Raw genomic sequence first — 58251 nt, 5'->3', positions numbered from 1 at the left:
TGCCGCCAAAGTGCCGCCGAAGACTGAAGCGGAGCAAGATTGAGCTGCCGCCGAATTGCCACCGAAGACTGAGGCGGAGTGATTGAGTTTCCGCGGAAGTGCCGCCGAAGAGGAAGAGAGGGACTGAAGGCCCTCCCGCCGAAATGCCGCCGCAGACCCGGACGTGCAGCCCCAATAACGGACAGAGTGCTGCCCCTTTCTATTGGCCGCCCCAGGCACCTGCTTCCTTCACTGGTGCCTGCAGCCGGCCGGCCTTGGTGGCAGAGTTGGGACTAAACTCAGATCTCCTAAATCCATTCCGCTTTCTCAGCCACAAGATGGTACAGCTGCCTAAATATGAATCTAAAGTAAGGGAGTTCCCATCCAAAAGAGTGATCAGGCAGGTTTCCTACTCTAAGATACAGACTGGATAATTCAATTAACCTGAGATGGACTTAAGTTTGGGTAAAGGCTTCCTGTTGCTCGAGAACCTCTGATGTCAAGTGTCTCTCGGACAGGGTTTTCCCTTTGATGCACACACCCAGCTCTTTAACAAAATCTTTAAAAAGTGTTGAAATGCATTTTTTTAAATAAATATAAATAATTTTTATAGGGATGGGAAATGGAAGATTGAGGGAGGGAAAACAACATTATTTTATTTCTCTGTTGGTAGGAAGGGGATTATAACTCTTCTGGTTTGCTGCAGTTTTTCTAGTTTCTGACTAAACTGAATGTTGTGAGCCTATGTATCAACAAATAGCACGACACTACAAAGATTGTCCTATCAGTCTTCCCTGTGCACTAGACTGAAGTTTTCACTTCATACATAACACATAAATGGTTGCAGTGATTGCAGAAAGACAGCAAATATCGTCAACATAAGGCAAAAGGAAGGGAAGAAAATAAGATTTTCACAAGTAGCCCCTTGCCTCATATCAAACATTTCCAGCGCCACGAATAAAAATCACAGAGGCCATAGTGGCTAATCTGTAAAAACAAATAATATTTTCATTTCAGACTTCTAATGTAATATTATATGATACATTTAACAAAACAAGTGTTAACTTGTTCTGGGCTTCTTGATTTTCTTGAAACAATCTTTCTGTTTTCTTACTCATCACTATATGCTGATGACCTGATCTCTCTGACCTACATTTATTTCTATTTATAATATTGATTAGAATGCTACAGTTTAGCCAGTCTCAAAAAAAATCCAAACCAAAACAAACCAAATAAAAAACAGGCCAAGCTGTGCCAGAAGATACATGGACCCAAATCCACTGATTTGGCACTTATTTGTATTTACATTGACTTCATATCTCAAGGGCATAAATTGACCGTACATTTTCATTTTGTGGTGCTCTTCCACACATGTAGCAACATTTGTTTCTTCAGCCTCTGGTTCTTTTGACATCAACAGGAAGTGCATCTGCTTTACTGGACAGCTGAATATGGTCCATGGTGGTATTCAAAACGTTAGGCCCCAATCCTACAAACACATATATATAACTGCACAACTCATGTGAGTAGTGGTATTCATTTACAGAGGACAACTCATATCAACAAGTTATGCATAGAGCCCAGGTCTGAAATTTATGTAGAAACAAACGTTGCACGGCAATAACACAATCTTTTTCCCAATTATCACATATCATAATGAACACAAATATATGCAGCTTCTATATTTCTTCTTAAGTCATATTTACAGTCACTATAGGAGAAATCATGATCCCAGTGAAGTCAATGGCAACACCCCCCTTCACTTCAATAAGGCAAGATTTCATCCCAAAAGAGTTAAGGCTTAAAGAAAAAGAAAAAATCCAACACGTGTTCATATGCCTCTAGTGCAAGCAATGTTGCCAACTTTCGCAATTTTATTGTGTCTCATGATATATGGTGTTTTCCTGAAACTTGCAAATATGAATGCTAAAAAGCTCTAAAACATTTGGAGTTGGCAGCACTGACATGTCACACACACAGCTTAAGGCTACAGTATGCCACTTAATGCTTTGCCATGCTACTGCCATTTTGAAGTACAAGCAACATGCTACAAAATTCTACAAAGATGCACAAACACCTACCTCAGGCACATCACAAAATAAATAACAGAGTTAAAAAAAAACCTAACATGCTGATCCTGCAATTAAGTCTGTATGGGTCAACCACTGCACCCACACAGAACTTTCAGTGAGACTCCTCACAAAGTCAATATGAAGCCTAACGTTGCAAAAAAACACATAAACAAAACCCTGAATTAACAACCCAAAGGGCCTAATCCTGTAAATAGATACACATGGGGATATTTTGACTTCAAGGGGCTCCATGTGGGCACATGGGGTCCACCTATCTGATCAGTTTACAGGGCCAGGCTATAGGAATATAAATAAACGTTTAAAGTTAGCCCTTGTTAACAAGTTATTGCCTTGGCTACACTAGAGGTCACCCCCAGCTAGTGGCTAATGGAATATAGAACACAAGTAAGGAAAGTATGGTTAAGGACCATTCAGTAGTATAGCTCTCTGTTTGCCAGGGACCACCATTCCCTTTGCTCAGAGCCACGTATGAGGTAAAAATCCGGATAGGTGAGACAGCATATACAACTTTGAAAAAGGGTTTTGCTTGATCTTATGTCCGTTTAATTTGCACAACTGTCAACTTTCATTTCCAGTTGAATATTGGGGCCCAGTTTAGACTAGGAAAACAAATTGTGGTTTAAAAACTGTTAGCTAACACATCAGTTTAAGTGCCTCTACATTAGGGATTTCCTCTGTTTAAACCAGAATAATTTTAAAATTGATTTAATTTAAAATGATGCAGACAGGCCCTATTAGTATCATGGGTCTGATCCAAAGCCCACTGAAGTGTGGGACTGATTTCAATGAGCTGCAACTCAAGTCTCTTAAACTGTCTCCAGGAAAACAAGAAAAGCAACACAACTGGCAACTCACCCCTCCCTCACACCATTCACTTCAATAAGGTGTTAACTTCAGGGTCTAGCTGAGACAGCTAACTTCTTTGCTAACAGTATTATGCATTCTATTTAATTATAGCATCTAAACCACTTAGTTGGAGCTGAGACACTTAAAAATATTATTTTAACTCCCCATTACTTGCTACTTTGCTGAGTTCATTCCACTTTGGCATACATGCTAAAATCTTTTTAAAGAAACATAACAACCCACCAACTTCAGCAACTGAGCAAATATGTGAGCAACCATCACAACATGTTGCAAGAGTGTGGAATAAGCTCATGTTCTCCCTTCCTCTCTCTCTCTAAGTGTTACCATTTCTTTCCACTAAGTATGTTCCAAAATCCTCTTTCAGTAATTTTTCACTAATTTTCCTAAGTTGCTATGACTGGCAACACATTGTCTATCTGCTGCGTTTTTTATGTATGTGTGTTTCTCTATTGTGGAAAATGTGAATCTGTTCTAAACTTTTATTTATGTAAACTACTCTGCAGTAGCTAGTGGTCAACTGGAGTACTAGCAAGACAGAAAAAATAACTCTAGCTGTTTTCCCAGAATGATCACAACAGGAAACTAATGAAAAATACTCACATGTATGTTATTTACATTTGCTAACTTCCATTGAAATATACCATAGTAATAGTCCAAAACAATGTGCCGTTATAATACTGCTATTGTGGACTATTAGTCTAGAATATTGTGTGTGCATAATATATATAAAGCCTTACAGTATTCTAGAATAATAGTTCCTTTATATGTTTTGTTATTCAGGAAGATAGCTATCTATCTTCCTGAATGACAAAACACATAAAAGAATGAAAACTAATTTGCCCTTGATTTCTTAGCTGTTTAAGAGAAATATAAAAGCAAGTAATCCCATCCTTACACAGCTCCTTCAAAATGGAGTTACTTGGTAGCACAAAGGAAACAACTCAAATGGTGTTAATGGTCCCCATTCATAGCAACATTAAAGACAATTGGTCTGATTTTTCAGAGGTGCTGAGCAGCACCCGTTGAAGTCAACAAGACCTGTAGCTGCTCAGCATCTCTGGGAATCTGGCCAAAAAGGAGCAATTAGATAATTCCTTAGCACTTTAATGGTCTCAGGTCTGTTTCCATTGCCCCCATCCCCAATTATTCAGTGTATTTACAATTAAAAAAAAAATCCACTCTGCATCTGCTCCCCCCTGCTCTCCCCCTTCCCCTTCCTCCCTGTTCTGTGCCCCTGCATCCCTACTGCTCCCCCTTTTGCCTCCTCCATTTCCCCTGCTCCCTCCCTATTCTGCCCCTGCACCCCCTTCATCTCCCCTGCTCCCTCTTCTATACCCTCCATCTCCCCTACCCCTTCCCTCTTCTGCCCCCTACTTCTCCTTCTGCCCCCTCCTGCTCACTCCTTGTTCTCCCCCCATTCCATCACATATTCCCTTGGTTTTGGCCCCGCCCACTTGTCCCGCACGTTTCCCTAGCTCCGCCCCTGTTCGAGCGCTGCAAGGCGGCTGAAGAAGGAATGGCAAGGGGAGGGTTCGGGGCCTCTGAATGGGCGTGGCTATCGGGAGGGGGCGTGGCTCGAGGGGGGGCACGGCACAACAGCTGCGGACGGAGGGGAGTAATTTATTACAAACAGTGGCCCGAGCGCGCTGGCGCAGCGGAGTCCGGGCTCCTTTCAGCAGCACCGCAGCGGGGTGGCTAGACCCCCTCCCCCTCAGGATGCCGGCTGGGGAGGCGGCTCGCTCCCAGGTGAGGGCGGGAGTTCAGCTGAGGGCACCCCCAGAGGGGTCAGAGTTGCTCGGTTGCCTTGAGGAGACACATTCCCCCCAACCCCCCCCCCCCGAGGAGAAGGGGGGGCGAGCGTTTTGGAGGGGGACTAACCGCCTCGTGAGACGGGGCCATAGCCCCCACCGTGAGAAGAGACAGGCGCGCGCGCGGGGGGGTGTTTTGCATCTTAAATCAGCAAGGTGGCCCATCACCGTGGTATCTTGGCGCCTTCTTTCCCATGGAGGTGGGATAGGGGTATTGGCCCCTCCCCAGGTGGGGGGGCAGGTATGTCGGGGGGGGGGGGAGACATTAACCCCCTTCCCCCCGACATGACGCCTGAGCTGAGGCGTAAAGAGGGTCAGGTGTGTGGAAGTAAAGCACAACAGCCCCCAATCCTCCCTGCCTCCCTCCCCTTCTTTCTTTCCCAGTCAAGCCCCAACTCTTGTGTGTGTGTCAGTTTCATCCTCTGCCAGGCAATGGAAGAGAAGGAGCAGCAGCAGGTAAAGCAACCTCTTTCCCCCTTGCCCCTCCCAGTACCCTCTCCAGGGTCTGATCTTCATCCCAGAACCCCCTGGGAGGGAGGGAGGAAGAGGAGAAAAAAGAAAAGGCAGATGAAGAATGAACATATCTTCTCTTGTCTCTTCCCTCCCACCTATAAAGTTGTGGCTCTCTCTGATTTCCCTCTCTGCTGCCTGGGATCACCTCCTCCCCGCCCCCCCATTCTCCCTCTCCCTCTGTGTAAGTAGGTGCTTCAAACTTCCATTATATACCTAGGTATTTGTTTTAAATATTCAAAATGTCGACCTTTTTAATCGGGAGGAGGGGGGGGAAGAGAAGAGAACATTTCTTTGTGAGTCAGGGATGTTCCTGGAAGAAGGGTTTGGTTTGTAATGTGTGTGGCTTATCGGGGGGCGGAGGAGAAGAGATTTGGTAATGAAAAGTTTATTGATCAGTCTTGTCAGTTTCTTTTTGTTTCATCTTACTGCCTGATATGTGAAGTCTAAGAGCCTCCAGATCATTTATTTGGTATTGTTTCTTTTCTCTTTCTTTAAACTAGGGGAAATAGGAAGTTTTAAAAATAAATAAATAAACCCCAACTGGTTTCTACAACAACAAAAGACGTTACCAAACGAGGACAATACAATTCCTTAAGTATTTGGAGATTTGATTTCACTCCCGATTTTTAATATCTGTTGGGAGGTATTGGATTTTTAAAAAAAAAGATTATATACTGTTCTATTCCTGGGCATGTGTGGTTTTTGTTGGTTTGTTTCACATATAGAAATTCTAAAGCCAAAGCAAGCTCTTCTGTATGCGCTCTAGTGAGCCATCCCATAAAATATGGTGTGTGACTTCTTGTAAGTGTTTGAACTGAAGTGTAATAGTTTTGAAGTGGTAGCCAACAAAATCTCTATGTTGGGTTATTGATCTACTAATGAAAGGCGTTTGGATTTGAAAAGGCTTTAGTGTGTTTTGAAGTTTAATTATTATTATTATTATTATTTATTATTAATGTATCGGTAGTTTTTTTTTATTTCTAAAGTGACCTTGAAGGTTTTAAAGCTACATCAGTTTCTACTCGATGAGTTTGAGGGGAGGCAGCGCTTAGAAGGATCTAGTGCAAAGCGAAAATAGAAATAGGAACTAAAGTAGATGCAGAGAAATGTTTTCTCATAGAAGTATGTGAAAAGGGAAGTTTCTGTAAGACTGTATGAGAAAGAACGGGGAAATAACGCAGTTTCAAATGCAATGAGAGAGGATATCATTCTTCACATTTTATTAGGCCTTGAATGCAGGACTGATATGATCTGGGAGACACTGAAATAAAACGCCTAACTACAAGTTGAATAGCAAGCATTGACTTGCTGACCAATGCTTACATTGTTGGGGGCTGGTTTTGTGTCTGCAAAGGTATCAGAGCATAGGGCTATGACAATAGCTTGCAAATGCTTTCACGCCATGTTTTATTACTCTTATGAGCTCGTTTATTAACTGTACTTTGAGTCCCAAACCTAATACTCTAATTTGTGATCTATTTAAACATTTTATCTGATAATGTGAAGGGGCAGTTCCAAATAAGTAAGATAAACTGCATTCTTCAGCAAAGGGGGAGGGAAGGGTGAAGTGGTGTGTGTTTTTTTTTTTTTTTTTTTTTTTCCCCCCCTACTAGTTTTGTGAACTGATGAGTCAATATTTAATATCTGTGGTAGCAATGCTAGTTCGTGATGGATCATTAATGATTTAGTTAATCTAATATTAACGGTTCTTACTAGATCTCTGATTTAATGTTTGAAATTCATTAAATCTTTTGGCCTTTTCTTTAAATCACTGAAATTTCAGGTTGTGTTATAAGTTTTAATAGTTATAAGGAGGAATAGCAAATGACTTCAGAAACATGGCTATTACAGTAATTGACTTGATTTACAGCCAGGCAAACTTCTGCACATGTTGGAGTTGCTGATTTTTTTTTTATATATATATATTTATAATTTTTTTGGAGTGTGTGGAAGTTGGGTTGTTTGGAATCATTAAAATGTACATAACTAAAATCAGATCTACTGTTTTTAAATAGCTAAGGTTGATTCAGTTATGTCTTCATCACTTTGGAGTTGGTTGAATGACTTGATGTGAGATTAAGCACAACAAAAGAAAAGGGAGGGTAACAACAGCTGCCTTCCAGTACTGGAGCACTAGTGCTCTTAGCAGGAAGGCATTTTACCTTTTAGTATTGTGTGGTGTCAAGTAAGTTTAAATGTTAATGTTTATATTTATGATGTATCATATGAACATTCTAACAATACATCTCATACTTAAGTCCTGTGTGTTCATGTTGATTTTTGTCTTTTTAAAAACACAATCTTTTAAGATCTGATATTAACTACTGGATCTATCTCATTAACTTTTCAGACAAAAAGTAGCAAACGTTCACCACTAGTTTGTACTTGCTTAGTTACTGTGTGGTAAGAACTTTAAGGTGTGTCCTTAATGGCAGCTGACGATTCTTGCAGAGAAGTCTTGTTTATTTTAGGTAGATGTTTTATACAGAATTTCCAGTGAGACAAATATTACTACATTGACTGGACTCATTCTTTCTGAAAATTGACTGTAAGGCCTAGAAGAATAATTTTACCATGCTGTAATCAGAGTTTATTTTTAAATAAGTCATTAAGGCTCCCTGCACGTTTTGAGAGCTTTTTCACTTCCTTTATTAAACACATTCTCAGGTATTACATATCATATTTGCTTTTTTTAATGAATATAGACAGGGTTAATATAAATAAACATGTTCTTGACCTACATTCTTATTCGTCAAAATGAAAAGACATTTTTGTTCTAAATAAGTGGGTGTGAAATTGTTTTCTGGGTTTGTTTACATTAAGTGGTCTATATTTGTTTCTTGTAAACAAGGCTACTATAACAGGCTTTATAGAATAGCTTCTAGGTTTTAGAAGTTTGGGTCAGGAATACTTGTTTTAGATTCTAAATGGATAGCTCTGGGGTTTTTGCTTTGTTTTGGTAGGGAAGAAGGGTGGGGGGAGGGAAGATGGGGGCAAGGACGAGTAGAAAGAGGAAGCTAATAAACTTCAGCACCTTTATCAGACCATCTGACAAAAGGTTACTTCATTTTGGCTTCTAGATTCCTTTAAACCCCATAATTACCTTCTGAACACTTCTTACTAATCTTCAAAATATTTGACTAGAGTATCTTATTCATAATGTTGTGAATTTAGAGTTGCATTGATAGAACATTAATTGCTTGGTTTTTATTTTACATGAGCAAAATGAAGTGCTAAGTTATCACTGTTTTGCAGAGAAAGTGGTTTAAAAGAAAACTGTGAATTTCACTTGACTTTCAAAATGGTGATTACTGTAAACTTTGAGTTACAAGAATCTGAGGCTTTGTAATTAAGAAGCTCTGGGGGAATGTTAAGTAAGATTTAACTTTTTTTTTGTAATGTTTCTAGTCTTTCCTGTCCTGATTTTTTGATGCAGTGAGTAATATCTTAGTACAAGACTTTCATAGAAGATATAGAACACTCGATACTTTAAAAAAAATAAATAACCCTATTGCTAATGTGTGGGAAGAACAGCTTTTTCTCCCTACCCTTTAGAGGTAAAGTTCCTTTCTTTAGGGGAATCTGGAAGAGGAGTGACCTTTGAACTCACATGCACACTTGCACATTGCTTTTGGGATGATGAAATAACTAAGGATATTTGCCAGTGTCTTACACTTACCTTGTTTCATCTTTTTTAATACCTAACTGTTCAGTTGTTTTTAAATATAGTAAAAGTAGCACATTTCTGCCACAGCGGGGCTGCCATTAGCCGGGCTTACTACCCTGTTTTTATTTTTGAGACTCCGCATTATAACATGAGGCGTCCAATAAGATACTTGTTTCTGCTTCTATAATTGCATTTGTTACTCCAAATTGTCTCAAACATGCTATTTACTTGTAATGAACCCCTCAGTATTTCTAAGGACTCTCTCACTTTGTCACTGAAGTTACCTTTAAAAAGTTCAAGAGTTCTTTATTTCTATTGCACTAGCAGGATTAGGGCCCCATTGTGCTTGGTACTGTACAAACACTTAGAAGGACATGGTTCGTGCCCCAAGAGCTTTACAACCTAAGATACAATGTAGGGAAGAAGATATAATCAAACTACTGTAGGTATAAGTCTAAAATATAAAAAAAAAAAATCACATCAACTATACCCAACTGCTTCTCATCCTGTACTTAGTTGTGTAATTTCTTGTAGGTGTCATAGAAGGAAGTGACTCTTGACGGGTTTGGAATCAACAAAACAAACTGCTTTAATTTTATTTTTGAAGTGAAACAAAATATTTAAATGTTCATTGCTGATCAAAACACAGTCACATGCCAAGTTTGATACCCGTTAAATGGATAGCTGCAGTCTTTCTTGGAAAATTTTCATTGTGGTCATATGACTTGATTGAGGCCAAAGTTACTAATCTATTATGCATTCCTATCATCTTGTTTTATTCCTTGTTGGTATATTTGTTGGTGAGCCTAGGAAGTGACGTGAAGTACCTTTTTTGATTTGAAATTAAGCTGGTAGTAAGGTGTTTGCAGTGTATGTGTTGGGTGAGGAATCCAATAAGAATGAATACAGGTGAGAAACAGGCTAAAAAGATAATGTATTAACTCATTCTACTTAGTTAAATCCTTTAAGTGGGTATTTCAAGAGAAAGCATAAGAGGAAATATCACAATTAGATACAATATGTAGAATATTTGGGGAAAGCCTATTTTGATAGGTCATGCTTAGTGACTTGTGTGGATTTCTAAATATGAGGTGTAAGTGAATAAATGACTGGATAACTGTTTTCCTAATAGGTACTGTAGATTTTGTGGAACTAAAAGTATTAAAGTCTGACTTTGTTTATGCACAATGGGCACTCAAACATTTTTCTGTGTAATAAAATGTTAAAATGCAATTTCATCACTTATCACACAATATATCACATCATATAAACTGCATATGGAAAACTGAAGACTCATCATTGTCCTTGTATCCCAACTTTATTTTATATATAGTCATATTATTTGCCTAAAACAGGTGTTGGGGAAATTCCTGATGTATGCCAAACTCTTTTTGAGAGGTGTGGTGGTTGGTTGGGGGGGAAGGAGAGAAGGGGATAAGAGTGTTGGCAAACTAGATGTACTAAAATCCACAATTTTCATTTTGAGTATGGTGTCGGGGTGTGTGTGTGTGGTGGTGGGGGAGAATAGTATAAGCTAGACCTGACGAATCCAGTTTTTAACTGGTTGTTGCGATATTCATGTGGTGTTCTCTCCCCCACCCCCCCTTCCATTAAAATAGAACTTTAAATCTTAAGTTGTTTAATGTTTTTAAAGGTTGATGTTTTGGGGGCCTTTCTTTAAAATCCTGCTCTTGGAAAATAGTAGACAATGCAGTTTAGTTTTGTAAGTTTGACTTCACAATATAAAACTGAGAACTGCTACTATTCTTTTATTGCATATACACATCAATTTGATACTAGTAAATTGATGTCTCTGATATGAGGGGTAGTTCAGAATTGTCACATCGATATCTCTGTAGAGCAAGGACAATCCATGAGCTTCTGCTAGAAGATCTCCTTCCCGGGTAGAAAAAGAAGGCAACTAGATCCTTGGGTCTTCTCGCTATATTTCTAGTTTCTGTTTTTCTTAGCATCATCAGTCTCTCACCCTGTGGCTGATTTGTGTAGGAGAAAGTGTCTCTCTTAGAGACCATGCACTTCTTTTTTACGGTGTAGACAGAACACAATTTCGTATAAGCCTTGAAATCCATAGGTCCAAATTCAGGTGGTGAATGAAAAATGATGCCCACTTAAAGCTTCTTGCTCGAGTGCATATTCTGCCTCTTCTGCTCAGATTTCTGTTGAGGGAGGGGTCTGAGTTTGTCAGATGGCAGCACTGGGAGGAGATTAGTGTCTGCCAACACTGTTTCCTCAAAGGAGCCCTTATTCCACAGGCAAAAAAGTTGCCTAGTTTCCCAAGGCAAAGAGTAACTTTGGATATTCCTATGACCTCTTTAGTTGTACAATCTAAAGGGATAGAAGTTTCCCCCATACTAGGAGCTCTGGAGAAGCTCTTGGATACGCAGGAAAGCAGTTGTCTCTCAATAGAGTAATAAGGCTTTGAGCCCAACTCAGGGATCTGCAGCTTACCAACTTTATCCACTGAGCGAGATTAAGCAGGGCTAACATCTTATGGTTAAGAAGCAGAGAAGCCCAATCCTGTTACATCCTTGTAAAGAATATTTCTCCAATTGAATAAGGAAAACTAAATATAATACACCCTATGAAAGATCAGATTTAAATTCTCTTGCTTCACCAAGGCTGCCTTGTGTGGAGAGAACAATATAGCTATTTTGAAAGGTAAAGGCTTGGTGCTGGTTTAAATGCATGACATGTTGTGACTTAATGGAATTGTATCTCATGGCAGCAGTGAAATATATCATAGGACTTATAAACGGAGTGATCAGTATAGTGCTTTCTGATGATTCTTAGTACACGTGTTCGCCTTTTCATAATGCCTAAAGTATACTTTTGTTTCATGGACTATAAGAAATCCTGCCATAATTCTGCCCAAATCTGAGAGAAGGAAAAGTTGGCAGTCAGAACAACACTTGTGAACTTTAAAAACAAATTCTTGTATAATTTTAGCCAAAATACCAAGAATTGGACACTGACATTCAGTATTGCTCAGTGGATACTTGGATGCAAAAGGGAAGTTTGTGCAAAATTGTGCAAGCCTGTCACTTCTCATCTTCAGCAAGGGAAAACTTCTGATCTTCCTGGTTAAGAGTCATTTCATCTACTGAGATGCAGAAGTTCTGATGTCTCTCAAAACATTAGAGAGACTGCACACAGAGATCTCTGTTGGGAATACCTTCAGAGATCAAATACTTGTTTCTATAGTATAGACCCCAAAATGGGTAGGGGAACTCATTCTCTGCTTGGAGGACATGGCTGCGTAGAGGAAAATGTCGTTGACTTGCATTTATGCAGTCTGGTATACCCATGAACTTTATGTAAAACTACAGTATAAAAAAAATTGGAGAAGTTCACTAACTGTATTCACCAGTATTAAGAGATGTTTGAATATTCTTCTTTATCCCCCCTCACCCTCAGGTGCATAGGGTATCCACCAGTTTCCACCATTTATTTCTGTCTTTGCTGGTGTTGTTCAGGCTTCTGAGTGTCGGTGAAAACTTGTGTGGATTGGTTTCTGCTGCCTCATATCCATATTAGGGCTCGTCTACACTGGCAATGCTAAAGCACTGCCACAGCAGTGCTTTAACGTGGCTTATGTGGTCATGGCGGAGCGCTGGGAGAGAGCTAGAAGGCCTAGTTGCCTTCTTTTTCTACCCAGGAAGGAGATCTTCTAGCAGAAGCTCATGGATTGTCCTTGCTCTACAGAGATATCGATGTGACAATTCTGAACTGCCCCTCATATCAGAGACATCAATTTACTAGTGTCAAAATGATGGGTATATGCAATAAAAGAATAGCAGCAGTTCTCAGTTTTATATTGTGAAGTCGAGCTCTCCCAGTGCTCTTAAAAAAAACACCTCTATGAGGGGCGTAGCTACCAGCGCTGGTGCACTGTCTACACTGGTGCTTTACAGCACTGAAACTTGCTGCGCTCAGGGTGGTGGTTTTTCATACCCCTGAGCGAGGAAGTTGCAGCGCTGTAAATTGCCAGTGTAGACAAACCCGTAGTATCATTGCAGCAACCCAATGGTGTCAGACTGGACAATCTAATCACAGTTTATTTTCTAACAGTTCTTGCATATAAGGAAAAACTTGAACCATTCTTAAGGGGGTTAGTATAGTTAACAGGCTTTTAAATTTTGTTTCTAGCTAAACTTACACATGGAGGATTAATTGTAAAACCAATAAATGCAATTTCTCTTCAACTGTCCACGAAGCTTAATTGTATAGTTTATTAGGGTTATGTCTACACGACACAGCTTTTAGTGACATGGCTGCCACGCCGCTAAAAGTTGCATAGTGTAGCCACTGTTTGTCAGCTCTCCTGCCAACAAAAAACTTCTACCCCCAACGAGCGGCACTTGCATTGTTGGCAGGAGAGGGCTCCTGCCGACAACACGTTGTTCGAGCATTAAATTAGGGGTCATATGTTGTAACTTTTTTACGTTGAAAAGAGAACCTCTTTTATTGTGCTGTCTTCTGCAGCTGACCCCGCCCTCCCATCCCCAGATACCCTCTTTCCTCTACAAGTGCTCATATTGTGCTTTATGATACAAACTGATTTGTAAAGAGCTTGTTATTTAAAAGGATGTTTGTGGAATTAAACACTTGGCATATTTGAAAATCACCATATGTAGGTGAGAAGAATGTCAGAAATTAATGAATTAATTCATCACACAAAGATGGGGTTGGAGTGTGAGCAATACTGTTTACCATGAAAAGAGAGCCTACATCTACATCAAGTATATATTTCTTTCATTCTGCAAAGTCAGTTTTTTAAATATACTGATCTCCTGAGTCTAACTTTTAAGCCATTTGCTTAAGTCATGCTGCTGGTGTCAAGTTGACTGTTTGTTGCATGGGTTATGACCTTTGTCCTTGATGCAATAAGTGTATGCCATTTTAGAGATTTGTACTGCTCCTGTTAATGCTTCCATGCATTTGGGATTGAATGTTATCCTTTCTTCATCTTGAAGTTTTTTTTTAATGTTTTGTGGCATGGGAGATGTTTGATTTCTGTTTATCTGGAGTTTTACTGTAGAAAGCAGGCTGTGGATTTGCCATCAGGATCCAAAGTGTGAAAAGGCCAAGTTGGAATTAAGTGCCAGATAGACATTTAGTTAATGTTCTGCTTGACAGTGTGATTACTTTCTAAATGTAGAATGCCAAAATCATCTGGCTAACTCCTTGGACTATAAATGAAATGCCTATGAGCATTCAATATGATATGCTTACAGTCCCTTGAACAATAGACTCTTGATAACTGATTGGGACCTCCTGGCACTACACAATACAGATAATATACCCTTTTTTTTCCTCTTGCCCATTTTGAATTCTTTAAATATTAGTTTTGGCTAATATTTGGGGATATTTTCTAAACCTAATGATCCTTTCATAATAAAAATTAGTAGTACTGTGGCACAACTGGTTTTATAACCATCATGTACAAGTGGGGTAAACAATATGCTCTGAGGTACTCTAGAAATGTAGGATCAAACTGAGCCTTGTCCTAATCAGGTACAGTTCCATTGATGTCAGTGGAGTTGCATTTACTCATGTCTGGGCTGTATTTGGTCCATTTGTACCTGAATACCTATGTAGCACAAAGCAGAATTTAAGGATGGCTAGTATTGAAGAGGAGACCACTTTTTTTTTTTTTAAGTATGTATGGAGAAAAGGTTGGTGAGGTAATATCTTGTATTGGACCAACATCTGTTGGTGAGAGAGACAAGCTTTCAAGCTTATACAGAGCTCTTCAGGTCTGGGAAACTTGCTCAGGCCAGATCTACTCTACAGACACAGCCATATAACTATGTCACTCAGAGGTGAGAAAAATCAATACCCTTGAGTGACATAATTATACCAACCTAACCACCCCGTGTAGCCAGCGCCATGTCAACAGGAGAGCTTAGACATTGCTACTGCCTCTAGAACAGTGGTCTCCAACCTCTTTACACCCAAGATCGCTTTTTGAATTTAAGGCCAACCTAGGATCTACCCTGCCCATTTCCCAAAGCCCCGCCCTGCTCACTCCATCCACCCCTCTCTGTCGTTTGTTCTCCCCCACCCTCACTCACTTTCACCGGGTTGGGGTTCGGGAGGGGGTGTGGGCTCTGGGCTTGGGGCCAAGGGGTTTGCAGTGTGGGAGGGGGCTCTGGGCTGACCCTGGGGGAGGGGGTTGGAGTGCAGGAGGGGGCTCCAGGCTAGGGCGGAGTGTTGGGGTGCAGGAGGGGATACAGGGTGCTGGCTCTGGGAGGGGGCTCAGAGCTGGGTGTCGGGGTGCAGGAGGGAGCTCAGGGTGCTGGCTCCAAGAGGGGGCTCAAGGCTTGTGCTTACCTCTGGCAGGTCCCAGTTGGCGGTGCAGCTTGGCTGCTGCCTACTCCAGCTCCACGCAGCTCCTGGAATGGGCCAATGCGCCCCGGCGGGGGACATATGGCTCTGCATGCTGCCCCTCTCTGTAAGCGCTGCCCCTCTCTGTAAGCACTGCCCCTGCAGTTCCCATTGGCCATAGCTCCCTGTTCCTGACCAATGGGAACTGTGGGGGGCGATGCTTGAAGACAGGAGCAGCCTGTGGAGGGAGACCCCTGCCCCCCCAGCCCTGGGGCTGCAGTGGCCGCTTCCGGGAGTGGTCTGTAGCTGGGGCAGGCAGGGAACCTGCCTTAGTGGCAGCCCCGCTGCGCTGCCGGTGGATCCGGTTGGTGACCATTGCTCTAGAAGGTGGATTAATGACAGGAGAAGCTTTCCTTAAGTGCAACAACAGGCACCGATGCACCCTTTTAAGTATAGACCTATTGTGAGTGTCACAGCTAAATACAAGATAGAACAGAATGTTTAGCATAAATAGCTAACGCATTTCAAGTGACCATTTAAGGTGAAGTGACCCGTTAACCCCCTGATGAGAGTATTAGGCTGTTTAGGCTCTCCAAGTTATATCCAATAAACAACTACCGTATATACTTGTTCATGTGCCCGTTCGTTGATAAGATGACCCACCCCCCAAGATGTTTAAGTAAAAATAGCAAAAACCTTTCATAAGCCGACGCTCTATTTCAGGGGTTGGCAAACTTTGGCTCCCAGCAGCTCCGTTGGCTGGGAACGGCAAAATGCAGCCACAGGTTCCATGCCTTCAGACGCTCCAAGTAAACAAAATGACAATATTTTAGATATTCAATGATTCCATAGAGTTCTAAAATCATTAGATTTTGGTGGAGACTCGTTTATAAGCCGACCCCCGTTCTTTGATGCATCATTTTTTTACCAAAAATATTCAGCTTATGAACGAGTATATATGGTAATTGTAATAAAATAGAGCTCGGAGATAAAATCAGGTGATATCAGTAGTTTATCTGTGGATTGTTATTAGTAGCCAGCAACATAAATGGTACTGTTTCGGCAGTGCCAAAAACATTAGTTGCTTCAGATGATTACTAACAGGTTTTTTGTTCAATGCTGGCATTATAGAGGACTTTCAAAGTCCTCTAGGTCCCTAGTAAGATAGCAAAACAAGTTCTGCATATCAAAGAAATGTAAGACATAATAGCTTTGAATCCAGCTCTTGGATTTAAGGGTCTGTTAATTTTAACTGTTTTTGAGGCAATCTCCTGTATCTCCGCTGGGAAAACTAGAAGTGCTGGTATGTTTTTGGTTTTTAAACAGCTGTTGCGGTGTTTGTGGGATAAATAAAACTTTAATGGGCCTATTGTTGTTCCTGCTTTAACTTATTATAATGTTGAACAATACATAACTTTACTAGTAGCATAGTATAACAAAAATGTGCTAGTAACTGCTTTAGTACTAGGCACATAATCATGCCTCCTTTTCTTCAGCTAATCTCTTGTGTGTGTTAAACTATAACAGGAAACTCAAAGGATGGTCTTATTTGACACGTGTCTTGGGGTAAGGGGGAAAACACGTTGACCTATAGACAGAGAATTTTGAAGCAGAAAGGAGTAACAAGTGAAATAAAATTAGTCCCAGTAGGTCATCTCTAAAAGAACCTTTTTGAATACAGTATAAAATAATTTGTGTAATTTTAATAAAAGGAAATCAAGCCTCTTCACTAGTCTTTCATGAATGCTTTGAATGTCTTTTTAATTAATGCATTTTTATGCAGCAGCCTTTGTTGTTGTATCTAGGTTAGGTAACAGCAACTAAAGTGAAAACACAATGGTCTCGGCCATTCATAAGTATCCTCCCAGAATATTCATCACCATAGAATCTGGGCATCACTATAAACCTGTAGACCTGATTTGTTTGTCTAAGGGTGACATAAGCAAATATGTGTTGTGCACTAAAGTTTGCTAAACTCAGGCTCTGGTGGACTTTTGAAGGGATCAAGTTCAAGAGGGAACATCCTTCAGGTGAGAGTAACTTGCTGCTGCTTTTGGACAGTAAAAATGTTTTCACTGACCATTCCAAGAATCTTGCTTAGCACATCTTTTATCTTCTGGGATGGATGGGTGATGGAGGAGGTATCAGTCTATAAGGCATTTGAGCTCTGACCAGATCTTGAGAAACTTACCAGGGTTTACAAGCTGATGGGAAGGGATGTCAAGAAGCCCAGATTCCCTTTGCCGCTCTGCTGCGAAGGTAGGAAAATACATATTTATCAGCTTTCAAACTTGTAACTTTTCTCCCCCAGCTATTAAAAGTAAAAGCTTCCATTTCCCCACTCCAGAGACTTCTACTGCTGTGAGGCTGCTGGGTCGTTATCACTTCTCCCCCAGCCTCTTGGCTGCAATGAGGAACAGAAATAGTGAAGAGAACTTAGCTACTGTATCCTTTCCTTAGGGCAAGTCTAAACTACCGCTTATGTCGATATAACTTATGTTGCTCAGGGGTGTGAAAAAGCCACCCACTGAGTGATGCAAGTTACAGCAACCTAAGCACTGAGTGATTTATGCTGACAGGAGCGCTCTCTCTCCTAGGCATAGAGCGTCTTCACCAGACGTCCTACAGCTGCATGTAGCACATCTAGTGTAGACTTCTAGTGTAGTCTGCATTTTGGCATTCCAGTCAAGAGCAACCCCTGTGCATATCTAAACTGCAGCTTATAGCTTTCCCAGGTAGCACCAGTTTTAAACTGATGTGAATCTTGACAGTTTAACTGCTGCCCAAAGGATTCTGAAGAGCTGCAATGCAGTGAAACAACATTTTTGGTCCTTGACTCTAAGACCTTATCTTCACTAGGAAAAATCCTTTTTTTTTTTTTTTTTTTTTTTTTTTAAATCACACATTAGCTCACAAGTGGTAAAATCCTACCATGGCCAAGGCAGTTTGTAATTTTCACCTGTGTTCGCTGGGCATGGTAAACTGTTGTCTGCTGTAACCTGCTAACACGACAACAAACTGCCTTGGCCACGGTAGGATTTTACCACTTGTGAGCTAACTTGTGGTAAACTCTTTTTCTTGGTGCTTCCACTGGTGGAGTCAGCCATTTGGGGTTTCCTCCTCAGGAATGGTTGTGCTATTGGCACTTTTGTGATCAATGTTCTGTTGTATCAATGTAGTCTTATTCTGAAAGTAAGTACTTGGAATCTGTTTACATGATTGTCCCTCACTGACTTCCCAATTTACTTTGTTCAGTTTAGAAGTAAAAATGTTTTCCTAACTGCTAGTTCTATTAAACTCAAACTGTATTCTTTGTTTTCTGTCTCATCCATCATCACAAGTATTAATGTTATTGCAGACCAGATTCTATTTTGGGTTAACCTTGTTTCCAATGGAATTGCCCAGTTGTAGCTGCAGGATTGGCCTTGCATTTGGAGTTCATATAATTTTGTTGATTGAACCAAAATGGATCCCAACTCGTCTCTGCAGTGTTCACAGGAGTAAAAAGTAGTAATTGTATAACTAAATTAGATGGACAGTATTCTGAATGTGTCATGGACCATGAGTTGTGTGCCAGCTCTAGATAGAGTAAAACAAAGTTTTAATTCTCATTTTAAAAGTATATTTTTATTTAATAATTGAATGTTCTGATTCCTTTGGGAAAGGATTTCCTTCATTTCAGTAGGAAATTGGAGCTGCTATTTATCTGAATTAATCTCTTGTCTAGTATTGATTTATTAATACTTGATTTCCGAACCTAAAACATGCCCTACTCTTAAGATCTTTCTGACTGATGGAGGAAGTCTGAAATGTATCAGCCAGAAAACTCAGTCTTGTTGTTTTAAAGCTCACCTTTCAATTTTTTTTGACCTTTACTGTTCACTTCACTTGGATAGTTTGAATCTAATTCAATCTACCTGGAAGAGTCCACATTTTTGGAGGAAAACAGAGTATGATCTATAACTAGATTTCATGATCTAAAATTACAGGTGAGAGACTCTCTTTACTAAAAGTAGCTCTTGTCCTATTGAACTACATCTCTTTTTTGACAGCAATAATTGCCCTACTGGTAGATAAATATTTCAGACACAGCATACTCTGTCTTACTATTTTTGTATTTCCTCAGAATGATGTGTTGAGGGTTAGTAATGACCAGATTTTCAGAAGTGCTCACATGGAAGCGCCCATTAAGAAAAATGGAAGCTACTAGGTGCTAAGAACTTCTACAAATCTGGCCTAAATGTGTAAATTACTTCGAAAATCACATCTTAAATCTTCAAAGGAACTAGGTGCCATGGCAGTGAGTCTGAGTCTATAGATATGGGCTTGCACTACTGGAGCTTGACTCTGAAGAGTGAATTATTAAACTTGTGTTCGTGAAACTTCAAAAATTCAGTCCACTATTTCCCAACACATCCAGAGAATTCATAGTCTCTAAATGGTTCCAGTCTGCAAGGAGTTTGTGGTTATCTTGTTGCATGAGAGTTAGGACAAAACTTGCCCTGGAATTTGGTATGGAGGCCTTCACTTTCTACAAGAAAGTATTTTTCACAATTGGCAGCTGCTGAAAGCAGGTTTTGGTCTGCTACTAGCTTCATGGTGGTATTTCTCAGTTATGTAGTATACTGCAAGAAGGATCAAAGGAAAGATGGAAGAAACACCCTCTCCTTCTGAATATTTGCTAAACTGACATGTAGATGAAACTACATGGAAAAGATGCTTTCCCTGTAACTGAGTGCTTCTAGAGAATTTCATTACCACACAACAAATTGAGATTGTCTAGGTGAAGTAGGTTCTTAACCCATCTCTGGCACTGACAGATTGACCTAGAACACATGTCAGTGTGTGGCATTTGCTCTTTAGAATGACTCTCTCATACGCTTCAGAAGAACTATGTGCACATGTTGCTATTAATGAATAGCAACTGTTTCTAAAATGGGCCAGTTTCTATATCTTGCCTGAATATTCACTGAAGAGTTAGAGTTAAACAGAAAAAAAAAAAAAAAAAAATCCACACCTGGCTGATAGCCCTCTTACCTAAGTGGCTTGCTGATACTGTGCCATTAGCTGCTCAGATTTTCAAAGCTGCCTGTTCATCTGTCTTACAAATAAAATACCCTTCATTTAGGTAGCTTCCATTATACAACAAAGATCACATCTGAGGTCTGCCACAGAATACCATCGTGTCCTGTATCTAATAACATTCCAGGAATGTTGATCTGTGTGTCACTCCAAAGCCTAAAATGTCTGAGTCCCGTGTGAAGTGGTGGAAGCTACAAGCATGGTTGAGAGCTTTTTTTTTTTTTTTTTTTGCGTGTGTTCAGAATATCACCAGGTTGAATCATCACTGAATTTCATAGTCTGTTACCACCCAATTTTCAAGTTCTTGACCATTTTATCTTATGAATTACACTTGTGTGGCGTACAGTTGCAGTAAGGCCTGTACCAGGTAACTTTAATATGCAAAGCATCCTGGACCACTGTGATAGCGGTTAACCCCACGAAAGGCCGTTATTCTACAGCTAATTTGCATGCAACAGTCTCATTGGTTGTCAGAAGGAGACTGCATAAATGGTGAATTACTTTGCCCAACTGCCACACCCATGCACTCAGTTGCCACCTGCGCAAATCACCTAGATACAAATCAACACAACCACTTGCACAACACCACAAACAGCATATAAAAATTGCCCCTTTCAACAGTACACACCCCTCATTCACCACTCCCACAGATCTACACAACCAATGCACACAATTACCCCAAACACACACACAGCCCCTCACTGCAGCAGGCACTCCTCACTTGACATCCACACAACTCAATGCCTCTCCCATCACAACATACACATTCACCCTTACTCATACTTACCATAAAACGATAAACTTGAACAGCAAAACCATGGATCCATCACCAGTAATTTTATAATCTGTATTTATGTACTAAAGACACTGAACAAAGCAACAAGTGGGAATATGAAATAAAAAATTAACTAGTGAGTTCACATGTTAGTAATATACTTCAGTATTTTAGCTCCATGGAGAAATTTTGCATACAGCACCAAAATTTTCTAAAAACAAAGCCAGTCTTATATCACTATTGTTGGTCAACCTGACATTTAATTAGAGTCAAAATTAATAAATGAAATCTTTATGGCTGAAGTTCACTTGCAGAAAAGAAAGAGAATTTAAAATTTAAGTTGACCATGTCATAGGTTCAACCTGCTTAGTTATTTCAAGAATTCTGAGACTGTATTTAGACAGGAAGAGTTGCCTCGTGGCAGTGATGGACTGAGAATTGGGACCTCTGAATTCTACGGGCAAATAACTTAATCTTTCTACCTCAATAATAATTAATTTACAGGAGTATGTTACGGCTCATTGTTTATGAAAGTGTTTTGAGGTTTTCAGTTGAATAATGGCACAGTAAAGAATGTTACAGTAAAGCATGTGCTAAAACACTGAAGGGGTCAAGTACATTCAGGGAAAAAATTATTACATCCAGGGTAAATTTAGGTTGGATTTAGTTAGCGCGTTAGCTAAGCCCAACCTAAATTTGACCACTTCTTCTCATCAAAATAAACTCAAAAAAGAACTATTTTCAGGATACCATAATGAGAACTGATATTATGTGGGGCATAATAATGTGCCATGCGCAAACTGACTGCTTTGAAGCATAGTAATTCAAGTTGTATTTTCTGAATCTCTTGCAGGAAATTCTTGATAAATAGTGGTAACTTGGGAAACTTCAAGGTTTAAGGCAAACAAATAAAATAAGTTCAGAACTCCACACATCTGAAAATCTGAAGAAAGCAGTGCATTCAAAATGAGCAGGTGGTGTGTATTAGTTCCTTTAATAATAAATAAACAAATAAAGACATCAGAGTCCTTTGGACTCTGCTTTATCATTTTTATTTTGACTGCCCAAAGAAGATGACTTATTACCGTGAATAGATTTAATTTGGTATGTAATGATGTTTACAAATGTACAGTAAGTATAACTGGTTACATCAACACTTTTCAATATTATTTAAATGGTAAATGAGATTAAAAACATACAAATTAATTATTTTAAGTAATTCTAAATTGGAAGCATTTGCGTTTACATTTAGAAGTGAGGGTTTTTTGTGTGTATAATCTAAAATAGATATGTAAAATGGGATTCAAAATGAAGTGTCTGTGCAGTTTATGCACTTAAACACTAATACCTAGTTTTTGTATCCAGAGTGACAGATTTTTAAATAATGGCATTAGTGAGGCTGTTATATTTATACTGACATTTTACTAACTTGTACTATCTGCCACTAATGTGAAAATAATTTCAAGCTGATTTAAGCTTGGAAAAGTTTAGAATTCTCCTCTTTCCTTTCCATAGGCCATAAGGATAAAATCCAAAATCCTACGGTATCTCTCTCTAAAAGGCAGTTTTCACAGCACTAATGTGTAACTACCTCAGCTTGTTGCATCACTTAAAAATGCATTAATATACGCACTGATATATGGATTCAGCAGACTTGTAATCTGAAATATGGGTCCTGATGAGTTTTTAATGTAGCTGGGTGAAATGCTTTTTATATAACAAATTAGTATAGAAATTAGCAGGAAAAAGATGAGTTGGTGTTCAAGATTATGCTGCTTATTCCCAGTAGGTCAGGGAAGAGATGTAATCTAACCCTTCTTTATGGCATATTGGAAACGTAGCTTGTATTTTGAATGAGTGCTAAAGGCTTCTTCAATATAAAACTTATCTGTGTATTTGAGATATGATTAATAGCGCTTTAAAAAGTCTTACTGGTTTCATTTTTTGATATTTTTTTTAATTTTAAAAGCTAGTTGTGGTTCTGTTTCTCTAGGTGCCGGAGTTCTCTGTTCTACTGAGCCTCTTCTTGACTCTGTCCTGCACAATAGAAGTATTTGAAATATTACAAAGGGAGAAATAAGTGCAACTGATGACTTCTACAGACTCTCTTTAATGTTAAGTGAACTTAAACAGCAGAAAAAGTAGCTCAAGAAAACAAACCCCAATGGGTATATTTTGATTTTTATCTGTATTCTCCTTCGACATCTGTGGCAAGAACTTCCATGCAGTAGTCTTCTAGCCTAGCATATCTGCATGCATATGTGAGGAGAACCTTACAAGTGTCCTTATTGTGACCAGAGAACGTCCCAGGAAGAATTGAGACGTCACATTAATACATGATAGGGAACGAAACCTAGGAAATATGCCAACTCAACCCCTTTTAGTATATATGGAGGGACCAGATGGGATAGCCAGTACTGTTGGTGCACAGATGGAGAATAATGATGCCTCGATGCCGATAAAAGGGACCAACACAATTTCTTACAAAAATGTGCAAGAAAAGTTCTTGATGCAAGCGGAGGGGTGTATGTCTTTGGATTGCATGTTTTGTGATCAGACTTTTAAACATCCTGAAGAACTTGGTAAGCATGTCCTAACTCAACATAGACCAACGCTTTGTGAACCAGCAGTTCTGCGTGTCGAAGCAGAATATCTTAGTCCTCTTGATAAATGTCAAGTTAGAACAGACTTGCCATCACCAGAAAATAATGAAAAGGACAATGAAGAATTTAGCTGTGAAGTTTGTGGGCAAACGTTTGATGAAGCTTTTGATGTTGAGACTCACATGAAAAAGCATAAGGACTCTTTCACATATTGGTGTAATGTATGTGGAAGAAGATTTAAAGAGCCTTGGTTCCTCAAAAATCACATGAGAACGCATACTGGTAAACCTGGTTCAAGAAATAAGCTTCAACAAGGTTCTGAAAGCCCAGTAACAATTAATGAGGTGGTACAGGAGCATGTAACTGAAAATGTAACATCACCTTACAAAATCTGCATGGTTTGTGGTTTCCTATTTCTCAATAAAGAGAACTTAATTGAGCACAGTAAAGTGCACACCAAAGAGTCAGCATCCAATGGTGATAGCCCACAAGTCACTGATGGAGCCAATAAAGGAGGAGTGACTCAGAGAGAAGAATTTCTGCAATTTTTGAACTTAAGACCAAATGTGACTCCAGAAAAGAGAAAATCAGAAAAACCTGTGAAATGGATAGCTGAACTGGATCCATTCAATACATATCAAGCATGGCAGCTCGCAACCAAAGGTAAAGTTGCTATTGGCCATGGACAGATTAAAGAACCAGGGCAAGAAGGGAGTACAGACAATGATGATTCATCATCTGATAAAGAAGAACTTGGTGAAATTTGGAATACAAATAAAGGTAGCCAGGTTAGTCAGACTGAAAATGCTGGGAAGTCAAAGGTAAATAAAAGTAGCAGTTGTCCAGGAAATGGTACCCTGTCCCAAGACAAACTGAAACATCCCAGTGGTGAAGTGCCTTCTATGGAGATGGATCCTAAATTGTCACAAAACAAAGAGAAACCAACACACTGCTCAGAGTGTGGCAAAGCCTTTAGAACATACCACCAGCTAGTTCTTCATTCAAGAGTACATAAGAGAGATAGGAGGACTGATGTAGAGACTTCAGCCACTTCTAGAACATGCTGTGCAGACTTAATTGTAACCCTACATGAAAATGGAGTAGTAGACCGAACAGAGGGAGGCTCTGAAGATGGATCTGAAGATGGACTACCAGACACACTGCATTTGGGTAAGAAGTATATATGAACATTTTAGATTAAAATAGCATAGATATCTGTAATTTTTTTTTCTTGTACGAAGCAAGGAAATGTTAAATTATCTGCCTAATTTGTCCATCATAAACAATGACCAGAGACGACAAAATGTTAGGGGGTTGGTATCTCCACTTTGAGATCATCTCATTAATGTACGTAAAATATTTAATGTCCTTGTGTTTATGCTATGGGTTTAGGAAATTATGGTGGTAAATTAATTTACCAAACTAAATAGCAAGTGCAGGCAATGGTTAGGGGGGGAAAATCACTAAAATAACTGGTTAAAAAAGTAGACTTTTAAGTAGTTTATTGCCACAGAAAAAGAATTAGTTGTCACTGCATCATTAAAATGAAATGCAATGTAATGTACAAGCTTAAGTTAGCGCCCCCCACCCCCCCCAAAGAACTATATATGAAGAGAACTAAAATTGTATAATCATTCTTCTTATCCCCATTTCCAAGAATCCTTAATAGTATTGGGTACCATTCCTGAGAAACTGCTTGGCAACTGTAGTCCAAATATAGTGACTTTCTTTTGAAAAAATAATCATAGAAATATAGGGCTAGAAGGGACCTCGAGGCCATCTAGACCATCCCTGAGAAGTCTGTCCAGTTTTTAAGAACATGCAATGATGGGATTCCACAACCTCCCTTTGTAACTTATTCCAGTGTTTATCTATCCCTATAGTTAGAATGTCTTTTTCAATATCAAACCTAAATCAGCCTATTTTACAGATTAAGCCAATTACCTGTTTTACTTTCAGTGGACATGGAGAACAGTTGATTGCTATCCTGTTTATAACTGCCATTAACATATTTGAAAACAATTATCCGGACCCCCTGTCCCCAGTCGTCTTGTCTCAAGACTAAAACTACCCACTCTTTTAACTGTTAATCATAGGTCAGGTTTTCTAAACTTCTCATTTTTGTTGCTCTCATCTAGATTGTCTCTCCAATTTCTTCACAACCTTCTTAAAGTGTGATGCCCAGAACCGGATGCAGTATTTTAGCTGAGGCCTCACCTCTACTGAATTGAGAGGGACAATTACCTCCTGTGTCTTACTTACAACACTCCTGTTAATACACCCCAGAATATTAGCCTTTTTTGCAACTACATCACATAGTTGGCTTAGAGTCAATTTGTGATGCTCTGTAATGCCCAAATTCTTTTCAGCAGTACTACTACTAGATGGTTAAACCCTATTTTATAGTTGTGCATTTGATTTTTCCTTTCTAAGTGTAGCACTTTGTGCTTGTATTTGCTGAATTTCATCTTGTTGATTTCAGACCACTTTTCCAATTTGTCAAAGCTGTTCTGAATTCTAATCCAGTCCCCCAAAGTGCTTGCAACCTCTCCCACCCTGGTGTCATTCTCAAATTTATTAAGTATACTTTCTACTCCTTTATCCATGTCATTAAAGAAAATATTGAATAGTGCTAGGCCCAAGACAGACCCCTATGGGACCCTACTTGATATATTTCCCCCGTTTGACAGTGAACCATTGACAACTACTCTTTGAGTATGGCCTTTCGCCCACCTTATAGTAACTTCATCTAGACCACATTTCTCTTGTTTATGAGAATGTCACGCTGGACTACCAAAAGCCTCGCTAAACTCAAGATATATCACATCTACAACTTCCTTAATCTACTTGGCCGGTAACCCTATCAAAGAAGGAAACTAGATTGGCTTGGCATGATTTATTCTTGATAAATCCCTATTGGCCATTCCTTATAACTCTGTTATCCCTTAGGTGCTTACAAATTGATTGTTTAATCATTTGTTCCAGTATCTTTTCAAGTATTGAAGATAGGCTTGGCTGATCTACAATTCCCAAGTTCTCTGTTACCCATTTTAAAGATGAGTACTATGTTTGCCCTTCTTTAGTCTTATGGGACGTCACCTGTGCTCCATGAGTTCTGAAAGATGATCGCTTATGGTTCCAGTATTCCTTCAGGTAGTTCCTGATGTACTCTAGGGTGCATTCAGTTAGGCCCTGTCAACTTGAGTGCATCTAACTTAGGAAAACAGGTTAAAGAATACTATTTTAGTTTGTTCCTTCCCCCTTGTTAATGTTAATTGTGTTAAGTGTCTGATCACAATTTACCCTTTAAGTGAAGACTGAAGCAAAATAGGAACACTTCAGCCATCTCAGTGTCATCTGTTATTCCCTCTCCTTCCCTGCTAAGTATAGGACCTACACTTTCCTTCGTCGTTCTCTTGTTAGGGGGGGGTGTGTGTGTGTGTGTGTGTGTCATTTCTTATTGCTTGTTGTGTCCCTTGCTACGTGTAACTTATGTTGTGCTTTAATCTTTCAGATTTTGTCCCTACATCCTTGTACTATTCTTTTGTACACACTCTTAACAATGTGCCCATGTTTCCACTTTTTGTGGGATTCCTTTTTTATTTTTTTTCTCCTCCCCATGTTGTTAAAAAGCTCTTAATGGAGTCCTGTTGGCCTCTTTCCTCCATGTGGGAATAGTTTGCTTGTGTGTGTCTGTCTCTTTGAGAGCTGGCAGTTTCTCCTGAATTTCTTTTCCCCTTAGGGAAAATCCTCCTGAATTTTCTTCCCATGGGACCTTAACGACCAGTTCTCTGGGCTTGTTAGTTTTGTTTTTAAGTTCGTTGTCCTTATTTTGGTGCTCTCACTCCTTCCTTTCCTTAGAATCAATAATTTCATGATCACTTTCACTCAAATTGCCTTCCACCTTCAGCTTTACAACCAATTCTTCCTTGTTAGTCAGAATTAAATCTACTTAATTACTACTTCCACCTTTTTGAAACAAAAAATTGTCCAAGAATGTCCTGGGCCTTTTGTATTTTGACATATTACTTTTCCAAAAGATATCTGGGCAATTTATCCTCCCTTACTATCAGGTCTAGTGTTTTTTGGATATTTCTGTTGATTGCTCTAGAAATGTCTCCTATACCACCTCCTCCTCCTGATTTATTGGTCTATACTAGACTCTGACCATGACATATCCCCTCTTTTTGTGTTTTCTTTTTGTTTGTTCTCCTTTTATCTTCCTCAGACTTTCAAATGGTCTGCCTCTAATCTCCTTCTGGACCGCTGAACAAGTGTGTATTTCTGATGTCTAATGTAACACCTTCTTCCTTTTTCCCCTGCCCGTCCTTTCTGAACAACCTATACCCCTCTGTCAATATTCCAGCCATGAGATTTATCTCGCCCAGTCTCTGTGATGCCAGTTAAGTAGTAATTTAGCTTATGGACTAATATTTCCAGTTTTTCTTCCCTATATGGCCTTGCATAATCTGGAGAAATATTGTAAAATGAAAGTTATTCTTCATTTTCTGCCTTTATTGTGGCGGCAGGCAGAACAGTCTAGTGTTTAGTATCTGCAGATATTAGAACTTTAAAAACCTGAAGAATTAACTCTAAACAATTTGGTTGATGCTCTTGTATGTAGCATATTCCCTTGAATGATGTGAAGTTAGAAAAACTCAATGTTAGGGACTAACAGCCTTAAATTACCAGAAAGAGGAAAGGTAGGCAAGTTATTCGCATGTGATTGACTAAGAGACCGGTATGCTTAAATACATTACTTGGAAGAAAAGTGCTAACACAGTTTCCTTGGCCAGAGCAGTCAGGATCAAACAGTGTGTTACTGCTGAGATTCAAAGTTCTAATCCTGTGTAGGACAGGAATATCTGGCCCATTAAAACTTTAACAATTACTTTAGAGTTAATATTTATTGTACTCTCTAGGAGATTAGGGTTTATATTTTTTTAAAAAAAGTAGCAAAGATGGTATTTTAACTGGTTAGCATTTCTAACTATAGTCTTGCACCTTCTTCTTATATGTGACCTACTTTGTGTCCGCATTTAAAGAAAGGATACTTGCATAACCTCAAGACACAACGTACAGAATGTCCTGGCACACTCTATTGCATTTTTTCCAATTTTAGCAATGCACAACCCTTAGTTTGGCGGCTGTGATACTGATTGAATTAAGAAATGCTAAATGTACTTCTTGTTGTTGATCCTTCTCAGTTGCTGTTATCTTCCTGCATTAAAACAGTTATCATGAGATGCTGAGTCATAGTTCCAATGCATATATCAGTTTGTATGGGTGTGTTTAAAACTGCTATCACAATTTTCTACTAAATGTAAATTTAAAAAACAAAATACTTTTCCAGCACAAGTTTGAGCCATTTTAAGCCACTTCAGTATTTGAGAAACAATAAGTGATTAACCAAATAAAAGGATGAATTTACTTAAAAAAAAAATACATTTAAAACAAAATAATTTCTAGTACATTTTCACCTGAGTAATGACAGTAGGTGTCCTCAATAGTATTCTCAGTGCAGCCTGCTTTAAAAAAAAAAGTTGTTGACTTTGACTTTTATAGTATTCATAAATAAAACTTTCTCCTCTTCCTTCTTAGACATTATGCTGCACTTGCTACCCTCTAGTGGTAACTATTTGTGCTTACACTTACAAAAAGAGACCAAGTTTCTCTAACTGTGAACTTGAAAAAAATGTTAAATTCTGTGAAACACTAGTCATGTCACTTCCTTACCCCAGTATGTTTGCCACATCTCAACTTAAATATTGATAGGTCCCAGGGACAAAAATGAAGACCATTTTACCAAGACCTGTTGATACTAAAATGGTCTCTCACAGGCACGATATTCCATTGATTAGTGCAAACTAATTTCTGCAGCAGTGTACTATAAGTCTGTATCTTATCTTTTCTAGCTTAAATTCCTATCTTAAAGAAAACATTTGGTCTGTTTGTGGCCCATAAAGGATTTATAAGATATGGCATACACAATGGAGAGAGGCATAAGTGATTAAAGTTTAATTAAATGTATTTGTTCAACTCTTAGGGCCTAGCTTTGCATTTTGTTTCAATCCCAATGGATCTTTCATCCGTCACAAACCACAATACTATCTGACGCACAACTGGAAGTCTCTTAACTCTCTTGACAGTCAGATGTAGATCAGAGGGGTTTTTGTAGATCTATATTTGGAGTTAGCATCCCCTAATTAAATGGGGGGAATGTGATTTCTAGCAGACACTTGTGCTTTTTGAGGTTGAAACACATGGAGCCCAAATCTGTATTTACTCGTAATATAGGTTTGCATGTTTTGTTTTTTTCTTGCAAAGATAAAAATGAAGATGGCTTGGAAAGAGCAAGAGTTAAAAACCTTGGGGCCTCCAGAGAATGCAGCTATTGTGGGAAATATTTCCGCTCAAATTATTACCTCAATATTCATCTCAGAACTCATACAGGTAAAGGATTTTAAATTCTTCAGGAGAAGGTCTGCTTAATCCAGATCAGAGGGAACTTTAGATTCCTGTTAAGAACAAATTAAAACTATAAAATGGCTGAAATTAAGATCTAAAATCTCCAATGTTGCAATTGAACAGTATATGAAACATAGCTTTAAACAGCTATGCATATTTATTTTAATTTCCTAAACTCAAATCTACTGTAAACTAGACAAATATTACACTAGACTCTTGTTGTGTCTGCTACACTTTGATTTGTGACATATATCCTGCTTTTCACTCATTTTAATTATCACACTGCTTTTAAAAATCCAGAATACAACTCCCAAGTATGAGTGTGTGCCACTGCTGCAGTGTCAAGAGACTGGTGTCTCTGTTTTCAGTAAAGCTTCTTTTCCATACCCCACACGTACTCCCCCCTCCAAAGAAACTGTCCGAGTCAGTGTATTTTAATGAACGTAAATATCCCTATTTTTCTTCTCAAAGGACTGTTTATACATTTGGCTAATATTATTCCCATTTGTTGACCAGCCCTTGTTGTCGTCGTCGTTGTCGTCTTTGGCCGTGCCTACGCGTGGCTGCAATTGATCAACTGGGGTCCCTTTTTATTATCCTTATTTCTTTTGTCTGTACTCAACAGATTGCTAACTACCATCCTTACACCTTCTGAACATGTAGGAAAAACTCTTATCCTAGCCAGAAGATGTCACTGTAGCTAAACCTTCCCCCCCCCCCCCCCCCACACACCCTCCCCCACCCCCCACACAAAAATCCCACAAAAACCACTAGGTATAGTTCTTAGGGTTCATGGATCAATTTGGGGTCTGCATAAGTGTGTATGTTTTGAGCAGGGGGAGGAGAAAAGAACACCTATATCATCTTAGTCTTGTGAATTCTAAAACCCACGGAATCATTTAATTATGTTGAAGATTTTGAATCAATATGCATCAAATTTATTCTCTGATGAAACTGTTTCAGGTGAAAAACCGTACAAATGTGAATTTTGTGAGTATGCAGCAGCCCAGAAAACTTCATTGAGGTATCACTTAGAGAGGCATCACAAGGAGAAGCAGGCCGATGTTGCAACAGATGTGAAAAGTGACAGCAAAGTTTTGTTACAAAGTCAGGAGATGAACCTCCTGTCAGCCACTGATGGTGCTCAAGAAACCAAAAACTTAAAAAGGTTTATTGACGGTGCCAAAGATGCAAAGGGCTGCCCACCTGTAAAGCAACAAAAAGAGATATTTTCTTCCTTTCAGAGCATATTGAGTGGTCCAGTCATCTTGACCATGAAAAATGATACTCAGGACTCAAAGAAGGGTGCAGTTGGTAATAGCTCAAATCAAATGAATGAGAACTCAGACGCTTCTTACCTGGAAAAGCTAAAAGCAGAGGAAGAATTAATGGAATCACAGGCAAATGATTCCAATGATAAAAAAGAGAGAGATGCTTTAGTGACAGTGGAAGGAGATGATATCCAGTTGATTCGTGCCTTAAAGGACAAAAATAACATGGAAGAAATGAGAGAGAGCGCCGAAAAATGCGCAAACAAGCATATAGTGGGCTCTCAAGAAAAGCCGTTAAATTTATCTACTGGGACAGTGCAAGAATGTTCAGTGATCTCAACTGCTAGAGGCTTGTTAGCAACCAGCACCTGCCCGTTTTGTACTTATAGAACATTTTATCCAGAAGTCCTAATGATACACCAGAGGTTGATGCATAAATACAATCCTGACACTGTTAACAAAAATGGTTACAGAAACAAAGCTTTGGCTAAAGCCAGGCGTACTGGATGCCCACCAGCTCTTCTTGGTAAAGATGTGCTTCCCCTGACTCTTAACCCTAATAAAAGCAAGGCTTCCCTATCTATGCAACCAAAACAGTTGCATACAGAGAAGACTAAACAGTGTCCCCTTCTACAGAGCAAAGTCCCTGTTTTTCCAATGGTAGATTCCAGCAGTTCAACACCAAGTAACTTGAAGTCTTACAAACCACAAAGCATTGGAGCTCAGGCGAGTAGCTGTCGGCAACCACAGCAAGATTTGCACTCAAATCCTATTATTTCTTCAGTAATGGATAGAGTAAAAAAAGGTGAAGCTAAAGCAAAAACTCTAAATATATCAGCTTCTCAACCTGGTGTAGTTAGTAGCAGTATCAATAGCTCCTATGATTCTCCCCTTAATGAATCTGCCTGGTTCAGTAATCGAGGAAGAGAATATCTCTGCAATAGATCTGCGGGTCACATAAACTTAGAATTTGGTGAACCGTCTTCTAAAAGAGTGAAACCTAATCTGTTAGCTCTTGAACACATTGACTCTGCAAGGGTTAATTACAGAAGATATGACATGAGCAGATCTCGTGTTGCAAACAGATATGCAAATCTGTTACCTCAGGAATGTTCACATGCCAAACCTGCATCCTCTGTTTTGCCAACCAAACAAGGGCTTCTGAATTCAGATGAAGTTGATTCTCGAAATGTACTGACTATTCTGAAAACCTATGAGCCGTATAGCCCTGGACCACTTTATGGTTCTTTTGGACCTAGCAATGGCCAAGCAACCAGCTCTCCAATAGAAGGTACTGTATTTTCTCTGTATATACTCAACTATAACTGTGCTAAAACTTAAATTTTTGCTCTAATTTTAAGGTAAATGATTCAAAATCAGATATTTAAATGCACAAAACTATTTCCGCACCAGTAGATGCTAGTGATGCAAATGATGATTTGTCAGCATTTTATTTTCTTATTCAATGGCTTATGATAAATTTGAGGTCACAGAAAGTATTCATATTTTAAATTCAATCATTGTAACTTGTTGCTTCATATACACAGTAACAAACATCAGTTGCAGAAAGTAGAAGTTTTCTAAAAGGTTAATTTTTAAGTGTTCCTAGGACTGCTATTCTGATTCTTTGATGTCAAATATGTACTACTGTTAGTACTCCCAGTGGGTCAGTTAATGTTTCTAAAGTATATTAAAGAATGATAATGCTAGATGTTAAACATCTTGCAAAGAAACCTTGGACCCCATGGAATGTTAATAGAATTTCTTCCAAAGAGAGCATTTTTAAAAAAAGCCCAACCTCCAAAATATATTAAATCCTGTAAAACTTATTTCAGGTCTGCCTTAAACCTATATATTAAACATCTGAACTAAAAACTTCGGTGGGTTACATTAATGTGTAATTAATTTTAATAGAAGCTGAACACTTCATTAGAAATGTGTTGTCTGTTTAATATTCAAATTGAAAAGTCCCATCACTCATCAATAGTATTAACATTTTACTGTAGGAACTTCATTTGGTGTATATCACTCTAGTCTTAGCCAAGACTTTCAAAACCAGAAGCCTAAAGCTAAATGCATGAATCCATTTTTAAGCACCTGCCTAATTTTAGAAAATGTTGACCATCTGAGAGCTCCCACTGAGGTCAACGTGGACTTGAGACTAAATTTAGTTATGGGGGAAAACTTGGGATCTTGCTATTCCTATCTTCGCCTATTTGTACTCTTGTACTGCAGTCTAACACAGCCACTAAAGTTGAAATGCTGTACTATGTAGAACTCAATGGCTTTCTAGTTATAGACTAACATATGATTTGTAAGATGTCTTTGCAGCTTATCTATATCAATTGCATTTTACTAAAACTGTCTTAAAATGTTAGACATCTAAAGAATTTCTTAACTTTAATTATGCCTCATAACCCATTGAGTTCCATTGAGGCATGCATGCTAAGTACTTTTCAAACTTTGTCAGCAACTTGTCCTCTGTGAAAATAAGGCAATATATTTATAATATATTGTGGTGGGTAATCAATAGTGCTAAACCAGTTTGGGTCATGGAAGATTTGTTGATGGCAACATATTAAGCCTGCATTTGGAAGTTCAAAGGTATAGTTAGTATTGGTGTTTTGGGTGGAGATGTGTAAACCTAGTCTCCACTAGTATGAATATTGGAGGAAGAGTGACAGCTTTATTTCTCATCTGATGAATGAGGTGGAATGAAATATCTGATTCATTTCTGAGTGTTTGAAATTATATTTGTGGTTCCTAGTTACATGGGCAATGTCCTCAGCAATGTGTAGGCCACAGCAGAACAGCTAAGGTGTTGGATATGTCTACACTACATCGATGGAAGTGAATTAGCTACGTTGATGGAAAAATCCCATCTCTGAGAGGCTGTAGCCATGTTGAAAAAGGATTCTTCAATTAAATTGACCTAACTATGGTGCTCAGGGAATGAGATTTTTCATAGCCCTGAGCAACTTAGCTAGGTTGATCTAATTTTTAAGCATAGCCCAGGCCTTAAATGTATTAACATTGGGCTGGTAGGGTATGTGACTTGCTTTGGAGACATATGAAATAGATGGTGAGTTGGGTATGGGTTGTCTCTGGATTGGGAGGGTGTATGTTTTCATTCTTGTATAAATAACAATGAAGGGAGTAAAAGGGGAGAAATTATCTGATGGATTGGCTTTTTAAAACGATAAATGTATCAAAATATTTTAAGTAACTTGGCTCTTGGCAGAAGTTACTGCTAAAATCTTATTGTTAGCTGAGTACTGAAGTTTTTTAATGTGGGAGTTTGCTTTTAGAAAGTATTTAAGTCTTCATTTGATGTGGACATTGTCTGTCTGTAAACATTACTTTGCTACCATTGTGCATTTTTGGTGAAACACAAGACAGCACTGGCTGCAGTGATAGAGCCTGTAACTTCTTTGACCATCTGACAGCTAGACACAGAAACAGCCATCCACTAGTCAAATTTATAAACTTTGAAACGGTCTCGGCCTTTCATCTTTTGTTAAACTGCTTATTGTGAGTAATGTGCAGTTTACATGTTCAGAAGAAACTGATGGTCTGTCCTTCAGCTCAAAGGAGGGCCTTCTGTAGATCTTGAAGCCATTATTGGCCATGCAAAAGAAGGTCCTGCATGCAATAATCCCAGAATTTCAAGAAATGCTCTAGGCATTAATGAGTAGAACCCTATTGATTTTTAGTGAAAACCAGGAGGAGGAAATTGAGGGGGGAAACACCTCGAGCCCCTTGCTTGCATTTACTTAGCGTGCATGCGCACACGGGCGCGCACACACACACACACACACACATATATATATATCTATATCTATCTATCTATATCTATCTATATCTATATCTGTCTTGGGTCTGCCAATCCTCTCAGTAGAGTTTAAAATATTGACAACCTGAATGGCTCTTTTTCTGTCAGATTAATAAGAATGGTGACACGGAGTGGAGGATGGAAAGGGAGGCCACATGGCAGAATGGAGTACAATGGTATGGCAGTAGGAGTTATGGAGGGGAGAGAGACACAACCAGAGCCAAAGGGAAATGAGGGAATTGCAGGGAGTCCCTGAAATAAAGGGATGGGAGCTTGCGGGGGTGGGAATGCAACAAACCCCTTTTGTGTGAATGAGTTCAACCTACAGAAGCAACAAAGCATGAGACACTCTCTATAATGCCTACATTGTTGTTCACCTGGATTTTCTCCTTCCTTTATGCTTCTTAAAAACATCTGCAAACCTAGACCTCTTCCTATGCTAAAATCTTTATGGCATCTGAAGAAAATTCTACTTCTGAAATCTGAGCATGTAGACAACATAATACACACATTGCAACATGTGGCAATTGTAATGTCTGTAGGAACAGTCCTACAGGTGCCGATGTCTGCACCTGTAGGCAGTAAGGTCTGTAGCTTGCAGGTGAGAATTTAAACTTCATCAAATAAGTTCTGCAGTTTCCACTTCTTAGTCATCTAAACCACCATTTTTTCCCATAGATGGTCAAAAGGCCTCAATTAGATATTACAGTGAAGAAGGCCTTAGAAGTAGATAGAAACCAAGTAGATAGACTTTCTAGGCCAATACATTTTTGAGATGACATTCAAAAATAATAATTAAAAAACCTCTTGCAAACTGTCATCTCATTGACTTGTCCCATTATCCTCCAACTCTCAGATAATCCTCTTGATGTTGCCCCATGCATGAGTAAATTCAGATGGATCTGTTTTATGTGAGAGGGAAGGCGGGGGGAGTTGGGAATAGGAGACAGGCAAATTGTGCTTAGTATTATACACTTAAGGGGGGGCGGGGTGGAGATTGAAAAGAAGTCTTTTTTTCTTCTGTGGTATAAGTTAGAGAAACTTTCTTGCCCATTATAAGTACATAGGTAGTATGTAGTAAAGTAAAAAGTAGTAATAACTCGCAACTCTTAAGGGATATGTTTTATAAGACAGCGTATGCAAATAGTTGCAGGTGTACAGCTGCAAGTTCTGGTACCCTTATTTCTCCCTGATGATATTCTAAAACATGATGATAAACCCCTTTTTATGGCCTGTGTTGTCTTGTGGAAACCTTATTTAGGTCCTATGAACATGTTATATCACGTTAAATGCTGGATCAAATTGTCATGAGAATATGTTCCACTTGGCAAACTTGATTAAACCATGTTTACTGCTCGTAAACTGTGCCAGTTTGCATTGCCCTGAAGAGACAGAAACATTCTGAAACCACTCAGTTTGTGTTACTCTCAAATTAGTCATCCTTTGCAGTGGCAACACTCTATCAAGGGTAACCTGTTGGCTGATTGATCTGGCCGAGACTGAAAATTGAAGATAATTGCTCAGGCATATTCCAGCAATTTTGTAGATTATGTTGAAATATTAATTTATCTTTGCCATTTTAATTTAATTAAGATTAATTACTGTTTTTTTTCACAGTGCATTTAAGGCTTTCATGGAATATAGACAGTAGTTTAGCTTTTGTATCCTAATGGAGTATTGGTTCTTGAAACAGATATGACCTTTTTCTAAGTTTTATGCAATGTTTTTGACATAAGCTAATAAAATTTAACATGACCAAGCATTGATTTTAAACCTGTATTTAGAAATCTTAAGTGATACTTTTAGTAATTAAATCGATAAGCACGATACTGCCTTGGTAACAGCATTACAAGGTCTGTCCATTGTAAATACATACAAAGATTAAAAAAAAACAACTAAACTTTCTGTACACTATCACATTGAAAAGAAACTTAAACTTGAAATGCAACCTGTTACCATGGCATATTAAATTATCAAAAACTTCTGTTTGAAAGTGATGCATATGACGCATGTAGAGGAGGTAGAAATCATGTACCTAATACCACTGCATTTAGATAGATGACTTGTTCAGTTTTAAAATAAATTAAATTGAATGTGTCTGTAAAATAATTTACAATGCAAGCCCAATAAAAATTATTGTGATGGACATAAGGCAATGTGGATTCTAGATCATTGGAAGTATTCACTTTTAGACTGGTACACTGATATTTTACTAAATAATAAAACTGTTTTGAAAAAAACGTGTACAGGCTGCATTACATTGTGCTTACATGTTGCTGATCTGTGTAAGAGTAAAACTTTAAAGGTTCCATCAGCCTTTCATTCTACTTACCTGTATATGGGAGTGATGTTTCATATAAGGCCCTAATATTTAAAGTTTTTATTTTTTTCTTAGATGCCTAAAATTCCATACCACTTTTTTTAGGATTGTTCTTCTGCAATATGTCTTTATTGTACCTCTAAAATTGTTGTGCTGTGCATTGGTTTGATTGCTGTCTTCCACTCCATAGCTGTCTGCACTTCAGTGGCAAAGCATACGTACATAAGTAGTTTGTGTAAAGCACTTTTAAATCATTGGGTGAAAGGCACTGTAAAATCACTTCACTCGCAAATGAAAAGGGTTTTGAGTAAATTGTATGATGAGCCTTGTTTTCCAACTAATCTTGTTAATGCCTCTTAAAATTTACTTTATCAGGAAAAAGGCCGGTGTCATACCAACACTTATCTAACAGCATGCTACAAAAGCGAAGTTATGAGAGTTTTATTGGCAATGCACGTTTTCGACCAAATGACAAGAAAACTTGATTATTTACTTCAAGAAATGGTAAACAATCCTGTTAATTAAATGGTTTTACTTTTGATATTTGTTAAATCTGGCATCAAATATATTGGTACATGGAGTTATTAGAAAAGTTATGAAAAAAATGTGTGAATTATGTCAGTGAGAAGAATGAAAGTCCCCTTTACTATGAAAAATGAACTAAATATCACTGTCAGTGTTTAGGATTGTATTTTGAAAAGTCCAAATGACTTGGTTTAGAACCTTCACCTTTGATAGTAAATGTGGAGGAGCTTGTTTTCCAAAACAAATGGGAGCATTAGCAATATTTAAATGAAATCTATTAAATTTAGATTAAAGGGTTATAATATCAGACTATTAAGTGTTCAAGGGAAGGATCTACTCAAAGTTAAAATGTAAGTTTAAAAAAACTGCAAGGAGAATTGACCGTTACAAATGAGGAGGCAGCTGGTATTAGCTAGGATTCATGCACTTATGAAAACTTGATCCCTAAACTTGGTATCTAAGCTATCATGTCAGACAAACGTCCCTGCCAGTATGGGATTGTGCATTGCACTGCATTTTTGAATATTCACAAGATGGTGTGAAATAACTAAATTTCCACTGCTTGAGTCAAACTTTAACTATTTTTCTGGGTAGAGATTGCATGGCATCCTGTGTATCATTCTTCAAGAGGGATAGCTCAGTGGTTTGAGCATTGGCCTGTTAAACCCAGGGTTGTGAGCTCAATCCTTGAGTGGCCCATTTAGGGGTCTGGGGATTGGTCCTGCTTTGAGCAGGGGGTTGGACTAGATGACCTCTTGAGGTCCCTTCCAACCATGATATTCTATGACACTGACACTTCATGTATTATATGTGCTTGGAGTTATATAACCTTATCAGTTATTTGTTTCTCCAAGAGAGGCAGGAGGGAGTCTTATAGTCAAGGCAGTTAGCTGTAACTCTGGAGTTGAGACTCTGTGTAACCTTGGTCAAGTCACACAATCCACGTTTGTCTCCAAATCACTATAATCCAGGGTAGTTATTCCCTCTCGCTGTTTAGGATAAAGTAACTGTTTTTGATGTGTTCAGATGCTCAGCTGATGAACATTTAGAAAAGACTATACATAAACCGTTCTGTATCCAGTTTTTACTCCTGCTTTATATATTCTCTCTAGTCTCTAACTGCTTTTGTTCCTCTTTCTGGAATTCCTTCCAGTTCAGGTAGATGCTGCTTGAATGCTGCAGTGTCCAGACCTACGCAATAATTTACATATAGTTCTATATGCTCTACAGGACTATCACCTTTCTAGTCCATAAAGCAAAGCTTTTATATCTGCAGCATGTTAGATTGCTTGTTAGATTGTTTTGCTACAGCACTGTTCCTTGGGTCTCGTCTAGGGTGACCAGACAGCAAATGTGAAAAATTGGGATGGGGGCGGAGAGTTAATAGGAGCCTATATAAGAAAAAGACCCAAATATCAGGACTGTCCCTATAAAATCGGGACATCTGGTCACCCTAGTCTCGTCTGACTTTTTTTTTTTTTCCCCCCCCTAAATGCCTCCCAGTCAAGTTTCCCTACCTCCCCCCAGCTTAGATATCTGTCTCTAACTTTAGTTCCTCCTTATATTTCTATTCATGGTTTGAATGTCTTGAAAAGCTGATTTAATTGACAATTTTTAATCTACCAAATAGATGCCACACTTCATGTGAAAACATTGTCTAAATATGCCTATTAAAGTGTGTGTGTGTGTGTATATGTATAAAAAATTTCAATTTTAATATTTAAAGATCTTTCTCTAGCTGTATTTGAATTTTATTACAGTTTATAGCACAAAACTATTTTTGGTTTGTTCTAGGTCTGAGGACGCAAATGCATATTTTGTGGCGTTATTACTTGCAGTTCATCCCTTGAGAGAAATGAATGGTGAAAGCTACTGAACTAAGCTGTGATTGTACTGTATATAAAAACACTACAGTTTTATAATATTGGTTCTGTTAACATTTGTACCAAATAGCCATAAAAAATTGTAGTCTGAACAGTTGGGTTATAAAGGTGTGGCGAATGTGTATCTCAATGTAGGTCTTGAATAATATTTTTCTTTAGAATTAATTGACCAAATATTAGGTAGGAATTATATTTTTACATACTTGAGCGCTGCTGAAAAGAGATGCTGTTTGAAATAGTATATAATCCTTGCACCTCAGGTAAACTCTCTGTAAATATCTAAGCATGTTGGTTTAAATACTGTTCCTTTTTCACAGAGGTGGCAGTTTCTCATATTGTGTTTTTCTGCTATAACTGTTAGTTCATTTGAAAAAGTTATTTAAAAACTACGACATTAAATTGTTCAGTTTAGAAGTATTGTGATCATCCTAGCTAAGGTGCAATTCTTTGCTGTTCAATCTTGCACATACTAGGACCATAATTTGTTGAAGCAAACTTTCCTTCTGTTGAATTGATGTTTCCAGCATCTTATCTTAAAAAGCAAGAGAGAGAAGCAGTTCTTGTCACATCCTGTGCAGAATCTTCCATAGTGTTCCTGGAACAGTCAGAATTCTCTCCTTATGTTAAGTTCATAGTCTCTTAGATGAACATAACCATCACCAACAGTTAAACTCTAATAGCAGAATGTACAGAGGACTCACAGGACAAACAGGAAATATTTGAATACTTCAAGTGTTTAGGTTTTTACCAAATGTAATACTCTTTCACTTATGAACAACATAGTATCTTTATTTCTGCATCATTTTGTCCAGACTCAAAAATAACAAATATGTAACAGGCTTACAATAAAAACATAAGGAACTACAAAGTTTTCTTAAGGGGATGTGGCTTATGGTTTGCCCTACTTGACTGTGCTCAGAAGCTTCTTGATATCCCTCTAGCATCTTAATTACAAACTGGAGTGTTGGAAGTATACTAAGGAACAATCTGCTATGGGAGAACTTTGTTCCTTGTATTTTTATGAAGACAGCAAGAGTTTTTTCTAATGCACATGCAATTAAATTTAAAGGAGGATGGCCAGATATCAGCCAGTTGAGCTGTTGCATATTTTGACTTTTGTTTCTACATAAAGCCTGTAATTGAGACTTGATTCTTCTGTACCTAGTTTTGACTTCCATATATTTTAGTTTAAAAAAAAAAATTTTTTTTTGCACTGTTCATTTTGCTCTTTGCCCCTCATATAGCAATTGTAAAATAGCCAAGCATAGAAATTCTTGTTTTCATTATGCAACTTGAGACATTCTAGTTGTATGGCTTAGTTCCTGTAATTTAAATGGAATCTAATTTTAATGTCTCTGTAAACTGGCAATGTAATGAAGTGCTGTGTATCAGGAAATTGTACACTATTTACTTTTTTTCCTGTTCATAAGCTGAGCCATATGTACATAATCTAGATTGTTTTTCTAGTTTTGCACTTTTATAGCTTTTTTTTTTTTTGAAGATGAATTCACTTGGAAGATGGCTAATCTATTTTTTCCGATCTTTCAATGAGTCTTATAGAATGCATGCTGTAACTGTCTTTATACATCTTAAGGGGATATGTAATTAAAAATTCCAGAGGGCTGCATTAAAAAAAAAAAATCTGAATTGCCAAATCTGTCTTTAAAAGAATCTCTTTCATGCTGGTACACTTTTTTTTTTCCAAGTTTTTATTTTTTGGCCTCTTCCCAAATCTCTTGGGAATGGATTACAGAACAATGTACCCAAAGATTTGCCCATTTCATGGAATTACAACCCTGTACTTCAAAGTACACTTTTGCCCATCAGTATTAACTATTGGGATACTACTGGTTTTTATATGTTTCTTTGGAGAGAACAGTGCATGTATAGAGGTACAAGTTGTTGATTTTGTTTTGTTATATTTATTTCATTCCATTTTGTCTGATTTTTTTAAATTGTTGAAACCTTAAGTTGTCAAGCAGTAGACACACATTACTCATTTTAATTTATAATGTATTTCACTTTAGTTGAGTATGTTATTACATGTGGATGTAAATATATCTTTGGTGTTTTGCAAATTTGCCTTTTTGTCTTTTTTTGTTTTAAAAACTTGAGTGACACTGGAGAGTTAAATGATCAAAGGTCAGTTGAATACAAGATTCCAGACAACTAATTTGAAGAACGTCTATTTAGCTGTCTTTCTAGAAAGATTGCAAAAGAAGCCCATGCTTCCCCTTCAGTTACCTCCACTTGATTACCTCTCCTAGATTTATACTCTATGCAATGCATTCTTAACAGTGGATGGAAGAGATCAGGAACTCTTCATAGATAATTCAGATAAGGGGTGATCTTTAAAGCTTCAGACTTGCCATGGACTTAGTGGTCACTGAAGACAAATGCCTTCTGAAACAACTTGGGGCCTGTGTGGTGGTGGTATTTTTGTTGTTGAAGCGCTGAGCACTCAACTCCAATTGAAGTAAAGGGGTACTGCTTGTGCTTAGCACCCTTGAAAACTGGATTTGGGTGAATGGGGGGGGGGAGAAGAGTTGGAAATCTGATGTATTATAAAGGTATTTAAGTGCCTAACTCCCTCTGAAATCAATGATCAGAGGGGTAGCCGTGTTAGTCTGGATATGTAAAAAGCAGCAGAGTCCTGTGGCATCTTATAGACTAACAGACGTATTGGAACATAAGCTTTCGTGGGTGAATACGAAGTGGGTCTGTTAGTCTATAAGGTGCCATAGGACTCTGTCGCTTTTTTCTGAAATCAATGTGAATTAAGTGCCTAAACACATTTGAGGATCTTGGCTTTAATCCTCAATGAAGGGGAAGTCCATGGAAAGCCTGGAGCTTAAAAATAAACATGGGAATCAGAGCAAAAATGACTTTCTTTAAAGTAGTATGTGTAGGGGCTAGGATGGTTTCTCACTCATAACTAAAATAAATTGTTTTGAAAATGAGAACCTCAGCTGTGTGGTTAAGGCTTGTCTACACTGGTGAGACCTATGTTTTTAAGGTGTCTGTGTCATCGTTCACTTTAGCAAAGGAGGTCTGCAGTAGATCCTGTAGTCTTCTACTGAAGCACGAAGGGGATCTTTAATAAGCCCTTTAAGTAGATCCCCTTACAATCATTAAGATGTAATTACTATCCTCCTCTGATATCAACAGCAAAATAAACCCACCCTGGTGTATGGAGGGTGGATAATATATATGAAATGACTAAAATGCTCAATAATTTAGGGTCTCCTGCTGCTTCTAAAGTCGGAGATTTTTGCAAGTCTATGGTGTTGCTATTATTCCATTCTCTCTCTCCTCCCTCAGCCCACATTGCTAACTGGAGCGAGAGATCCTCTCCAGGTTTTAGTTCCACATAGGGATACACTAACTTTCTGTGAAATAGTACATATGAACTAAGACCCTAATTCAGTTCAGGTGTAATTCCAATGCCTGGGCACAACATGCCCAATGTATTTCTAAGATCTCCATTTTAACTGATCCTGAGCTGGAAGACAGCGGAAGATTTAAATTGACCAGGAAGGGAAGCACATATGGAGATTCTGCAGTCTGATGGTGTGCAGCCTGTGGTCCAGGAGTCACTTGTGCTTCCTTGGGGATCTAAATTGTGGCCCTCAAAGGCATCTGATTTTTTTTTGGAAGAATGTGAATTTAATTATGACGTAAGGGACCAGACACCAGCTATGGGTGAAGTGACTAAAACGTGCACCAACCATTTCTTCTTCCTGACCTTAAACTTGCCTCTTTGCTGGGGATTGTGGGGAAGGAGGTACAAGAAATAGCTATGCTTGCTGGGAATCAAAGCATGGGAATTTCTGTGGCTGGTTTCTGTTCCCTTGAACAAAGGCAGTGGACCAAGGCTGAGAATCTGCCCCGAAATAAGGATTGTAGTCTTCTGACCTTTGGATGTACTCATTCCTCAAGTTGAAATGACTGGACTGCTATGGTGCCACTTATTGTTTAGGTGCTTGTCACTGGCAGCTGTATGGGGTGATACCTCTTGCTTTTAGATGTTGATAAAATCCTTACAAGACATACCAGAAAAGTATAATAGATTTAAACTGGTCAAATTCAGGGGACTAATTTCCAGTGAAGGGCTGGAGCTCTTTGTTCACATACAAGTACTCCCAGTGGGGAGGGATGTTGATGCATTCTCATCTGCACCTGGCCGGACAAATCAGAAATTTGCTCTTATATGCATCAAATAAGTATAAACTCTTATTAATAGAGCTGGCCAGACAAGAATTTCCTTTTGTGAAAAATTGAAATTTTTTTACGTTTGGCAACACAACAAAAGATCTTTCAAATTTTTGCTTGAAAAAACACTGGACACCAATCAATTGCTCTCTTCTCAATCTTTCCTGTTGGCAATGCTCCACTTCATATAAATAAATATTTATGGGACTGAAAAGATGACAGACTTTGGTAGACTAGTGATTAGGGTACTTGCCTGTTCTTTTCCCCACCTCAGAAATTCCCTGTTGCGCCTGAAACCTTCCAAACACACGTTGTCAAATTGTTTCCACAAAACGTTTTAGTTATGACAAAATACTATTTTTCAAGGCAGCTGTACTTATTAATTTTATGTATATACACCACTGCTTGCTTATGTATTTGTATCACTAGAGCACATAGAGATCTTGACTGAGATCAGGAGCTCCTTCAGCTAGGCACTGTGAAAATACATAACAGGCAGTGCTTGTCCCAAGGATTTGTCTAATAAACGGGGAAATTGAAGTATCAACCCCATTTTTCAGACAGAACTGAGGTAGAGATTAAATGGTTTACCCTTCGGGTATGTCTTCACTACCGGCTGGATCGGCGGGCAGCGATCGATCCAGCGGGGATTGATTTATCACGTCTAGTCTAGATGCGGTAAATCGATCCCCAAGTGCTCTCCCATCGACTCCTGTACTCCAGCTTGGCGAGAGGCACAGGCAGAGTCAACAGGGGAGTGGCAGCAGTGGACTCACCGCGGTGAAGACACCATGGTAAGTCCATCTAAGTACGTCAACTTCAGCTACGTTATTCACGTAGCTGAAGTTGCGTAACTTAGATTGATTCCCCCCGCAGTGTAGACCAGGCCTAAGTCATACGCATCAACTCCATGCCATAGCTGGGATTAGAACTCTGCATCTCAGTTCAGTGCATCTCTCCCGGTAAGAACTTTTTCAGTTGTCATTTTCAGCCTTTAAATATCGCTTCCACCATTATTGAAAATTATTGTGATCCTGAGACTAATCACTGTAGTGATAATGGAAGTAGGCTAGGGAGGTGTGTGAGATTGTGGCAGCTGATATAAAATGTATACTAGATACAATTTTGGTTAGAAAATACCATATGCAAGAGGACAAAAATGTCAATGCAATTTTCAGGTCTATTATAAACAGTCCTTTTAAAATGACTTTGTTAATCACTGAGGTATAATACAAAAAGCTTAAGGTAAACAGTACGAAACGTGCTGAATTGGGGGAAAAAAAATTTCAAACTATTTTTCTAGACTATTATATAGTAGGCATCCATATTAGCACTTAAATACTGCATGTGCTCTGTTTTAGTCCTTAGTGCATTTCATGGACACAATAAATGCCTTAACATATAGATAAAGCTAGCCTGGACTCTTCTGACACAAACTGAAATTTGTAGGGAAGGAAAAGGTTTGTTTTGACAAATTCCTTATTTTGTGTCTCCTTCTCTTCTCTCTCTCCCCCCCCCCCCCCCACCCCAATTGTCTGTCCCACTTTGACATTTTTGAAATGAAATTCCACTTTGGCATTTGACAACTTTATTTTCAAATTTAATAAAACTTGAATAAAAATGTAAAAGTCCCATTGAGATGAAACATTTTAACTGACCCACTCTGAAATATTTTGATATTTTAGTTCATGAAAGCTTTTCAGATTTTTGACTCAGTGCAGCACAGGAAGTTTTTTGAAGTCTGTCTCATGATACAGGTAAACCATTTCTCACCCAGCTCTCTACATACAGACACTGAATTAGGCCACATCAGTGTATACAGCCTGTAGTTTCAAACCACTGATGCATACCAAAGTCAACTCATTTAGCAAATTGTTTCTGAAATATGGAACATTCAAATGAGGGATTATATTAAAGGATGCAGTGGAACATACAGTCCAGAAGAGAATGTGGGGTGTTTGAAATATTAACTCCAAAACACCAAAGAACTGGCTTTGATTTACTGTAATTATATCCGTGTAAGCTCTTCAGTTTTAACTGTGGTGAGTTAATATATTTTTACATCACATTAACTGTTACTTGATGACCTCCGAGGTCTTTTATCAATATTTAAGCCTTTCCACTGTCCTGTGAGAAGTGAGCATTATCCCCAGGTAAGAACTGAGGAAACAAAAGAGTAAAGAGGTTAGAGGTCTTGAACAGGGTCACTAACTTAGGGTAGGTCTACACTTACCTCTGGGTCCGGCGGTAAGCAATCGATCTTCTGGGATCTATCCCAGAAGTGCTCGCCGTCGACGCCAGTACTCCAGCTCGGCGAGAGGAGTACGCGGCATCGACGGGGGAGCCTGCCTGCTGTGTCTGGACCCGCGGTAAATTCGAACTAAGGTACTTCGAATTCAGCTACGTTAATAACGTAGCTGAATTTGCGTACCTTAGCTCGAAATGGGGGGTTAGTGTGGACCAGGCCTTAGGGCAGGGCTAAACTAGAGAGTTTACAGTGTGCAGAGAGCTCTCCCGATGGCTTAAATACTTTAGCCCCCATGAGCCGCAGTAGCTATGTTGGCAGAAGAAGCTCTCCCCCTGACATAGCACTGTCCACACCAGAGCTTATGTCGGTGTAACTTTGTATCACTCAGGGAGGTGGTTTATTCACATTCCTGAGCAACATAAGTTATGCAGACATAAGCTGTATGTAGATATAGCCTTAGTCAGGAGCAAAAATAGAACAGATTTGTTCACCATGCTCCATTTCTGTTACATCAAGATAAATCTGGAATGGCTTTATTGCCTGCTATGAAGTTCTTCTGGATCTATGGAGAATGGGAACTAGATTCAGGACTTCCTGCTTTAGCCACTAAACTAGCCACAGTGCAAACTAAGAATTTATATGTAAACATTTCTCATAGTAACTGTTTTTCATTTTATGCAAAGCACTATGTTCCATTCCACCTTCAAGCAAAGTATCATTACAGGGCTTTGAGTAATGTCTAAAATGCTGAAATATATAACCAAAACGTATGATTTCACTACTGTAATTATAACTGTCAGATCATTTGGGTGATAGCATTAATTGTAATATTTGTTTGGAGAAATTCATCCCTGTGCTTTTAATAAAATTGTAGTCAGCTACATAACCAAAGAAAATGTTCTATTCTTTGCTTTTAAAATTCTAAGGAAGCAACATTCATTTTCTCTGACTAGGAGGATTTAGTACTGACTTACAAAGCTTAACACCCTCACCCCCTCTCTTCTTAACAGTAAAAGAAAACATGGGGAAAATTGGCAATACAGTATACTACAGTTCAATCTTTCCAAGGTATAAAAGTATTTCTTCACTAATTTGTGCACACTTAAACATATTATATTTAATTAGGATTAACCATTTTTTTTAATTGCAGGTGATTCATGGGAAAAAGTCACTTAGTTCTGAATGCATTCATGCATAATGACATTAAAATATTAAACTAAAATAGGTTAAAAACTAGTGAACTTCATTCATACTTCATTGCACCTGGGAAAAATTAGCTTAGAAAGTGGATCATATATAGTAAAATCCTTTTGTTGGGGAAAATATGGTCCACATTTTCAAACAGGAGTGCCACTGCAAATGTATAATTTGTACACCCAATTATGCAAATTGAGTGCATAATAATCAGGCATGCTCATTTGCATATGCACTATTGGGCTCTGTAATGTACTGCAATCACAGCAGTGATGTAGGTGACTTAAGTGTGAAATTGTTTATACATTTTTTTTTTTTGTATGTGTGCAAGTCTTTCTCACTGCGAAGAAACAGATTTAGGCCTTGAACAATTTTTTTATTTTTAAATGAGGCCAGGCAATGCAAAAGATAAAATGGGGGAATATATTTTTTTTTTTATTCACTAGTTGTGGATCCCTCTAGTGTAGTGTCATGTTCATTCTCCCCACAGTCTACTAAACTGAGCACAGGACTGGGAGTTAGCCCCTAGTATGCCGTCACCTTGGTCTCGATTTGAAAACACTGCCCCCGAATTAGAATATATTAAAGTACTGTAAAAAGGAGTTAAAGGTAGGTAAAAATAATGGCATAGCTCATGATTACGGATTAACCTGTGTTCTTCCCCATCACCATCCATTCATGTCATCGATGTCATGCTTTGCTGTTGAGTCTAATTTACAGTTAGCTCTTGGGAATAGGGACATGCCAGCTTTATGTATCTGTGCATCTATGTACAAATTGTCTCTTTGCAGGAAAAATCCCTATATTGGTCCAGGAAACTCCATTAGCTTCCTCCACAGTCTTCATTAGTGATTCTCTGCCTGCTTTCCCCCAGCCCGCCCTTCATGGATGAGGCAGGGCAAAGCTGCAGGTCCCTCACAATCTCCAGAGGCCTTGCCCTCAACTCAGAGTGCTTGTGCTTCATGAACCTATCTTGATCTATCCCTGAGTGTGGCTTCAGTGGAGCCAGACTGAGTGGCCTTCCTCTAATGGAGCAACCTCTGGGAGGTGGTCCTGGTTAAGAGTTAATACAGCCTCCAGATTCAACATCTAGTTCAGGGGCGGGGAGGGGTAATGGTGCACAGTTCAGCTCCCCTCAGTCTGGCAGTCACTAGCCCTGAAGAGAGCCACCCAGGCAGAAATGGAATGACAATAGATGTTCAGTCCACCTGTAAATAGGCTTCCACTTTTGTGAGCACAAATAACTGCAGATGTAATTTTGCTCTGGCAATTATTTGTACCCCCTACTTTAGGTTCCTTGGACTTTAAGTACCTTATTTGTAGGTGATGCCCCAGAGTATTTATGGGTATGATTTTTCAGAAGTGCTCAGCATCAGTCTAACTGCTGCAAAAGAAGTTAATGGCAAAATCCTTAATTTCAATGGGATCTGTTAGATGACCACTCAGCATATTTGCAAATCCCGCTTTAGATGCCCAACTGGCTTAAATGGTGTGTACAAAGACATAGGACAGAAAAATTGGAGGCCTTCTCTTGATAATCCAGTCCTAACTGATTTGGCTGACTGTCAGAGGAAGTCTGTCAAAACCCATGTTAGTGCCTGGGGTCCTTGCTAATACATAAACCATTAGATTAAGTGCTAAACATAGTAGTCTGCTACCTTGTGCTGTTACCACCTGTTTCTTGATCCACCTTAAATGATACAATCTTTGGGACAGGGCCCATCTTTCCATTCTATATGTGTATACTACCTAACACAATGGGGCCCTAATCTTTGACGGTGGCCTCTAGAACATACAATATAATATAAATAATATCACATGAGAATGGGAAAGAACTCAAGTGTTCTTGGTTCCCAGTTCTGAACTCAGTTTTCTTAACTGTTTGATGTCTTAGGGCTCTATCTACAGTGTGGAAATTTCCTAAAAATTATCTGCCATTAATTCAGCAGTTCACCAGTGTTAGCAATGGTGGAAGCACGAGAGGAGACAAACTGATGATTGCTAATATTTCAGTCACTGGGTCAAGTAGATAGGGCCCAAGGGGAAGTCTCCCTTTCATTTAATTCAGGTGACTTTGTATCATAACTACCACAAGTAACAGGCAGTGGGATTTCCTATTTTTCAGTAGAAGCTGAGAATGTGTTTGAGCATTAGGTGGCAGTGCTAGCATGCTGTAATCATCTGGAACAGATGCTAAATGAAGAAAGAGAGAGTCTAAAAATGTCAAAGGTACTATATATCTGAAGGCTAAGTTTGTGCTATGTTCCTAAATTAAGTGGGAGCTGCATGAGTGGTGGTAAAAAAAACAAATAAACATAAAGCCAACCCAGAACATACCATGCACACACACGTTTTGATCTATTTGACTTACTTGTATTAAAGGAATCACAGTATATAACCAGAAACCTTCACTGACAAGTGAGATGAACCAAAAAGGAAGCCCGCAGAGACAGTAATGTTATCTCTGATTTAATCTCTTCAGCTTTTCAATATTTACTGAAATGTGCCGCTGCAGAACACACTTAGTGCACAGTTTAGCTCCTGGCTACCCTTATTTTTGACTGTTCAAGACGTTTAAGATTAATTAAAAGTTGTACTATATAACAATACATATCACTTTGTGACAGACAGCCCTCTGACTGGATTTTAATGAAAGCTCTCCCTGTTCATGAGCAAAGCTGGTCAGATTAATTGCAAGTAATAATTGTGGTGTACTCAGACTTTAAAAAAATCAAATAAGTATTCACAAATGTTTTCATTCGTAAGCCAGCTGTCGAGATTGTCTAATAACAAATAACATGCAATGCATTTTTTTCTTCATTGAATGAATTTTGCAAATACACTTTTCATGATTCCAGCTCTTCTCTTGCCACTTCCAGATTATTGGAGTGTGAGAAGAAAAGGTGGAGTGGGGAGAAGTGAAGAGGAGGAGTGGACTATTCAGGGCCGGCTCCAGGCACCAGCCTGGCAAGCAGGTGGTTGGGGCGGCCACTCCGGACAGGGGAGGCACGTCCAGCTATCTGGCGGCAATTCGGCGGACAGTCCCTCACTCCCGCTCGGAGCAAAGGACCTCCCGCCGAATTGCCGCCGCAGAGTGCGATCATGATCGCGGCTTTTTTTCGGCTGCTTGGGGCGGCCCAAACCCTGGAGCCGGCCCTGGGACTATTGATGCATGTTTGTAAATCTGTGTGCTATTTTCAGGGCTCTGTTAAGGAGAAGTAGCCATGCACTTTGTTTGAAGATGAAGAAATTAAGATGAAGAAAAACAAACGTTGTTACCTGTGCTGAAAATGCCACCTTAAATGACTAGAAATGCAACAATTTTACAACTGTGCTTTGTTTTTCACTATTAATACTGTTTGTTTTATTCTCTGCATTTCACGCTGCATGGGTGGAGAAATTAGGCTGGCCAGTCTTGTGTTTCCCTTGCATTAATTCAAAACTGTTGTGTTTGGGTTCAAATCCTCCGCCAGAAAGTACTTAATTGAAAATTTAAAAAGTAACTGAACAAAACATTCCTATTCAAATGAAGTCATGTAAGAATCCTTTTAACCAACTCTAAATTTCAGTATTTGACAAGATCCTGCCTCAAGTTTGTTTCTTCCTTGGTAAGAATTTGTGGTATTTACCTGGCTGATTCCAAAGACCTGGGTTGATTATCTTTAAAGCACCAATTGTTTAAAGAAAGATTTTTGTCATGTAAAAGGTCTGACTTTTCCCTCGGGCAGCTAATCAGTATTGCAGTTCTTCTAAAAGCTGTTGCTTTTCTAATTTGATTTAACCAAAATGCATCCAGGACCACACAGATAGTGTTCACACCCAAGCCTATTGATATCAACTTAGCTGCATCAGTTAAGCAAACAAACAACTTGTTATGCCGCTCGGCTATTGTTAATAGGAATTTTAAAATCACTCATTACAAATATGGACCTACAATTAATTTCAAAACTGACCGGTGATTTTCAGTGCCTTAGTTTTGAGTTCCCAACTTGACACCTGAAAGAAGCCTGTTCTTCAGAGAGTGTGCAGCACATGCCCTTTTAATATGTCTGAGCTGGGCACTCAAAATATTAAGTCTGATGATTTCAGCCCATGTATTTATTCTGAGAATATATTTTGTGAATGTTATAAAATACAGGTCAATGATACTTTGATGGTAATAAATATGTAGGTGTTACTTTAAAACAAGCATCGATTAAAAAAATGATTTGTGTATGTATGAGTTTGTCTGGACAATACTGTTTTGTCTAATTGTTTTTGATTGTTTATCGCAGCGCTCCTAAAGACTCCAAGCACGCTAATTATGTAGGAGATATTCCTTGCACCAAAGAGTTTACAGTCTAAATACTAATACTTACCTTTTTTATAGCACCTTTTGGATTAAAAAAAAAATCAGTGCAACTAAGGCCAGTTACACTGGTTAAGGACTGCCAGTTTAGCTATAATAGTGTAGCTAGACTGACAAACACTCTTAGCATAGACACAGCTTCTACAGACAAAAAAGGGTTTTTCTTGATATAACTTTTGCCATTTCCCTGAATTAAATAAGCTATGCTGCCCAAAGCAATTTTTTGTAGATGGTATAACTGCATCTACACTAGAGGTTTTTTTTTTTTTCTATAGAAATGTGATAAAAAATCACACCCCACCAGCTATTATCATACTGGCAAAAATTTCTAGTGTAGACCTGGCATCAGGCTTCTAAGTCACTTAGTTGCTTTTGAAAATGTTGCCCCTCATCTGTAAATCTTAAGGAGCTTCACAAAGGAGGTAAGTATTGTCCATTTTACAGATGGGTAAATTGAGGCACATAGGGATGAAGTCACTTGCCTGAAGTCACCCAGCAGGCCAGTGGAAAAGCTGGCAATTGAACCCAGTTCAGTTAGACAAGATAGATATATTTTCAGAGGAAAGAAAGTATTATCTCCGTTTTATGATGCAGAACTAAGATACAGAGAGAGTATGAGGGTAAAAGTCACAAAGGGACTTGGGCATTGCAACTCTGAGCTTCATAGCACCTAACGTTTAGGCGCCTAGAAAATCACAGGAACATCACTGCGATCCACAAAGCCGAGTTAGGTGCCTAGGAACCCTATACAATGAATGGGGAGAGAGAGGCATCTAGGTCCAGGTTGCAGGGAGGCCCCTAGTTCTGCTTAATGATCCACAAATCCTGCTGCCTGGAATCTGGTGACTTAAGCACTTCTTGTGGGGCTGCATTAGCTGTTCCACACAAGCAGTGGCTAGAGGTGGTGCTGCCAATCTTATAACTTGTAGTCCAGTAGTTAGAGCACTTGGCAGGGCTACAGCGATACAGGTTCAATCCCCCCACCTGCCAGAGGAGGAGAGAGGATTTGAGCAGGGGTCTCCTACTTCTCTAAATAGTGCTTCAATTATGAACATATGGGGTATTCTGACATGGGGGTTCCCTTCAACCTCTCCCATTGAAGCTGTTGCACTCTGGATAAATAATGATAGAGTGATTGGAGCATGGTGATGATTGGACCCAAGTTCTTCCACCTCCTATATAGATGCTCTAACCACTGGACTACAGAGTCTTTTTTTCTGTTGATCTCTTCCACTGACTAGTTAAGTGGATACCTGGATAAATGGCACAGAGGCCGCCCAGCAGATTGGGCCCCTCATGTGGCTTACGCACTAAATATGCTTTATTTCCCTGCGAAGTCAATCACTCGGGCTTAGGTATAAGATAGGTATCTAGAGGCTTGCAGTGGCAGTGTGCATACCCTGAGGTAGGTACCAACGGAACTTTTACTCTGAAAATTTAGGCACTGAGTGAGTTTAGAGTTTTAGTGGATTGCAGGGGAACCAAAGCTGGGACTTAGGCTTCTAGGTACCTTTGTCACCCTAAGGTCACCGAGTCTGTAGCAGAAGTAGGAATTTAACCCAATTAAACCAAGATCTAGTTTAGTTCCTTAACCTCAAGATTATTATCCCACTCTAGTTTGGGATTAGCTTGTGCTTTTTAGGCATATCCCAGAGTCCAGTGTGATGTAGGCTTTCTTCAAACCTCTCCAGAGCACTGAGGGGAGCATACTTGGGACAATATCCCTTTATGGGGTCCAGCTTGCTCCCCTTGCCGAATCTCACGCTCTCCCTTTTGTGCCACTGCACTCCTCCAGATCAGAGCTCTTCAAGGCAGGGATGTACCTAGCCCACAGGGCCGGCTCCAGGCACCAGCTTAACAAGCAGGTGCTTGGGGCGGCCAAGGGAGAGGGGCGGCACCTGCGGCAATTCGGGGACGGCAGGTCCCTCACTCCCTCTAGGAGCGAAGCACCTGCCGCTGAACTGCCGCTGATCGCGGGGTTTTTTGTTTTTTTTTGCTTGGGGCGGCAGAAATGCTGGAGCCGGCCCTGCTAGCCCAGTGTGGGCATTCCCTTCTCTCACATTATGCCCCCATGTTAGGGCCAGGCTTGTAAGTCCCTTAAAGCAGCGAGCACATTCCCTCCTTGTTTGGTACAGTGCTGACTATACTGCGGAGGAGCAAATGTTTAATTGAAAAATCACTTAAGTTATTTGCACAGCCCCTCTGCTCAACCTTCAGGGACAGTTGGCCTAAATTTCCAAGCTTATTTGCTTTAGCTGAAGGTACTTACATCATGTTGAAAATCATGGCTCACTGAGTTGCTGAGGATATATAATGAGCCTCCTGTTTCATACATAATCTGGCTATCTATGAGGCAGCATGTGAAGCAGGAAGACAATGTGGGGAGGGCACCGTGTGGCCTATAAAATCCCAGCCACTCCGCATTCTAAACGGGGAAATTCCAGAGTAGGGAGCCTGTCGCTAAAATTGGTCCTGCTGACAAGCAGGCCCAAAAGCAGAGTCCAAAGTGCTGAGTACCCGCAACTCTAGTTAAAACCCATAGGGTGCGAGGATGTGTAGCATCTCTGAAAATCAGGCCCTTGTGATTCATCTCTGTTCTGTCCACCAGGAGGAACCTCCCACAAATGGGCAAGAACAGGAAGCTCCACATTGCATTGAAAGACTGAAACTTGTGGTAATATTTTGTTCCAACATACAGCAGACTGTAACTTCCATACTTAACCTTGGATTTTTTTTCTTGCTCTGTTTGTTATTTCTTCCTCTGTGGGGGTGAGCAGGAGGTGGAAACACACTGAAAATTGGTTTGTATTAAAACTTCCTCTACTTAGGCAGTAAATGATCAGCACAGGATTCAATGTAGGACATAAATGGAATATTTGAGTGTAAGTGGAGTAGCATCCAGTATTCCTTTTTGGATTAGAGTTTATTTCCCAAATTTGTTTCTCCTAGGGTTACCATATTTAAAAAATAAAAGAGGACACTCCATGGGGCCCTGGCCCTGCCCCTTTCCCACACGGCCCCACCCCAACTCCGCTCCTTCCCCGCCCTAACTCCCCCCGCTCCCCTGAGCGACCCGCATTCTCCTCCTCCCTCCCAGCCAAGCAAAAAGGGCTGCCTGAGCGCTACCGGCTTCATGGTTTGCTGGGCAGCCTCCAGACCTTGCGTCTCCGGCCGGCGCTTCCCCAGCGCAGCTGGAGCCCGGGAGGGGAAGCGCCCAGCCGGGGACTGCCCGGCAAACCGTGAAGCTGGTAGCGCTCGGGCTTTGGGCAGTCCCCATGCCGCCGGACTCTGCGCCCCTGGCCGGGCACTTCCCCTCCCGGGCTCCGGCTGCTGTGCTCCTCCCCTTACTCTTCGGTTCTGTTTAAGAGCCGAGCTGCCCGAGTGCGACCGGCTTCGGGCAGCCCCCGTGCCTCTGGACCCTGTGCCCCCGGAGCCCGGGAGGGGAAGTGCCAGGCCGGCGGCTCAGGGTCCAGAGGCATGGGGGCTCAGGCAGCTTGGCTTGGCTCTTAAACAGAGCCAAAGACTCAGGGGAGGAATACAGCAGCCGTGGGAGGGGAAGTCCCCAGCCGGCGGTATTTTTCCCGGACATGTTCGGCTTTTTGGCAATTCCCCCCGGACGGGGGGTTGATTACCAAAAAGCCGGACATGTCTGGGAAAAAACGGACATATGGTAACCCTAGTTTCTCCAAACATAAATCTTTTCAATGAAGTAGTCTAGCTGCTTGACAGCAAAACACAAACCCTTTCAAGGCTGCAAGCTGTTTTTAAAGGTGTGGTTCACTCATCAGCTATGCACTGACATTGATTTTTTACCAGACCTTGATACCTGTTCTATGTAATTCAGTTAAAATTTCAGAGTAACTGGAGAGAATGCTAGTTAATAGGGTGTGTGGAATGTCCCACACTCTTGAATCCAGTGAAGTTTTTAATTTGCACATGATCTAAAGATGATATAAACTATTGGAATTAGTGATGCAGTCTTCACCTCTTGTTGTGTTTAGATAGGGCAGGTCACACATGGTTCCTATAGAAATGTTTTTCCTGTTGGTCGTTACTGAAGTTAGTTCCAGATGCACATACTTGTTGTGTAGGCATCAGCTATGTTGTTGTTAGTTCACAAAGAAGCAGAAAGACTTGTGGATCAGTGAGGCTCACCCAGTTGTTTGATTCAGTTTGCATATGTTAGCTTCTATATGTGCAGATGCTTATGTCAACTTCCCAATCTTTTGAGGTCTCATTCTCATTTTTGGAGGTTGGCAAAGGGCCTAACAAATGCTCTTCCTTCTGAGGTCCCATGGACTTTTCCATGGCCTCCCACCCACTGACCCACAGTCCCCTGATCTTGGAGACATTCCTGAGCTCGACAGTCTCTCAGCTCTGCCTGGAGTTTGTTTAGCCATAAAAATCTGAAGCACAATTTATAAGCCCTTCAGTATAGATAGATATGAATTAAATGATCCCTAATCAGGGAGGGGACCTGCATGGAATAATAATACTGGTTTAATGTTAGTGTTGTGTATGGAAGAATCATAAAACACCAAGCTGGATTGCCTTAAGAAAATGGTTAACTTTTATTAAACAAAGACAATTTTAAGGAGTAACAGAAATCAAAACCAGCAATCAAACTCTTTCTCAGAAATTGCCCTTCAGCAGAACTGTTGTCCAAATGTCACGTTTCTCTTTTGCCTAGGTTTACCTCCAATACAGTTCTTAAATACAGGGGCAGATTAGAACATTATTTGCAACAGTGTATCACCTTTTTGCCTTTCCTAGGCTCTTTTTGTCAATAAGAACACAAGAACTTCACTGGATGCTGTATTAGATGAATGTGTGACGCATACACATTTCTTCCTAAATACATGATCATAAGTACCTAAACAGAAAGCAGAAATAAAATTTCAACTTGATCAAGAGCCAAATTTTCAAGTATGGTCACAAAAGGTGCAAATACTTCAATGAGTAGACAGGCAGGCACAAATTGACTGTGGCTGGTTTGAGCCCACAACTGGCTGTTGGGTGAACATAATTTTTTTCAGGTATTCAATTTTCAAAAATTTGGCCCAGAATATATATTTAGGAAGTTTGGTTCTGGCTACAGCCCTTGCAATAGTTGAGGTCAATTGGATCGCCGTTACTAACAATCTCTAGCTTTGTATATCTGGGTTGGAAATAAGTTGTTCCCAGTGGAAGCAACTTTGGAAATTGTTTTCCCCTCTAATCCAACACCCAGAACTTGTTGAACTTTATAGAATGTCTGCAAAGCCCAGGATCTATCCTCTCAGTCTTCTGCCTCAGGAAGTGGGGAAGAGTAGATTATGAATATTGTTGGGACGAATCTATTTCTTCTGCTATTGCTCAATGTACTGGCATACACCATAATTTTTTTTTTTAAATTCTCTGATAGTCAGTGCCTCAGTGTTTTGTGTGCCTCGTGTGCTGCTCGATTTTCAGAAAGGCTGAGCACCACAACTCCCGTTACTCAACATTGTGGAAATCAGGCCCTGGGTGGCTCAAATACAGCCTCTAATAATGAAGACACCCAGTATTACTGGATACTTGAAAATGTGACTCATGATTTTCTTTTTAAATATATTCAGGGGCAAATCATGTAATATTTATAAATTAAGTGAGAAAGTATAATAGTATCTCCATTCAAGTTTCTAGCTTAAAGAAGCAAAAATGTTATTAAATGAAGATGTCAGATATTTTTGGTGTTACAAACTTTAGGCCATCTCCATTAAAAAAGAAGGGCACATGTGAATGGAAGATATAAAGCAAACCTTTCTTTTTTAATCTAATATTTTACACTTTTGGTGAAGGGAACTGGGAAATATGCTGTAAGGCTACCCTATACTAATGGCCACGAACTGAAACTATGAAAACTTGTCAGTTGTCACCCGATGAAATTTTAATAGCATCTTCTAGAAATGATGGTCTGAAACATTTTATTTTGGAGCAATATTTTTGCCAACATGTCTGAATTTCTTAACTACCTTTTTCTTTCTTTTTTATAGAAATAGGGAAAAAGAGATGCTGTCTGAGATGCCAGGAGGCACAGCCCAGAGGGAGGGGGTGCAAAGGTGGTTTTAAGCAACTTTTGAGACTCCTAACGTAGATTAGAGCAGCCCGCAGTCTGCTCTAATTTGTAGCAGGCTTCTAATGGCTGCTTATGGGCTGCTCTACAGTTTGGAGCAATCCAGACTTCATAATGGTGT

At 39.4% G+C, this 58251-nt stretch overlaps 1 protein-coding gene across 5 annotated transcripts; it reads left to right on the top strand.

Annotated features, from left to right (window-relative positions):
* Positions 1 to 4527: 4527 nt before the first annotated feature.
* ZNF217 (zinc finger protein 217) lies at positions 4528 to 42112 on the top strand. 5 transcript variants are annotated; one of them, XM_005284179.5, is made up of 6 exons: positions 4528 to 4685; positions 23126 to 24905; positions 30063 to 30188; positions 31167 to 32765; positions 38002 to 38130; positions 39946 to 42112. In XM_005284179.5, exons 2-5 carry the CDS (start codon positions 23495 to 23497, stop codon positions 38109 to 38111), a joined length of 3246 nt encoding a protein of 1081 aa, XP_005284236.2. In that variant the 5' UTR covers positions 4528 to 4685; positions 23126 to 23494; the 3' UTR covers positions 38112 to 38130; positions 39946 to 42112. The 5 variants fall into 5 exon arrangements, with proteins under 5 accessions (XP_005284236.2, XP_005284239.2, XP_065422089.1 ...); XM_024109178.3 differs by lacking the exon at positions 4528 to 4685 and adding an exon at positions 5510 to 5633; XM_005284181.5 differs by lacking the exon at positions 4528 to 4685 and adding an exon at positions 5604 to 5729.
* The last annotated feature ends 16139 nt before the right edge of the window (positions 42113 to 58251 follow it).

The sequence above is a fragment of the Chrysemys picta genome, chromosome 13 (genome assembly GCF_011386835.1).
Source record: "Chrysemys picta bellii isolate R12L10 chromosome 13, ASM1138683v2, whole genome shotgun sequence".
NCBI classification, from domain to species: Eukaryota; Metazoa; Chordata; order Testudines; family Emydidae; genus Chrysemys; species Chrysemys picta.
The sequence above is the reverse complement of the archived record's forward strand: the minus strand, read 5'-3'. Positions and strand labels throughout refer to the sequence as shown.

Bases quoted from the DNA above. Each gene is read 5' to 3' on its own strand.
- ZNF217 (XM_005284179.5), top strand. From the start codon at position 23,495: ATGCCAACTCAACCCCTTTTAGTATATATGGAGGGACCAGATGGGATA. The intron at 24,906-30,062 runs GTAAGAAGTATA...TTTCTTGCAAAG, and splicing joins ACCAGACACACTGCATTTGG to ATAAAAATGAAGATGGCTTG. The intron at 32,766-38,001 runs GTACTGTATTTT...TTACTTTATCAG, and splicing joins AACCAGCTCTCCAATAGAAG to GAAAAAGGCCGGTGTCATAC.